Source organism: Chanos chanos, chromosome 5 (genome assembly GCF_902362185.1).
Source record: "Chanos chanos chromosome 5, fChaCha1.1, whole genome shotgun sequence".
Taxonomy (NCBI): domain Eukaryota; kingdom Metazoa; phylum Chordata; class Actinopteri; order Gonorynchiformes; family Chanidae; genus Chanos; species Chanos chanos.
Window position 1 is genome coordinate 28,095,772 of NC_044499.1, and position 72,089 is coordinate 28,167,860.

General features: G+C 42.2%; 1 protein-coding gene across 1 annotated transcript; it reads right to left on the bottom strand.

The window, feature by feature from the left end:
* Positions 1-18,684: 18,684 nt before the first annotated feature.
* LOC115812366 (heparan sulfate glucosamine 3-O-sulfotransferase 3A1-like) lies at positions 18,685-48,223 on the bottom strand. Its single transcript, XM_030774846.1, has 2 exons — positions 47,628-48,223; positions 18,685-19,306 (listed from the first exon to the last, which is right to left on the bottom strand). The coding sequence occupies exons 1-2, from the start codon at positions 48,221-48,223 to the stop codon at positions 18,685-18,687; spliced, it is 1,218 nt and encodes a 405-aa protein (XP_030630706.1).
* Positions 48,224-72,089: the final 23,866 nt, after the last annotated feature.

Below are 72,089 nucleotides of genomic sequence, written 5' to 3' on the forward strand. Positions count from 1 at the left end.
GAGTGTCTCACGACTATTTTTCTCGAGGTGGCATAATAGGATGAGAGCTTCCATAACTCTCGCCAAGAGCCAATATTCCCTCGCTCTGGCCGTTCACTGCTCAAAGGGGAAGTCTATGTTGGATGGCCTGGGCTTTAAAAGAACAGCACATTTCTCTGGTCCCAAACTCAATTTTCACGGTGCTCAGCAGAGGACACGGTTTAAATGCAGGGAATAAAGCTCTTTTAATTTTGGTAGAATAACATGCCCTGGCATGAAGAGCTTCAGCACAAACTGAGAGGGCTGAAAATAGGCTGATGTGGGAAGGAGGGCATATCTGTCCTCACACACACACACACACACACACACACTCACGCATATCTGCCTCATATTGGTCTGTCATGTCCTTCTGTCATTTCTCACTAAACATTTCAGAGCAAACTGGCCCAGGTGGCCTAAACTTATCCATCTATCATCTTTGAAAAAAATCAGTGTGCAAAAACACTTTGATGAGAGAGCAGTTGTGACTTCTGTCTGCCTGCTCTGGCTCTTATCCACTTTCCCATTTGGGGCCATGGTTCCCTCTGAAGGCAGCTCCCCAGACACAGCCGAGGTGAAGCATGTCAAGCCACCCGTTTAAACTGTCACATGAGGAAGTCCAGAGACCACTCTGCATTAGAGACTGTAGCTTACCTTTTCACCCTGCTATGTGGCTTGCCTGTCAGGAGAGGGAAGGAACAACCCCCGGTCTACTGTGTGGGTGTAATTTGGTGTGAGCTGTTCTGATCATAAGCCCAGGTCAAACCTCCAAGGTCAGACCATTTGTACTTTGTTTCTACTGCTGCTGCAGACTTGACTACTCTGGCTGTCTCTCATGGTGCTTCCAGTGTTGGTCCAGTGAGTTGGAACAGGCAGAGGGAGAACCATGTATGTGGTGAAAGCATTTGAATCTATGTTTGGTGGTGTTTGGTTTCGAGGAGGGGGTAAAAAAGACTTCCCATATGAAAAAATACCATAGTGTGCTATAGTAAATAAACTCTCCATTCTACCATAGCAAATACTGTAGTGTTTTTGAACCATACTATAGTAATATTACTGTAGTATACTATAGTAAATAAACTGTAGTATACCCTCCATTTTACTATAGTAAATACTGTAGTGTTTTTGAACCATACTATAGTTATTTTACTGTAGTACACTATAGTATACTATAATAAATAACTATATGTCACAACCTGCACCGCCATTTTGGACTTTTGGTTTGACATGTCTTTGTGCTCCTGTTCTGTCTGTCTCCGCCCCTCACCTGTACCTGTTTGTCTAATTATTACCTTGTTAATTTTATCCAATCCTGTTTTGCCCTGTTTAGTTCTCCCTTGTATTTAAGTCCTAGTGTTTTCCTTGTCCATTGTCTATCGTTGTTTGTGTTTTAGAGCACTCTGTCATGCTGTACCTTTTTGTTATCGGCTTTTATTAGTTTGCACTTGTATTTTTATCTTCATTTTAAGTAAAGTCTTCTGTTTATCACTGTCAACCATCGTGTCTTTGCACTTGGGTCCTGCACCACACCACCAGCCGTGACACTATAGTAAATACTGTAGTGTTTTAGAATCATACTATAGTACCTTTACTGTAGTATCCTATAGTATACTGTAATTATTATACTACAGTATACTATAGTTATTGTACTATAGTATACTACATCAAAAGTGACAACATGTGTGCTGTAATTGTATAGTGTATTTTGTAGCATTTTCACCATAATGTGATATTTCTACAACAGACAATGTTAGGCCTACAGTAAACTTAATCTATACATAGTAACTTACTGTAACGACCTCGTCTCCTCCCGCACCGACTCCAGCCATTCAGCGATCGGCGTCGCCGGTTTACTAATCATCGGCCTGTCCCTTCATCATTCACACCTGTGTTCACTTTGTTTTCCCTGATTCCCCCCTCTTTATTAACTTCACTGTTTCTCTCCGTCGTCGCGAAGTCTACACTTTCCCTATGTGTATTCTGAGCACTCTGAAATGTATTTGGATATTTCTAGAGTTATTCTGAGTTGCTTTCCTGTTTGTTTTCGATTCATTGTTGACATTTGTGTTTATTTGTACTCGCCTGGTTTACATTAAAATATATACATCTCTGCACTTGCGTCTGGCTTCCTGGTGACCTCGTGACACTTACACTGCCATTTTCTCACTCATTATCTAAGCTGCTTATCCTAGTTAGGGTCACAGAGGGTGCTCGTAGGGCGAAACAACCTGGACAGGTCACCAGTCCATTGCAGGGTAGACACACATACATTCATACCAAGGGGCATTTTAGTGTCTCCAATACCATGCAGACACAGGGAGAACATGCAAACTCCACACAAAGAGGACCCTGGCCGCCTGGCCAGGGAATCGATCCCGGAACCTTCTTGCTGTGAGGTGACAACACTACACGCTGCACCACCATGCTGCCCCCTGCCAGTATCTACTACAGTATATCACAATATATAATAACATAATGTATTCTCTACTACGGTATACCACAATGTACAGTAACTTACTATAGACTCTACTACAGTATACCACACTTACTATTGTACCTACTATAGTATACTATAGTATACCACAACATATAGTAACGTACTACAGTAAATACCACAGTATACTACAGTGCACTATAGTAAAGTACAGTTTACTGTAGTACATACTATAGTACACTATAGTATTTTTTCATATGGGTTGTGCTGCTGAGAGAGACCTCAGCATGTTGTGCATTACTGCAAACTATTCCAGTAATATTAATATTGGCAAAACAGGTGAACTCAGAAGATCCTGGGTGACAGAAAGACTAAAAACACTAAAGACAGATCTTAAGACAGACTGACCCAAAACATTTCTTACATGCACAATTTTTTTTTTAACAACTACAACAAACAACATCATATTCTACGTTTATCTGTAAAGGAGAAGTGTATTAACAAAACTACTTCTGCCTAATTAAAAGTCCTGGGCAAGCTCTGATAACCCCACAGGTGTTTTTCCTGTGTGTTTGTGAATTACACAATGTGAAACATGAGATGGTTACTGTAAAACTCAGGATAGAGATGTACGCTTTTCAGCATGGTCTCTCGACTGAGTCCGTCACTCACTGCTGATGAGAAGGGCCTGTTGTGACGACATGTTTCCTCTGTTTACTGCAGCTCAGATCTGGTGACCAGAGGAGACAAAGGCTGGATCACACAGAGGCCTGTAGAGGGGGAGCTGCCACCATGTCAGGCTTACCACCGGGACACGGTAATCCGAGCCCTGAACACACACGCACAGATCAGGTTTCTGAGCACACTTCCTTAAGGAATATAAATGTGAAGTACTCCATGAAAATGTTTTTTAGGACAGTTCAAACTTCTTATATCACCTCTGTCATATCACCAAATGTGCACACGTTTACCTATAAAGGTCATGACACACGTTTACCTATTAAGGTTGCGACACATGTTTACCTATAAAGGTCGCAACACATGTTTACCTATCAAGGTCATGACACACATTTACCTACAAAAGTCATGACACATGTTTACCTATAAAGGTCACGACACACGTTTACCCATAAAGGTCATGACACACGTTTTCCCTCTGAAATTTGATTTACTGTAGTTGCTACGAAGTGGGAAAAAATTATATCATATGAATCTATAATGAGTCTATAAACTGCGGGGTAAGATCTGTTTTTCATTAAATGACTGAATGTAAAAATGTGTACTAAACCAAGACAGTAATGCATGAAACTTGGATCCAGAGCTAAAATCATCCCATATGAAAAAATACTATAGTATACTATAGTTAATAAACTGCACTATACCCTCCATTTTACTATAGTAAACAATGTAGTGTTTGTGAACCATACTATAGTTATTTTACTGTACTACAGTAACATAACTATAGTATGGGTCAGAAACACTACAGTATTTACAATAGTAAAATGGAGGGTATACTACAATTTATTTACTGTATTATACTATAGTATTTTTTCATATGGGAGTGCATGGTGGATTAAGGCCTATCCTGTTAGGCTACTATAATTTAGAACAGCACACAATAAACATTGTAGTGCACTAACGTATGTTTTAGTAAATATTACATCATACTGTAGTATGCTACATAGTAAACACAGTATAGTTACTCCAGTGTATAGCAACTTGCTATAGTATCTACTACAATTGGCCTATACCACAGTATGCCACAATGTATATTAACTTACTGTAGTATCTACTACAGTATACCACAATGTACAGTAACTTACCATATACTCTACCACAATATACCACAAAGTATAGGAAATTACTGTAGTATCTACTATAGTATACTACAATGTATAGTAACTTACTATAGTACCTACTATAGTATACTATAGTATACCACAGAATATAGTAACTTACTACAGTAAATACTACAGTATACTACAGCACACTATAGTAAACTACAGTTTACTGTAGTGCATACTATAGTATACTATAATATTTTTTCATATGGGATGACTCCTCACAACACAAACCTCTCTACTTAACGATTTCACACCCCTGATAACTCAATAATGCTTTGCCATTCTGTTAGATATTCATCACTATTTGCAGCCCCGGGGAAAACTGTTCTTATGTGAAAAAAGTAATAAAAATAACAATTAACCATACTCATCTTTATCTTGTGTGGTACTGGCCCCTATCACAACTCTGTCATAAAGAGTCAGAGCTTAAATAATGACTCACAGCTGAAATGCCTCTGTCATAAAGAGTCAGAGCTTAAATAATGAATCACAGCTTAAATGTCTCCTCTTATGGCTTAAATGCCTCTGTCATACTGACTGCCCTGACACAGCTGTGTACCAAAGCAAAGAGTGAAAAACAAGTGGGGAAAAAACTGAGGAAAAACCAAGCAAAACAAAAAAAAGAAAGAGGAAGAAAAGCTGTCTGATGTTGTCACATTACAGACAGGTAAGGAAACATGAGTGGCATAGACAGGACAGACAATAGCTAGCACTCTTCCTCTTCGATAATTAGTGTACTCTAATATGTTGTCCTCTGTACTGCTAAACTTTGACCATAGCTGACAGGGTAAAGCAGATCTGGACTGATACCTCAATCCTGAGCTCATTTCACATCTGTGTGTTTATCTACTCAATGGATACGCAGTGTACGGAGTGTCACTCCTTTTTGGAACTGACACGAAGAGCAGGACTGCCTGTATTTCCAGGGAAAGTCTGTGGAATTGTCCAAGCAGTTCTCCACATCATTCTGTTTGGCTTTGTCTGGTTTTGCTAGCATGTTAAACATCAGGATTGCTCAGTCTCTGTGTAAAGTGCATTCGCTGGAGCAGAAACATGTTTTTTTCTCTTTTCTGACAGATCCACCTACCTGGGTGCCAAGGGGTGGAGGTTCTGAATAATTACTTGTTAAAGGCCCGTTCTGGTTGCTTGCCATCCCTCTGTGCTCCACTTTGCCTTTCTCATGGATTTATTTATTAATGACCCTTATCAGCTCCTTCTGCACCAGACTTCACTCTGTGTGTGTGTGTGTGTGTGTGTGTGTGTGTGTGTGTGTGTGTGTGGGCATTCATACTGAGACTCAGGTAAAACAGTCACCTGTTTGTTTATTTATGAGCCAAGCAGGGCCTGCTCACTGAACTGGGACAGGTTTACATGAATTATTTAAAGCTGTTTTGTTTCAGTCCACCCTGAACTGATCCACATTCCTCTGACTTTCTCCCTCTGCCTCTCCAAAGGGATCACTTCACTTCTCCTCTATCTGTGTTTGGTAAAACAAGAGAAATAATGCAGCAGAACTGCCAGTCCCAAACTCTGAACACAGACTGAAAACATAAGCCTTAAAACTTTGTTCTACTGTCTACAATATTCCAGAACTCCCAAAAGTTGCCATCTTCATAATGGGGGAACTGGTATGGATGTGTGGTGTTAGAAACCAGGTTTTCTTGGCTTGGATTTTCATAAATTCCTTTTTTTTTAAAATAAGAATCTGTCTTTACTACAGAGTTAACACTTCCCAGAGAAACATGACATTCAGATGAGGATACATGAAAGAGAAGCAGATAGAAGTACTGACACAAGATAAGTGCAGTCTCTGACTCCAGGTCCATCAGTGAGATCAGCTGGACCAACAGGGCCCTGCCTGCATGGGCCTGGCTCTTTGTCCGTATGGAGAAAGCTAATGTTACTTCCAGCCTGAGTGTTTAGGCTACTGTCACCCTGTTTTTCCTCCACAGCATGGGAACTTTGAGTTTAACTTGAACCTAGCTCTTCTGAGGAACAATCTGGCCCTTCTCTTCAGGAGGAATGCACAAAAATTACAAAGTCAAAACATGCATGTTTGGAAACTGTGCAGCTCTCTGAGGATGCTGTGTGTGTGTGTGTGTGTGTGTGTGTGTGTGTGTGTGTGTGTGTGTGTTTGTGTGTTTGTGTGTGTGTGTGTGTGTGTGTGTGTGTGTGAGAGAGTGCATGTGTGTGTGATGGAGTTAATTTTCTGCTGTGTTTTCCAGAAGCAGAGCGGAGACTCAGAGCATTTGCAAAATATGTTCTAATTACATCTCAGCAACAACTGAATAATTTAAGATATCCACTGGTCTTTGAGTCAAAAACCTTCATGGTATCTGTACAGGACCAGTGTTAAAACAGAAAGATCCACAGGGCAATGTGTAGTCTGAACTGTGGGTAGGCTTAGAGTAAATGGTCAGCTGTTTGCACAGGCTAGGGTCCCTTTGTTGGTTTCATTAACACACACTCTGAGCTGTTCTTTAGAGCTGTGTTTGCTTGGGCTATTAAAAAGATTACTGAGGACTTTGGACTGATCCAGAGAAAACAGTGAAGAGCCTTCCAGTGCAGGCTTCTGCTCAGCCACACACCAGACACACTGTTAAACGGGGTCTATGGTGAGGAGAGCACAGACACACTTGTAGGGGTTGCCAGGCCCGTAGACCATACTACCCATAATTCCCTGCTTGACCCCAAGGGTAATCTGAATCTTCTCAGCTTTCAGTGTAACAGTATTGGATACAGCAATGAACCCAGATACCAGATACACTGATGACGCAATTTTCGCCATAAAACCGCGGAAAAATCCAAACTCTCTTCTCTCTCCAATTCACGAACTCTCTCTGGCAGCGGGTGTCTCTAGCGAGTGATCCTACCTGGATATAGAGACACCGTTTCTCTGTCGAAGAAAAGAACAAGAAAACAACGCGGCGAGATATTTGTACGGCCAAAGTTTTAATGTACTTTCTCTCGCGCAGTTGTGACTAACTTCAACCGGCTAATTACACTGTAACGCACAAAGTATTCGACGGAAGAAAAGGCGACTGGATCCCTTTTTATTTCTTAAAACGTCGACGAACTAAATCAAGAATCCTTCAAGATCATCGGACGAGCGACGGAGCCCCGAAGATCTTCAAGCGACAAAGAAAAGAACTTCTCCCTGGACCTTCGCATCGCACTGCTCATCAGGTCACCAAAGACGCATCTTCGGTCGCCACGCAATGAGCGATTCAAAGTAAGGCTGGCATCTGGGCACAATTTGGTCTTAATGTTGTATGTAGTTAACGAGAGGAAAGTGTTGTTATTTGAATGATTTTATTATTTAAATGCACAAACTGTATTTCATGCACAATTCGGTTTTTAGCCGCTTGTTATTTTCTTTTGGTTACGATTTATGAAGGATAGATCTTGCATGCGTTCTTTCTCTCTCTCTAACTCCCTTTGTCTGATTACACCCAGTTCAACTTTGGGATTACAGTGCGAGTTAAGGGTTGGGTAGAATTGCTGAGATTATGGCTTTAAGAGTAGCTCTCACATTGGAGATCCTTTGTCTCTCTCTTACACACGTGCTTCTTGTTGCCCATCCCCACTCTAGATGGTGCTCTGAGTCTCACGCTTGCGCAATACATTCTCACACCACACATACCTCTTGCCTGTGCGCCTGCGCACAGCCTCTCTGCCTCGCTCCTCCTCTTTTCAGTGCGCAGCTGGGCACACGCCCATATACACTCTCTCTCTCTCTCTCTCTCTCTCTCTCTCTCTCTCTCTCTCTCTCTCTCACTCACACACACACACACACACACACACACACACACAAATGCACGCACCTCTGCTCTTACACCCATTCAGTCTTACACTGAATACTTGTACATAGCCTCATTACCAACATATTACCATTTATGTCTCAATCATTCTATTTGCTGCTGATTATTGATTGTACCATATCAGTATTAGTTTGCCAAGTAGTATTGACTATGTCAGTAAATAGTATCTTTGGAGTAAACTGTTGTCCTGTCTGTTTCTGCTGCAATATTCACTGAATGCCAACCTCTGCCATCAAAGTACTCCCAATTGCCTTCATCAACCTGGCTGTTCATGAGTGTTATAGCTTTGGTAGTGTAATTGTAATACATTAGTACTGCAATACTCACTAAGACTGTAGCACAGTGTTACAACTAGATTATTCCATTAATCTTAGTAGTTTAATTATAAAATATTGAACACCATAATTAATGGTTAATGATTTATATGAGATTGATTTATTAATCCTATTGCACCTACATCTTTTGGTGCCCCTGTGTTAGGATTGCTATTGTACCTACACACTGTTAAATTGTGTCTATGGTGAGGAGAGCACAGATGGTGAGGAGAGTACAGACACACTGTTAAACTGTGTCTGTGGTGGAAAGAACCATAGCAATCTACGTGACATGACTGTGGAGTGTCATTCCTTTTGTCCATAGGGGTCCTCAGTCTTTTTGTTTTGTCCTTGTCACATGTTCAGTTTCCCTGTTCATTATTGATGTATGTGTATCAGCTGTGTCTTGTCTTGGCTGTCTATTTAAACCATGGTCTTTTGTTCACCCGTTGCTTAATCTTTGAGCCGCCTTCCCAGTGATTGTGCGTCCTTGAGTCCTGGTTCATGTAAGACATCTGAGTTCTTGTTTTTTTGTTGGACTGTGTAATGTTTTTCTGTTTGAAGAAATGTGTTTGTTTGCCTTTTTGGATTGAACCTGTTTTCACTTTTTGGACTAGTTTTGCTTGTTTTTTGAAAAAGCCTTTTTCCCTAAGTTTTTTTCCCTAATTGATGTCATTTCTTTTTTTCCCTTTTTGGATTGAGCTGCTTCCTTTTTCTGGACTTGTGAGATTTTGTATTTCATTAAACCCTTTTGTGATCTAACCTACTCTCCTGTATCTGACTCTGCAACTGGGTTCACCCTAGTCCTGGGTGGAGCGTTCACTGGTTGTTTGTCTTCTGCCCTGGCAACCCGGGTTCGAAGCCCACCTGGTCTAGCTTTGTGACAGAAAGACTAAGCAAACCATGCACCCAGCAGAGTCTAACCCATCTGAGTTACAATACCTTTTTACTGCAGAATTTTTTAATCTAATCCAGTGGCCACTGTTGGGAGACATGAACAGGCCTTGGTCTGGCAGGAGCAGATGCTTGACCAGATAATTCAGTCCTTGCAGGGTCTGTCCATACAAATTGACCAGCAAGCCTCAAGGCCAATGGACCAGTCACCAGTTGGGCCCACCATTCCAACACCTCAAGGCACCCTTCTGCCAACAGAGCCACTCCTCCCAGCACCCCAGAGGTATGATGGCAATCCAGGTGGGTGCCAAGGCTTTCTGACCCAATGCAAATTGACTTTTGAGCTTCAGCCTTCCACATTTCCCACAGAAAGGTCTCGCATTGCCTTTGTGATTACACTGTTAACTGACAAAGCTTAGGCCTGGGCAACTGCCATATGGGAGCAGCAAGGTCCAGTATGCTTTGATTTTGATTCTTTTGCCAGCGAGATGGGATGTGTCTTTGACCAGTCAGCCAGTGGTCAGGAGGCGGCCAAACAGCTTCTCCAGCTGCACCAGGGGAACCGCAGTGTTGCCGACTACGCGATAGAGTTTCGTACACTCGCAGCAGAGAGCGGTTGGAATGAGGAGGCCCTCATCACCACCTTCCACCATGGCCTGGGGGAAAATATAAAGGATGAACTGGCTTCCAGTGAACTGGCAGGAGACTTGGAGGTGATGATTGCCCATGCCATTCGTCTTGACAATCGTCTCTGGCAACGGAGTAGAGACCGCCGCCGACTCCAAAGCCCTCCAGTTCTCTCCCAGGAGCTGACGCAGCCTTGCTTTGAGAGTCTAGAGCCGATGCAGCTTGGAAGCACCCGTCTATCCCAGTCTTTTTTTTAAATTTTTTTTTTATTTGAAAACAGGATAACAAAAATACTTCACAAAACAAACAAATTACAAACTAATAAACAATTTTTTAAAAAAGAATAACAAGAATATCAAACAAATAAAGTCAAAAAAGAAAGAGAGCAAAGGGAAAGAAAACAAAATGAAACAAAAAAAAGGGGGGAAGGAAAAAAAATAACAACATACAAATAAAATAAAGACATCATTCTTTGTATATATGTATGAAGGTTGAATGACAAGACATGATGGGGCAATACAGACAAGACTAGACAATAAAAGTTGAAAAGAATAGTAATGTTAAGGGTCACTTGTAGGGAGAGGAATCAGCGTTTAAGGTATTGTAGAAAGGGGGACCAGGTGTCTTCATAGGATTTAATGTTGTTTTGCTGAGATGCGGTAAGTTTTTCTACATTTGAATGGTCTATTAGTAGGTTGAGCCAGTGAGCTATGGATATCTTGGTTCTGTCTTTCCAGTTCAGTAATATGGTCTTTTTGGCAATGGTTAGTGATATTAATATGAATGATTTGAGATGTTTCGGTGTGTGTAGCATAGAGACATTGCCAAGTAAAGCTATGAGGGGACATAAGGGGATGCTGAGGCTAAGGATCTCAGATAGCTCGCTCATAACCTCCGACCAGAAGTTTTGGACGTGTGGGCAGAGACAGATGGCATGAAAGTAATCATCTGCTGAGGTTGGACAGTGTGAACATATATTACTTTGGCTAAAGCCCATGCGGTAAAGTTTGTGAGTGGTAATGTGGGTTCTATGAAGGACTTTATACTGATTAAAAACATGGGATTATGCCACAATGGAGTATGGATAGATGGTGAGAGACTGTAATGGAGAACTTCATTTGACTTCCACCAAGCGGTTAGAGTGGTGCTGATAGTGTTGTTTTTGTAACAGTTGTGAGTTTTTATGGATTTATCTATAAATGGGAGATTTTTGATGCTCAATTCTTTAGTTAAAGTATTTTCAATGTCTAGCCAAGGTGGATTGGTGTTATTTGTCCAGTGGTGAATGTACAGTAATTGGTGTGAGAGGAAATAGTAAAAGAAGTTTGGGGCCCCAAGTCCTCCATATTGTTTGGGCTTTTGGAGTGTAGATAGTTTAATTCGTGGTTTTTGTTTTTTCCAGTAGAATCCAGTGACTGCGCTATTGAGAGAGGAGAACCAGCCCAGGGGTGGGGTGACAGGCGTCATGGCAAAGAGGTAGTTTATTTTTGGAAGGATGTTCATTTTAACAGTTGAAATTTGGCCAATTAGAGATAGTGGTAATTTATTCCATCTTTCCAGATTGTCTTTTATTTCTTCTAGTAGGGGGGTGAAGTTCAGTTTGAATAATTCGTTTAGATTTGGAGAGATGTGGAATCCAAGGTATGTAATAGATTTTGCTGTTCGTTTGAAAAGGGGGACCCCAGCCTCAGCATCCCAGTTGATCTTGGTTATAGGCAGAATCTCTGATTTTGTCCAGTTGATGGAGTAGCCAGACACCCTACTGTAATTACTGATCAGAGTTTTGACTGCTGGAAGTGAAGATGAGGGGTTTGCAATGTATAACAGAATGTCATCGGCATACAAACTGATTTTATGGTGGTGTGAGTTTGATTGGATGCCTGAGATATGGTCACATTGCCTAATCGAAGCAGCCAGTGGTTCAATGAAAAGTGCAAACAGTAATGGGGACAATGGGCATCCTTGTCTAGTACCTCTTTGTAATTGAAATGGTTTTGATATAAGTCCATTGGTTATAACAGATGCAGTGGGTGAATTGTATAGTGTTTTAATCCAGCTGGTGAAATATGGCTGGAATCCAAAGTGATTAAGGGAGGTGAAGAGAAAGGACCAATCTACTCTGTCAAACGCCTTTGCAGCATCAAGTGTTGCTATAAAGAATGGTGGTTTGTTTGGAGAGGTGCTATTTTTATAGAAATTGGTCAGGTTAAATAATCTTCGTGTGTTTTCTGAGGAATGCCTCCCCTTAATAAAACCGGTTTGATCTATGTATATTAATGATGAGATTACAGATTCCAATCTGATTGATAAAGCCTTATAATTTTTATGTCTGTGTTTATTAATGATATGGGCCGATAGTTGGAGCATTGAGTGGGGTCCTTATTTGGTTTTGGGATGAGTGTAATATAGGCAGTGTTCATATGATGGGGAATAGTGGTATTTTGGTGGATTTCAAATATCACTTTAAAAAAAAGAGGTGAAAGGAGAGGCCAGAACTGTTTATAAAATTCTGCTGGGTAGCCATCTGGTCCCGGTGATTTATTGTTAGGCATGAGATGGAGTGCTCTGGTGATTTCTTCCAGGGAGAGAGGTACCATTAGATTCTCTGCTTGGGTTTGAGTTAGTTTAGGTAGGGAGACATTCCTCAGAAATGTTTCGGCATCTTTAGGCGAGGTGCTCTGGTCTGAGGTGTAAAGATTTGAGTAGAAAGATCTAAAAGAGCCATTAATTATGAAGGGGTTTTGGGTTATATTTCTGGATGGGTCTATGATTGAGGTAATGATAGATTTCTCTGTTTGTTGCTTCAGCTGATTTGCTAAGAGTTTACCTGTTTTATTTCCAAATTCAAAATGTTTTGCGGGGGGAGGGATGTGACGGGTGTAACTTCTTCTCCTGAGTCTCTTGTTCCAGGGGTCTTCCTTCCCATTACTATCTCTTGTGGAGATCAGCAGTTTTCCCTCTGGGCTATGGTTGAGTCTGGGGCGGCAGGTAACTCTATGGACTTATCTCTAGCTCAGCGTTTTCAAGTTCCTCTAATGCACCTTTCTGATCCTCTCACAGTTACTGCCCTTGATGGTCGTCCATTATTCAATGGCAAGGTAAGGCAAGCCACTGCCCCCCTGCGTCTCCAGATAGGCAGCCATCAGGAGGAGCTCTCCCTGCATTTGATCCAGTCCCCTGAGTTCCCAGTAGTCTTAGGCATCCCTTGGCTTAATCACCATAATCCTCACATAGATTGGGCCACAGGTGTTATATTAGAGTGGGGACCTACTTGCCATGCTACCTGCCTCTTTTCCAACCCTTTGTCTCAATCCTTAGAAGCTTCTGAACCTCTTGACTTATCCTGAGTTCCTGCAGAGTACCTGGACTTGAAGGAAGTCTTCAGCAAGAAGAGAGCCACTACATTACCTCCACACCGGCCTTATGACTGCTCCATTGATCTACTACCTGGCACCTGTCCTCCTTGCGGCCGGATATTCTCTCTCTCCCTTCCTGAGCGGACTGCTATGGATAATCATATCAAGGAGGCCCTTGCCTCTGGATTTATTCATCCATCTACCTCTCCAGCCGGGGCAGGGTTCTTCTTTGTGGGGAAGAAGGATGGAGGGCTTCGCCCTTGCATTGATTATCGAGGCCTCAACAAGATCACTCTCCGCAACCATTAACCTCTTCCCTTGATGTCCACTACATTCGAGTTGCTCCAGGGAGGGGCTGACTGGTGTTTTTTGTGTACAGGTGCTGCTGTGGTCCTTCTGGCCAGTTGGCACACAGTGATGTTGACAGATGGACATAGATGTTCACAGAGGCAGCATGAGTGTGTATGTGTGTTCTCATGCATGTGTGTATAAATGAAATGGCTGGTCTACAAATTAAATGTATGAATTTTTCTCTGAATTCCTGGACCTGTTTCAAGACACATTTCATTGTTCACCAATATAGACAGCATAATTAGATTTTCCATTCATATCATGTCAAAGTTCAGAGGATTTTTCTATTTATTCATTCTGGTTTTCACTCATTCATTGTACCTCCTGGGTCTATAACAAAATCTTTGTTGACTCAGGAAGGTGAACACTACTGACAGCCTCATCTGGTGCCCGTCAAATCACTGCTCCAAGCTGCCCTTTAGAAGCACACTGTTTCAGAAGGAGATGGAATGTTCTAGAGAGAGCAGTCTTCTTTCTGTATGGGTGTCCACAGAGTCCTCTGTGCCTCACGTCCAAAGGTGGAACTCTCTAATAGCACAGCGCTAATGGCCTGTGACTTTTTGACCTCGCTTTAGGGAGCGGCAGTACACCGAGTCTCAGACCAAGCAGCTACACGTGACAGTGCTATCATACACTGGTATCACTGAATCATGCACTGATGTCACTGAATCATACACTGATATCACTGAATCATGCACTGATATCATTTAATCATACACTGATGTCACTGAATCATACACTGATGTTTGGGTCATTGTTTGAATTTGTGAATGAGTGAAGTCCTGGGCGGTCGTACAATCCCCGTTGTGTGTACACCAGGTGTACCTGCCTCTGTCACTCACAGGTCTGTCACTCAATACACACTCTGAGAGAGGACACTCAGAGAGGACACTCACAAGACACTGAGTTACTCCAAACTTATAAACAGCCTTGGTCTCTGTCTTATAAATGCAGACACTTTCCTCCAGACTGGTCTCTGTCCTATAAACATGGCCACTTTCCAACAGACTGGTCTCTGTCCTATAAAAGCAGACACTTTCCACCAGACTGGTCTCTGACCTATAAACACGGCCACTTTCCACCAGACTGGTCTCTGTCCTATAAACACGGCCACTTTCCACCAGACTGGTCTCTGTCCTATAAACACGGACACTTTCCACCAGACTGGTCTCTATCCTATAAACACAGACACTTTCCACCAGATTGGTCTCTGTCCTACAAACACGGACACTTTCCTCCAGACTGGTCTCTGTCCTATAAACACGGACACTTTCCACCACTGGTCTCTGTCCTATAAACACGGACACTTTCCACCAGACTGGTCTCTGACCTATAAACACGGCCACTTTCCACCAGACTGGTCTCTGTCCTATAAACACGGCCACTTTCCACCAGACTGGTCTCTGTCCTATAAACACGGACACTTTCCACCAGACTGGTCTCTATCCTATAAACACAGACACTTTCCTCCAGACTGGTCTCTGTCCTACAAACACGGACACTTTCCTCCAGACTGGTCTCTGTCCTATAAACACGGACACTTTCCACCACTGGTCTCTGTCCTATAAACACGGACACTTTCCACCAGATTGGTCTCTGTCCTACAAACACGGACACTTTCCTCCAGACTGGTCTCTGTCCTATAAACACGGACACTTTCCACCAGATTGGTCTCTGTCCTACAAACACGGACACTTTCCTCCAGACTGGTCTCTGTCCTATAAACACGGACACTTTCCACCAGACTGGTCTCTGTCCTATAAACACGGACACTTTCCACCAGACTGGTCTCTGTCCTATAAACACGGACACTTTCCACCAGACTGGTCTCTGACCTATAAACACGGCCACTTTCCACCAGACTGGTCTCTGTCCTATAAACACGGCCACTTTCCACCAGACTGGTCTCTGTCCTATAAACACGGACACTTTCCACCACTGGTCTCTGTCCTATAAACACGGACACTTTCCACCAGACTGGTCTCTGACCTATAAACACGGCCACTTTCCACCAGACTGGTCTCTGTCCTATAAACACGGACACTTTCCACCAGACTGGTCTCTATCCTATAAACACAGACACTTTCCACCAGATTGGTCTCTGTCCTACAAACACGGACACTTTCCTCCAGACTGGTCTCTGTCCTATAAACACGGACACTTTCCACCACTGGTCTCTGTCCTATAAACACGGACACTTTCCACCAGATTGGTCTCTGTCCTACAAACACGGACACTTTCCTCCAGACTGGTCTCTGTCCTATAAACACAGACACTTTCCACCACTGGTCTCTGTCCTATAAACACGGACACTTTCCACCAGACTGGTCTCTATCCTATAAACATGGACACTTTCCACCACTGGTCTCTGTCCTATAAACACGGACACTTTCCACCAGACTGGTCTCTATCCTATAAACATGGACACTTTCCCCCAGTTCAGATCCAAGTGGTTTCCAAAGGTCATATAAAACGCTTCTGTCGTGTCATGTAGCTCATATAAAATACTTCTGCTGTTTCCGTGCACAGTGGGCAGTGCATGTCCTCTATTTTAGACATCATGGCCTCATAAGTTCAACTGTGAATCAGCTTTGCCAAAATGCAAACAGGTTTCAATTTTATTTTTTTAATTATTTCTACAGAATCTGTCTGTAACTGTTTGGTTAATCACAGACAGCACCAAAAGACATCAGCTCGAACTACCTCCTGTCCTCTGGCTTTTGATGTTCAGCTATGTGGAGTTGGAGTTTGAGAAGAGCATGTCAATCGCCCATAAATGTTTCTTGGTTTGTCTTTTTTTTCCTCCCAGGAGCAGCTCTTAGTTGTCTCGGCCCAGGTTAATATACTTACTATCTATATGGTGGTTTCTGAAGGGAGAAGGGAAGTGGAGCAGTGGGGAATACAGTGTCTAGGAAACCCCTCTCTGGAATGTAATCTTCCCCTGAGACACACTTCTTTAGTTTTCGCTGAACTAAAACATCCATGTCCTTACTGTGGTTTAGCCAATTTAAACATCCAGGGTAAGTGAGTCCAACAGATTGGACAGACAAAGAGGGCAGAGATGAGCAGACTCCCAGTTCAACAGAAAACAAACAGAAACTTTAGAAATTCCAGGAGGGAAAAAAGAGGAGACAGGGGAGGACGGAAAAACAACATGGTCAAAAAAATGAGAGCAAAGAAAGAAAAGTATGTGAGTGTGGGGAGGGGTGGGGTAAAGAAAGCCACTGAGAGCCTGAGGAAAAGGGGTAAACACAAGGTGGCAATAGTGAAAATGAAAACTATAAAAAGGAATCATTAAGTCTCTTAGCATTGGCTGAGGTTGACAGGGCTTGAGACCCATCCAACAGCCCCTCTCTATTCTGGCCAGCAGTCTCAAACTCCCTTTCCACTGAGGGGGGAACAGTCCAAAATGCCAAGGGACAGCCAAAACCCTGCTCCAACAAATTAACCTCCTTCCTACTGCTAAATGAACCTGCCCCCAGACACAGACGCAAATAAAATAACTTGTGATGAATTTTCTAGAACCCTCGTAGCATCCTCAGACTGGCTGGCAGAGAATGGAAGTAGATAAGCAGAGAGGAGGAGAGGAGAAGGTGTAGTGGGGAAGATAGGAGAAGAGCCAGAAGATTAGCACAGTGAGCCAAGGCAAAGAGATCACCGCTATATTGTCACACGACTGTCTGCGGCTGTAGCTTTTGTTCATGGTGAAAAGTGAGCACATACTAAAATTTCTCTAGCCCATGCAGACGCACAGAAGATCAACTGACTGATGATATAATTTCAAAAGGAAAACAGCAACAACAACAACTACAAATAAACAAATAACAAACAAAGAATGGACACTCCGATTACATTTTTTGTTATAAATGTCATTTCTTTTTAATCAAAGTGTGCTTTATAAAATAATCCGTGAAGCTCTGAAATTAATTACACACAGCAGCACATGTGGCTGATTGCTGAGCCAGTGAAGAAGATCTATTGTGAGTGTTTCCCTGTGAGAAAGACTCTTAAACACAATAAGATCACGGATAAATCAGGAATGAGATTCACACAGTGTCCGGCGTTAGCCTGGGAGACCTCTGGACAAGGACAAGGAAGAGGGTTTCACATCAACTGTATTCAATTCACACCAGGGCAAAGACGAAGAAGCTTCACACACAGGAGGTCCTGTCTCTGCTTCCCTGTGCCTGATATAACATAACTTCTTCCTTCTTCCTAGTTCAATTAACTCTATTAGCTAAGACAGGAAGAGAGAGAGAGAGAGAGAAAGAAAACAGTGCATGGAATAAAAAACTGTTGCAGTACTGGAATATAAGGTGAAACAGGGAGGGTGTGGTAAACTGTCAGTGAAGTCACATACCTCAACCAAATAGTCAAATGATAGTTTACAGAAGTTATTTGGGAATTATTTAAAACTGATATAATCAAATAATACCTCAATAAATAACTTTCAAAAATACAATCACTTCTATATTTTCATATGTATTAAAAAAGGAAAGCTCTGTATAATGGATATCTTTCTAAATTTGAAAAAAAAAAAAAAAAAAAATCATTCCAGATAGGGGATGTACTAATCAGACTCAGACCTGGTCTGGCACAGTTTGCAGATGGAGAAGTTCTGTATAGTTGAGTATACTTCTGTCTTTCAAAGCTGGCTATGATTGCATTCAGTTACTTTGCAGCTCCACCATCCTAAAATTACAAACAGTGACTTCATTCTGTGCGAAAAACCTTCTTTTCTAGAGTTGGACTGAGGTGTGTGTTCCATGGGAAGACTTTGCATATTTGTCTTGCTGGTGAGGTATGCTGCGATGGACTGGCGACCTGTCCAGGGTGTTTCCCCGCCTTTCGCCCTATGTGCGCTGGGATAGGCTCCAGCACCCCCCGCGACCCTAATCAGGATAAGCGGCTTAGATAATGAGTGAGTGAGTGAGTGGTGAGGTATGTCATTTTCCCCTTTAAAACAGGCATAGTGCTTAGAGAGGCCAGAGTGTGTCTGAGCGTCATGGGAAGGAAATTCAAAATTCAGCCATCCCAGCCAAAGGCCCGGCCTGTCATCTGGTAGAATTTCATGTTGAAGGGCCTGTAGAAGTCCCGCAGCCTCTGCACCACCTCAGGGTCGATGTTGGGGTGGGTCCGCCCCTTCGTTTTGCCCAGGCAGCGGGGTTTGCTGCTGCCCTCGGCCTTCTTCAGGCAGGGGAAGCCCTTGGTCTGGTTGAAGTAGAAGTGTTTGTCTGTGATGATCCTCTTGAGCCCCAGAAAGTCTTGCACATGGCCCAGCTCTCTGGCCGGGTCGCTGATCAGACATTCCCCACTCACAAACAGAATCTGGGCCATGGGAAAGAACTGGAGCCAGTTGTCCAAGTGTTTGGCGTAGATGCCAATTTGGACAGCGCTCCACGAGGTGTCGATTAGACCTGTGGTCCTGTTCTTGAAGGTCAGGCTCTCGAAGGTGGGAATGTCCAGTTTCTTGGACAGCGTCTGGGTGTAGTCAGAAATGGCCCGAGTGACAGGGTCCCGCACCACCACGATCAGTTTGGTGTCTCGGGACATGCCATAGATCCGCGCTGGGGCCTCTCGTGTCACAAAGTAGCTGGGGGTTTTCTCCATGGTGATCTGACCCTCCAAAGTTTTCGGCATCAGGTCCCTGAGGTGAAGAGAGAGATGACAGAGGTCAAGATGACTGTCTACATGTTACTCTGCAGGCACTATAGGAAAAAAAGAGTCAACTGACGAGTTATCTGACATTTAAAGGAGAGTGAAGTGGCGTAGAGAGCAATAAGGAATTATTGACATCTAAGAGAGGCACATTAGAGCATCAAAGACCTACAGACTCAGGGGCACTCATCTGTGTGCACTCATCTTTCAAAGCTTCTCTCTGTGCATCTGTTTGTCCCAAGGATTCTCCTGTGGGCCCATTAAAACACCTACATCAGTACATGATCCCAAGAACAGCCATGCTCTCTCATTGCCTCTCATCCCAAGCCTTCCAAAACAGCTAGGTAAGACTGTTATCTAGAAGAAAAATATCCTCCAACTTACTGGGAATTAGTTGCTCAAACAAGAAAAATGTTAATCTTCACCATGTGTGGCACAAAGCATTTCAAGCATATTTTCTAGTACATTTTTCTTTTTTTGGGATAATGTTGCCTTCTCGCCCTTTTTAAAGTTACTAATTCCTGGTGCTGTCTGAAGTCCCTGTTATGGGGCACGCCCCCATCACTCCATGACAGGTCAAATGCCCTGTCATACACACCACATCTGTAACTGACTCTCCCTCCCGTCTAGATCTACAAATAATTGCATGGGAACGTAGCACACATACAGATCCATGTGACCTCCTGTACAAGCTGCCCTTTATTACAGGATGCCCAGTGATGGGCAGAGTGCTGTGACCAATGTATCCTCTAGAGCCCGACCGATATAGGATTTTTCAGACCGATACTAATCTCGATATTTGAGGATATAAAAACATGATAATGATGTATCGCCCGATATTCTCCTTCTTCCTCTTTTTTTTTCTCAGAAACATATAACATAAACAAATATTTTCACAAACATTTGTTGTGCGTAGTTATTTAGGAGTCCTCACCAAGATAACATGACATAATGCAGTTTAAAAGTAAACTTGTTTTATTGTCATAAATAGAACTTTGAACAAAACTACAACAAAATATATTAAAGTTTTGATGAATAATGCAGTAAACTAATACAGTGACCTAAAGTAAACGCTGCTGTTGAATGCCTCTAGCCTACATAACTGTTTGCATTGAGGACTTGCGACTTTGGGATTTCACACGACAGGCTTGAAAGAGAAGCCAGATAACTTTGTTTGGCTACCAAGCCATGTTAGATACCTGTTCAGCTCATGTTTATTTACGTGTCCCCTCTGGTTTAATAATTCCCAATGCACTCACTGTAACTACAGACATGCGAGTCACATATATATTTACCATTGTTTCATTTAGGCAGAATAAGTTAAATGCTACAGTTTAATCGCTCGTTAGCAGCCTTCCACTGATAAACATGGCAATAGCTAGCTTTGTCCGTAATCTAATTTAGCAATGGACAGCGTTATAAGCTGCTGTAAGCGATGTTTGCAGAGAAGTTTTAGAAGTGACGAGGGAGAAATGATAGGACCGTTGTTTGTTTACTCATTAGAACTGCCACACTATTTCATATATAAACCTACAATTAATTTTGCCAACAGCTAAGACTTCACCACCCAACTACCGTAATGTTAAATGTATTTTTGATGTTTGACTGACTGCTCAAGGTTACTGCAGTAAAACCAGGTACATTTTACTGCAGTTACCAAGTACTGCACTATGTACAGAAACAACCTTTATTTTATCTTGTTTTTGTTTTATTCCTATTTCCTATTTATCTTATTATATTCTACTTTTTTATTCTATGTTGTGTTTGAAGTGTGCTGACGGTGTTGTTGCGACACTTGAATTTCCCTCGGGATTAATAAAGTATTTCATATTCGTATTTGTATTCATATGGCTGACATGAATGTCATTATGTGGTTAAAGGATCCATCTTCTGTCTCTTTTTAATTGTCGTTTTACCGATTTATCTGTAATTAGCTCATATCGGCCGATAATATCAACACGCTGATTTATCGGTCGGGCTGTAGTATCCTCCCACAAAAACAGTCATGTGTGCTCTCTACTATTCCCCATCCTGCCAATATACATCTATGTGATTCTAGAAGTGCTACACAGTCTTACTTACCACTGCACTACCCAAGAACTGGAAAGGAATATTCGAACATTAAAAATGACTAGCATTCCCTGCACAATCATCTCCACCACTCTGTGGTCTGCCTCTTCATCCAGCACCATCAGGACAGAGACCTGGACCAGCGCACATAAAAGCTGGTCATATTAATGATTTAAATGCAGGCCTCACTTTACCATTTAGACCCTCGCAAGGACTCCCTCTTTAAAAATTCTCACAGGCACGAATACCAACCTTAATTATTTATTCTCTCCACTGCTGTGGGAGGGCTCATTATGACAGGATGAGTGCCCTCCCCCTGCCTTGCCACGGCAACCACAAAGCACTGCACATGCCAGCATCCACACAGCCGTCACCTCCATGTTCTTATGTATACAGTTCATTCTCTCAGGTCAGATTGGTATATGACCCCTGTGCCCATGGTCAGTGCATTGGAGGCATGGACTGATGTTGAAACTTTTCTGAGACTGGCAGTGAATGATAAATCTGACTGGTGCACAGAACCGTGTGGTCACAGGCTGCCTAACATCTCAGCTGAGGATGCCAGTTTGGTCAAACAAAACAGGATTTATCATCATGATCAGCACATCTGTAATGCTACCAGTCACATACGTTAAGAATCAAAATTAACTGACCGATCACAGCATATGGGTGATGAGATCAAACCTTGTAATTTATGTACAGGGTCTTCCCCTGTCTCACTTGGTTGTCTCTCCAGCCCAGCTCAGACGTGAAAGGTTCTGATACATTCTGCTGTGCACACTGTGTGAATGACTGGTAAAGTTTGTCCACTTTAACAAATAAAAGGAGATATATCAAAATATCCAAACAGTTGAAATATGCTTTAGATGGCTCACTAGTTTGAAAGGCTATGTTCACTTAATTTCTTAAAGTCCAAGCTGTTGTGGATGACCACACTAAAACAGCCACAATCACTCTCTACATTTAACACATGAGCACAGCAAAATGGCCTCAGTTAAAATGTTACCATACCAGCACAGTGAAAAGGCCTTAGCTAAAATGCTACCATAAATGTACAGTGGAAAGGCTTGGTCAAGATGTTCCCTTATGAGTACAGTTAAAGAGCTTAACGAAAATGTTTCCATATGAGCACGGTGAAGAGGCCCAAGTTAAAATGTTACCATATGAGTTGGGTTAGGGTTACGGCTCTGGCAAGTTCAGACTGAACATGTCTGTGACAGAGAAATGGAAATGCAGCCCAACCTCAATCCATGTCCCAAATACCAACATGACCTTGCGCCATGTCTCTGCTGCCACCTACATCTGCCCTGATTTGATTCCGTTCTGCCTGTATTACCTCTGGCCCATTGCTCTTGTGAGTCACTGAGACACTACCACGGCAACCTTTCACACACTCGCCGCCAAACTAAGATGGAAGTTTCAGATTCAGTCCATTCCATTCCAGTGACGTAGCTGTGCTGCTCACGTGATGCCTTGTCTGATCTAGGTGTTTTATTTTGACAGAGAACACTGCGTTAAGCATCAAAGAGCAATTTTTTTAAAACTACATAACTAGAGCGATCATTTTGAGCTCGAGCCACAGGTTAAAGTGTGTCTGACACTCTAAGAGCCCTGTGTGGATGAGGGACGCAGGAATCAGTGAACTGCTGTCCTGATGATGTGTCCACACCAGCACTAATCCTGTCAGTTATGTACATAGTCCATCAGCCAAAGACAACACAGCACTCACACACACACACACACACACACACACACACACACACAAACCTACGCACTACACTACATATTTATTATATGAAAACCCCTATGTAAAAATATATTTTTTATATTACATATACGTTAAATTAACCTGTTTATCCAGAAAGATGGATTACATCATAAATTTGTCTTGCTTTGAAATTTAAAAAAACATTGAGAAAATACATGTTGCCATGAGGAGTAGGGTATGTCATTGTGTGAAACAGACAGCTATAAAAAGTTGCCTCAATCCTACAGACTGTTTTCCACAGTCAGATACACAAGTCTGTTTGAGCCAATTCCTTAGTATTTCAAAATCCTGAAATGACAATCTAGAGAGGGAGAGAAAGAGAGAGAAAGAGAGAGTGAGAGAGAGAGAAAATGACCGTTAACTGAAAGATGCCAACGATAAATGTGCATTTTCTTCCACTCTCGGGGCAGTGAACAGGCATGCTGTCTGACTGATATTTATTAGCAGTGAAGGTGATGTAACACATGAAAAGGTTTCACTTCCAAGCACTTCAAAGATTAACTGGCGTTGCTGGCCCTGCTTTGATGTCTTTCTTACACTGTAAAAATGACTGCCTGCTCTCCCCAGGCCTCACCAGTTGAACTGTACTGGGTTCAGAGAAAGGTCTGTGTGATCTGTCAAAACTTTTCTTGTTCTGGTGTCTCCTGTTTCCTGCTGGGGTAGCACATGAAGACCAACACTTCAATAATGCTGGAACCAGTGGCCTCAGCAGAAAATGGAAAGTACAGAGAGACTCTGAGCTTTCAAAAGAATAAACTTGAAACAATACAGAACAGGATGACTGCATAAATGATGAATTCGTACAAGCAACTGTAAGAACATGTAAGAAGACACACACCTTCCCTCTTTCATTCAGACCTGTTATGCACTGTCTTCAGAAGAGACCCAGTCTTCTCAGTGTCAAACAGGTAGTGATCATGAAAGATCTACAGACGCGTGGCCTATTATTATTATTATTATTATTATTATTATTATTATTATTATTTACTCAATGGTTGACTGTCCTGTTGTCATTTTATATTTTATCTTTGACAGTCCTGTTCCCGTACTAGACATCAGTGTGAGGTGTGCTGTGAACTGGTTCCTATGTCAGGCCATGGGAGGAAAACCTGTGGAGCATGTACATGTGTGTCTCCTGGTCTGGCAGTAGAGCCAATTAAAAAACATGATGCTTTTTTACCTCCAGTACTATTTGACTGAATGATTTAACAGTAAACTTTACTCACTGATGTGTCACTGATGGCATACTGCTCAAGTCTGTCAGTATTTATATATCTTTCATGCTTGTGATTTTCTGTTGGATTTGATTTTACCTCACTTGATTCTTTGCCCACTGTCTGATCTTGAGATTCTGTGGAGGGGCAATGGGGTGTGTAATCTCTGACTAGGGTTGGGTATCGTTTGGTTGTTTCCCGATACCGATGCTAAAATGATACTTTTAAAACAATGCTGGTGTCTAAACGGTGCCTGAACTGATACTATAAAAAAAAAAGCACAAAATGAAGGTCAACGACATTAAAGAATTGTGATGACAGTGACAGAAGACCCAAGTGCAGAGCTCTGGCACTTTAATAAATCAGTTCAACAAATCCAAATCAGAATCCTCAGGAATAGTCAAAAACACAAGACAAAAGGACACAAGGTCAAAAATCTAATGGAGAGCAAACAGGAATCAAACAATCCAAAATCGAAAGACAATGAGCAGGGTCAAAAAGGCAGGCAAACAGGTCAAAACACATGAACAGAATAACAGATACAATCACCAAAGAAACGTTCAATAGAGCAAGCTCAATACCTCACAAAGAGGTGCCAGTAACTGCAGTCCTTAAATCCCCCAGTGGTGATTAGGTGAATTTGCTGCACGTGTGTTAAAACTCAGGAGACTCAGAAAGTGTTCATGGCTGAACAGAGGACTGGCTGGAGGCAGGTCTGACAAGAGTGGCTTTTTTTTTCTAAGGCAAATTTGAACTTCAAATTGAACAAAATATTAACTGTTATGACCCTGAGTCATAAAGGTGTATTGTTTTGCGTGCTGCTGTTTTTTTCCCCCTGCCTGTGTGTGCTGCTGTTTCCTCCCCTGTCTGGTGTGTTTTCCCCGTATGTCTCTGTCCCTTTAATGTGTTGATTTGCAGGTGGCGGTCGGGGATTGGCCCACAGCTTGACGGCGCCGGTTTTAAAAAGACGCTACATCCAGATGCCAGTTGCCCCCGTTTTTCCTGGCCAATTTGACTGTGTCTTTTTGTTGTGCTTTTCGCTAACTCGTTGTGTGTGTTTTTCGGAGAAATATTCGTTGTATAGATTGTAAATCTTTACTTGTGTGTTTGTAATTTTCGTTGTGTTAGGTTCTGGTAGATGTCCATTGTAAATAATTTTCGTATGAACAGTCCGGGTAGTTGTAGGGGGTGTGTGTGAAGCCATTTTTGTTCATTCTTCTTTTCTCCTGTTTTTTCGTTAGGGAGGTAGGTAAGAATTCTGTATTTTCTTTTTCTTTTATTTTTGGGAAGTAGTTTATTTAGTTTGGAAATTATAGATTGTTTTGGTTGTTGTTTTGGCCGCGCTCACCCCCGACGCTCTTCACTACCACCTTTGTAAATAAATCACTTTTTGGATTTTATTCGCTGGCACGGGTCATCACTGGGAATACGGAAAGGGGAGTCACTTTTGTTATGCTCGGTAACCCCTAGGCTGGGCATAACATTAACTTAACACCTTAAATATATAATTATGAATAAATAAAAGCACTTAACAAATTTACATAACAAATTCACATAATAAATAAAACCTAACTCAACTAGCCCATATGTCCTCTAACAGTCTGTTTGAAATATTTCAGTCAGGCTTCAGGTGTCTTCACTCTACTGAAACTGTGCTTACTAGAGTAACTAATGATCTTTTATTAGCTGTGGACACTGGTGCTATTTCTATTATAATTCTGCTTGATCTGAGTGCAGCATTTGACACCGTCGATCACAGTATATTGTTAAAGTGCCTGGAAAATCAATTTGGCATTCGTGGCCTGGCGCTCTCTTGGTTTAAATCTTATCTCTCTGAGAGAAAGCAGTGTGTCTCCTATAATAATGTGACCTCTGAGTACCGTGAGCTTAACTATGGTGTTCCTTAGGGGTCAGTCCTCGGCCCACTTCTATTCTCTATTTACATGCTCCCTTTGGGTGACATTATTTGCAGTTACAACATTAACTTCCATTGTTATGCTGACGATACTCAGATTTTCTTTCATATCCAGCACAGTGACCACTCTGAATTGGCTAACTTTGAGTTGTGTCTTTGTGCTATGAAGGGTTGGATGTCTTCAAATTCCTTGATGCTTAATGCAGTCAGGACTGAAATGCTGGTCATTGGTCCCCCTACGCATAAGCATCTTTTTTAGTGATCTTACCCTAAATTTTGACAACTGCATCATCTCTCAAAACTCTAAAGCTTAAAATCTTGGTGTGATTTTTGACTCTAGTCTCTCGCTAGTCACTCATATCAAAAACACAACCCAAACTGCCTTTTATCACCTCTGTAATATCACGAAGGTTTATCTAATTTCTATAGGTAAACCTTTCTAAGTGTGGCTGATGCAGAAACCATTGTTCACGTATTCATCACGTCTCACCCCGATTACTGCAGTGTGCTGTATTCTGGCCTGCCTGCCTGTATTACCAAAAGTCTTCAGCTGGTCCAGAATGCTGCTGCCAGAATATTGACCAGAACAAGGAAGTTTGACCACATTACACCTGTCCTGGCTTCCCTTCACTGGCTCCCAATTCATACAAAGGCAGATTTTAAGGTCCTCTTATTAACATATAAAATTTTACGTGGGCTTGTGCTGGCCTACCTATCTGACTTAATTACACCCTATAACCCCCCTTGTGCCCTGTGCTCTCAAGATTCTGGACATTCCAAGTCGTTCCAAGAGTTAAAAAGAAGTCCACTGGAAACCGAGCCTTTTCCTACCACTCTCCCTTCCTCTGGAATGGTTTACCTAAAGAAATGAAGGAGGCAAACTCTATACATACCTTTAAAACCAGACCAAAAAAAGACATCTATTTTCTCTAACTTATGAATAATATAATTTTGATTTGACTTTGTTATATACATGTAAAGGCCTTTGAGACTATAAATAGTGATACTGGGCTCTAAATAACTTGTCTTATTATTATTATTACTACAATAATTTAACACTAAATAACAATTACAGTAATAATAACAGCAAAATAAATTTTTGTGTTTGAATTCTTTGTATTCTACAGACTCCAGCTTCAAACTTCACCCATTCTTTTGCAGAAATATTATCATATTTGCTTTCTCCGGCAAAATACACACCTCTCCTGACTAATTGCATGTCCTGCTAGGATCAACAATTGTCCCCCCATCACCAGGGCCATGGACACCCACTCTGCCGGGGACAGGGACGCCCCTCACTGCTGGGTCCAGGGACGCCCATGTTGCCAGGGCCAGAGACACCCACACTTCTGGCTGATGTGCTTGGGGTCACACAAGCTGTTGAACACAGTGCATCCCTCTACTTTCATGTGTATCTCATGCGTTGCCAGATGCTTCATTAAATTTGACATGTTCCCCTCTTTACATGCGATTGTTTTTAAACATTTGTTGCACATCCTGGTGTTGGACATTTTGAGTGAAATACAGCCACACTTTGGACCATTTAGCTTTAAGCATTTTGACCATGTTTAAGGTAACTACCAACTAACAGTGGGTATCTGCTGCCGTCAAAGCAAGTGTAAAGTTAACTAGCAATGGCACGTGACGTGCAGTGATGCTTCTGTTGCCTGTAATGTCCGTTTCGGAGGGCAAATATTTCAATCAACAGCTCAGGCACTTAAGTGGCACCAAAATGAGGCCTGAAATCTGCATTGTGATTCGGTCCTATACCAATCATATAGGAAGTGTTGCCATATTGGTACTGGGTTTGGGTACCCAACCATATCTCTGTCATGGGTGCACTGTTACGGACAGACTGTTGAGGAGAGCACAACCATGGAGAGTGAGAGCATAACAAAAAAATACGACAGAGTAAAATTTCAAACCAATTTCAACGCACACGCACACACATACACACACACACACACACTGTAATAACACTTCTGTAAATGATCTGACATTCCATTCTGAAATTTCTTTTTTTCTGTTTTTTTGGGAGAAGCCAAAATCTCAGCCCTGACTTGGCCCATACAGCGTGTCAGGAATGAAGACAGATAACGTGTTAGAATAACAACGTCAGTGATCAGAGCACACACACAGACACCTCCTCTTTTCACTGCTGTTGTTCACACACAGCTCCAGACACTCACTGAGCAGGGCTCTTTGCCTTTTCCTTTTCCATGTCAACCACTGCCATGCCATTCTAGTAAAAATTTTATAGAGTCAGCTTTACAGTATGTTCTTATAAATTTATCAGCAGTGTCTTAAGCTGAGAGGTTTCTCCCCAGTTTATTGCATAAGGAGAGGAGAAATAAGCTGTCTTTGTGGCATCTTCCTGGTGAATTATTTACCTTCTTTAACTGTGGAGGAAGACAGAGTTAGAAATAATACACCAGAGTTGTCTGAGAGCACCTCAAGACTTGAGAGTCTCTCAGACAGAGAGAGAGAACATCCTCACACTCTTGGTTAAAGCCTGGTTCTCGGCTGTACTGTGCAATGAAGGAATAAACAGTCAAACACTGCATTCACTGCTCTTGCCTGGTCTCTGGGGAAAGGTGTACTTGGCTCTGAGTGTGGAGAGTGCCTGTTTGAGACAAGTTAAGTGCAACACTGTTGGATTTAAGGTGTCTCTCGGCAGTGACCCCAAAAGTCGGGAAAAACAAACAGAACAAAATGATATGGGTACAGACAGAGCGATGGAGCTGCCCATGCCCTCTGAGTGCATGCGTTTGGCCGTCCACCGCTCTCCAGTGCCTCGCCTTCATTACTTTTTCATGCAGCCCTGACCCACTTGTTTCTGAGCCGCAGCAGAGTTTTAAAAAAAAGAGAGGTGGCGTCAGCTCAGTGGAGGGATTAGCTTCGGCAAGACGGCATCTTCCTTTTCCTCATCTCTTTCTTTTTCTTTTTCCGCCAAGTCAGTTGGGAGGGTCTCAGGAACTGTGAGGTGATAAGACACTTGCATGTCGAGCCTAATGCTCACGCTTGCGTTCCCATGAATTGTGTTTCTTTCAGCATCAGCTTAGGCCTCCACTGCTTATGTACCCAATTAAAATTTCAAGTGGCAAAATTTGCTGCTTCTTTAATCAAATTTCTTCTGCCTGTGGTAGAACGTCTCAAACAAGCCCCAAATTGATGTCCCTCAGTGAAATTCAGTCTGTATTCATATTCCTGTTGTCTTTATCCAAACGTGTTTAAATGAACAAGTGAAATTCTGTAACCTGAGTCTCTCAGAGCCTGAGGATCAGCTGACCACACCTGGGCCGAGCTGGCTCAGTCTGTGGACAGTGTCTGAACTGCTTCCCCACCACATGGGAGATTATTTTCTTTGAAACGATTTGGATCATTTCTGATCCTCCCCAAAAGCTCCCGTTTAAAAGCTTTCCTTTCCCAGTCAGTTTTTTTTCTTTTCTTTTTTTCCTGGCATTGCTGACTATGATGAAGAGAGCTGTGGAAGTGTGATGGGCCTGGGGCAGCCACAAAAGCTTGTGATTTATAAACATTTGGGGCTGAAGCCTGGGACCGGATTACAACTCAGTGGCAAGTGATGAGAGTCCCTCGGACGCAGACACAGAGTGTAAAAATGTTGGGACAGGCAAAACAAGCAGTCTCTGTTTCTTCTCCGTCACATTGCATTGTACTGCCCTGAGTATGGCACTTTCAGACGTCACAGCATATTTAAGGGTACAGATGAATCCTTATCCCCTCTCCTGTATGTGCTAACAAAGAACGTAATAAGCAGTGAATAACGCTGTCATAGAAAGGACACAGAGGGTGATACACCTCAAACTTCAAAGGCTTTTAACTCTCACAGGACATGGGCCACTGCTGAAAAGATCAGTGAGATCTCTGTAAATAAATAGAGCTTCATAACTACAATCATATTCTGTATTCTAAACAGAGCTTTGTATCTATGTTTGTATTCTGCATTCTAAACAGACATGCTTTAAATGTGACTTTAGAGGGATGAGAATAATGTGTTTTCTGTCTTAATCTGATTGCTTTCGCTAAAATCAAGACAAACCGTGTAAACGTAAGAGTCAGAAATCTCCTGTTCTCTACACTAACTACGTTTCAGACAGCTGTTGCTCCTGGATCCGGAAACCTTCTCGAAATAAATATCTTACTTCATGTGAGTAAGATGAGGTATTATCAAAATGACAAGAATCTGATCTTACTATTAGCTTTGTACAAAAACGGCAGTGCTGCTGATTTTAATGGAGTTGAACTAGCTCTGTAATTATCTGGTAGCCCTGATCATTCTGGAAGAGGTGCACCAGATCCACACTGACATACTAACTCCCTCCATTTTAACACAGCTAAAACAGCTCTGTGTTAGCCTGCTAAATCCAGTCATTTTAACATAGCCAAACCAGCTTGGCTCTAACACTCTGGATCACTGGGACACAGATAAAACCAGCCCTGTACTGGCATGCTAAGTCTGTTCATTTTAATGCAGTTAAATGCACTCAAGGCTAAATGTTCAAACAACACGGAATGGCTTGTGCAGTATTAAGTGTTTACCCAGTTCTGACTGGACGGACAGAGTTGATTAGTGCTCAGGGAATGAGTCCTTGAATTTGTTTGCAATCAGAGTTCAGTTAGAGTTGGCCCTTGCAGTCTGGGGTCTAAGCTATACGACACAAGGATGCTGCACATGTTGTTTCCGTTTTATTACAGGACTGAGGAGGAGAATTGAAAGAATGGCTTACGTAAGTAAATATGCCTGAAAACAAAATGAGCGTCAGGCACACCGGCAACAAATGAGAACTCCTCTTTTAGTGGAAAATCCAGACTGATCTATTCACAGTCTGTTCCAAAGCTATAAGAGTGTGGTATGAGTAAGACAGATGGAGCTCCCCACATCTGTGCCATGTTAAAGCATTTCTACAGCACTGTAACATGTCCATCTATATGACCTTTACACACACACACACTCACACACACACACACACACACACACACACACACATGCACACACAGGAGTTAGCCATCATAAGGTGATGGAGTCAGTATTAGCCTATCTAGCAGAACCTGAATGTGATCAGCAGTGATTTGCTTTTGTCCTGACACTCTCTGGTTCAGTTTTCACTGCCATCTGTTCGCTATCATAGAAGGGCATGTGTTAGACTATCTATGTCTCCTCATAGCACAGAGTGGAGAAGAAGAGGCCTCTGCAAAAATATTTATGTATGTGTGTGTGTGTGTGTGTGTGTGTGTGTGTGTGTGTGTGTTGAGGTATGTGAATGTGTGAGAGAAAAGAGAAAGTAGTAGTGTGTGTGTGTGTGTGTGTGCACGTGTGTGTGTGTGTGTGTGTGTGTGTGTGTGTGTTTGTGTGTGTTGAGGTATGTGAATGTGTGAGAGAAAAGAGAAAGTAGTAGCATGCATGTGTGTGTGTATGTGTGTGCACGTGTGTGTGTGTGTGTGTGTGTGTGTGTGTGTGAGCGTATGTGTCTGTGTTAGAGGTGGGAGAAAAAATTGATACAGTGTAGTATCGTGATATTTTTCGGCACGGTATTATATTGATACAGCTGTGCCAAGAATCAATATTTATTTATTTATGGCTTCCAGAATACAGCGAGCGAATAATGACTTTTTTCTTGAAATGTTATGACTATTCTCATTAAATTACAACTTTATTCTCGTAATATTATGACCTTATTCTTGAAATCTCAGAAATTTTTCTTCCTAAATGTGGCCCTAATAATCCTTCATACATTTTAATAATATAAGGGAAAAATAAATCACAATGTATCGCAGAATTGAATCGTAATACTTGCGGTATTGTAAAATGTAAAGAATGGCAATAATATCATATCATGGCACAAATATTGTGATAGTATCGTATTGTCACCTCTGTGGCAATTCCCGACCCTAGTGTGTGTACTCTGTGGCAGTCTTAACCTGCTGTATCAGTGTCAGTAAAACCAGCACCTAAGGGAGACTCGTTCGATTCACTGGGGTCTCAGCGATAGAGAGACAGTGAGGATGACAGTACCAAGCTGGGCTCTATTCAGTCTAGTTACTGTACTCAGTCCAGTCACTGTACTCCTTGAGGGTATTTATAGTGCCAGACACAGAAATAACACATGTTGTGTGGTCAGGATGTTTGGATGTACAGCTCTGGATCCAGTGCTGATCTCTTCACCACTGCACTAATTTAGAACCATCATCCATCACTTCTGCCTAAAATCCACAGAGATAAGGAGGGTAATGTCATTTTCTTTCCTCCTTTTTTCTACAGACTTCCATATTAGTGACAGAACAGAGAGTGCATGAAGGCCCTAAAGCGCACAACAAATTTACAGATAATTAAACGATCTATTACAGATTTTTATGATTGCTTACACACTTGTTGCGGAATTTCGCTCATCGTGTCAAACTCTACACACAAGCCAAATAATACACAGCACTCGGAGATAAACATCTCACTTCTATGTCAAAATGAAACTCTGAAATCAAAACCTAACCTAATCCTTTTTCAAAATAGCATTGTTGCAACAAAATGATACACACATGCGCCATTTGAATTATTCTTTGAAAGCAGCAACAACACACTGGTGTTCTTTATATATAACACTTCTGTCTTTAGTTTTTCCTGTACCTTTTTAATTTTCTCATACAGGCCTCTGTAAAAGATTGTTCCAGTACAGTACATCTACTCTCATTTCAATGAACACACAAAAAAGAAAAGCTTCAGAAGAAAAATATATAAAGCTTATTTTTTTTCGCCACTGTAGGTTTTTACAACAAGAAAACACAAAGAAAAATAGAATTGCAGTACAGTAATCTATACAATATGTTGCGCTAAACTCAAAAACAATTACAGTAAAATTACAGTGCAATGGTAAACAAAAATTAGTATTGTAAGGAAGTGTAAGGGATGAGGTGGATGGTTTATGGATCCTGCCTTCTGTGAGGGTCTGGCCACATCATCTCATTCACATCACAAGCAATATCATCCCTGGCTGGGCAACAGGGAAAATATCACCTTGCATGCCATATCCAACCCTGGACTGACCCCACCTCAATGTCTCCACATGCCTCTTCCATTGCTTGCAGAACAGGCAGGCGGGCATGTGGTTGGTGGTCATACACAAAAGAATTCCTCGTAGGACTGAGAAATGGGGAGTAAGGGAGCAAGTATACAACTGTGAATTTATTGTTGTTGGTGAACGAGTCTCAGACCAGTGCAGCCTGGTGGAAACTAACATTATCCCAGATCACAACAAACCTGGGCTGCTCTGGTCTGTCCAGTACAAGTATGTAGTGCATCCAGAAATGTGATTTTGTGTGCTGTGTTGTAGCAGCCTAGGGTGGCATGGCGATGGAGAACACCTTGCAGACTCCTTGCAGGAGCCCCCACTGACACCTCACCCCCACCAAAAGCTTACCTGATGTCTATTTGTAGTGCTAAGGCTCAGACTGTTTGGTTTTCAATTACTGTATAAGCGTTTTCATATGTGTTTGGATGTTGCCAATTTCAGGTATGTTTTGCATTTATAATAGAAGTGTTTTCCCAATGATTACAAGAGGTTTCATCCATGAGCAATGTGTCTAATGTAAGACACAGTGTGTAGTGTTTTGCAAACAGTGTGTCGCAAAATTGCAAACAAAGTGCAAAGCAGAAAGTGTGTTTGTAGTTTTGGTGCCTTTGTTTAAGGCATGGTTACAAAAGTTAATGTTTTGGTGCTTTTGTCCAGGCATTCACTTCCAATGAGTAAGCAATCGGCAAAAAGTGTAATGACTCTCTCTCTCTCTCTCACACACACACACACACACACACACATATACACACGCCTTGCTGGGTACTAGCTGTTTAACTCCTTCCTCCTTTTCTCTCTGTCTCTCTCTTACACACACACATACACACACACACCCCTAGGTACCTTGCCGGGCATTAGCTGTTTAACTCCCCCTCTCTCTGTCACTCACTCACACACACAGCATGCAGTCATAGCACCCAGCTCCACCCCACAGACAAGTGCTCTGAGTCCAGCCCAATGGAGTCTTTGTGTACCAGGTGCTACTCCAACAACCAAGGACAGAGGTGATAACATGCTTAGAGCTTGTGTGTGTGTGCGTGTGTGTGAGTGTGTGTGTGCGTGTGTGTGTGCATGCGTGTGTGTGCATGTGCATGTGAGCGCATACGCATGTGTGTGTGTGTTATCCATCTTTATGCAGGACCGACTCTAAATAGTATGTCACCTCTGGAGTATGAGTATGACATCTCTGTTAAATATAAATAGTACCATATTAAATACAGGAGTCTGACATCTCTGTTAAATACGGATAGTACCATATTAAGAACAGGAGTCTAGTGCACAAATATACCCATTTAGCAATATGCTGCACATCAGTTCTAAGCACAATATTACACACATCTGAACACAGCTGCCCTTGACATCTGACCCTCTGCACCTGCATAGCCTCACTGCCACACAAACGCAAGAATGGGTCAAACAGAAAGAGAGAGGAAGAGATGTTTTGGGAGGGGAAGTCAGACAGGAGCCATTCTGCAGAGAAAATACATGCAAATCTTTCACTCTTCTCTCGCTTTCTCTTTCTTTTTATGTTGACTTTCTCTCTCATTCTCTCTTTTCGTTCCTCTTTCTTCTTTCATTTCTAACTTCCCACTATCCATCCATCACCTCTTTCCTCATTTCCCTCTTCCAGCCTCCCTCCTTCCCTCTTCTGTTTCTCCACTTGTGTGTTTCTCTCTTTCTCTGTGTGCCTGCCCTATTTTTTCCGCACTCGTTTTTTATTAAGTTTGTGTCATACAGTCCTATGTCATTCTGGTCTGAACAGGAATTTTGGACAAGGAAATTAATTGAAGCAATAAAAAAAAGATGACTCTCTCTCTTCCCTTTCTCCACTGCACCTTCTCTCACAAACACATCACGTTGTGGTGCCAGGCTGCGCTGATGCCAGTCTCCCATACTCTCACTCTCCGCCTGCCACTGCACATGCTGGAAATGCTCTGACCACACAGCTCATGTTAGCATCTTTAACTCTCGGCAGAAATTCTTTACCTAAAGAAAGAAACGCGTGTGCAAGCTTCCTCTCTGTCTCTCTGTGTGCTGCTCTTTCTCTTTCTCTCTCTCTGCCTGCATGCCACAACAGTGACCAGATGCCAACATTTAAAGGAATTGTTATGGAGTAGCTTTGAAAATTTCATGAGATTTTCCCAGTTTCCCTTTTACACACTGAGCCGAACAAATAATGAGGTTGTGACAGTGAGTGAAGGCCATGCTTTATATGTGTGAGAGGGAGAACGGTGTGAGAACGGTGTAATCCAAGGCCCTGTCTCCATTCAGGGTGTGGGGTGTGTATGTGTGTATGTGCGTACGTGTGTGGGTGTGTGGGTGTGTGGGTGGGGGGGCTGTCTGGACAGAACAGCAATCACAGGAAAGAAAAGAGATGGATGACCAGCAACTGTGGAAGGGTACGTATGCAAAACACTGCAGAATGGAAGATGAAGAGAGAGGGAGAGACTGCATGAGGTGGTGAAATAAAGTTTGTCATTACAGCAGTCAAAATGATACAGATAGCAAAAATGATCCAGGACTGAGCCCTGACTCTGACCACAAACAAACTGATCACAGAGAGACTGAGAGAAAAGTATTCCCACTCAATGCATGGCATGACTGGATTTCACTCCAACCACTTCTCCTCTCTCAAACCAACTGTGCTTTGTATAACACATATGACTGCTGAGATGGTGTGTCTTTTAGGGTGAGTCATGATGGGAAGAGGTGTGATGCGGTGTGATGTGGTGTGATCCAATGTGATGTGATGTGATGTGATGTGGTGTGATGTGATGTGATGTGATGTGATGTGATGTGATGCGGTGTGATGCGGTGTGATGCGGTGTGATGCGGTGTGATGCAGTGTGGTGTGATGTGATGCAGTGTGATACGGTGTGATGCAGTGTGATGTGATGTGATGTGATGTGATGTGATGTGATGTGATGCCATGCAGTGCGGTGCGATGCCATGCGGTGCGATGTGGTGCGATGTGGTGTGATGGACTGTTGAGATGGTGTGCCTCTGTGTTAGAGTAATGATGGGAAGCTGTAGAAGGTTAACCAGCCATTTTAAATGTGAACATTGATAAATTAACAGTTATCTGCATGAAAAATGTAATCCTGCATCCCCCAGTGCAGATGGGAGAGCTGTATTTTCAAACGGCGGTAAGACGTCTCGTACCCTATGTCATCTCTCACACATAATTAATGACCTTACTCCTTTAAAGCTGTCTGATCACTAGGCAACCCCACACCCACCACTCCAACTAAGGAAGGTGATTACAAATAAGCCACAATATTTGTTGCCATGATAATGGCAAAAGAGGTGTTAGAGAAGGAGGGGCTATGAATCGTTAACGATTTATCCAATCAATGAAGACATTTGTTGTCAAGTTTTCAAACTGATGTTTTCAGGCCCAAAAGCATAATAGCACAGAGAGAAGATCATATGGAAACATTCTGTGTGTAGGCAAGAAAGACTCCGCCATCCTTGAAAGACAGTTTCTATGAATAAATATGGAGCATAGAGAAATGGCGATTAGAAAAATAAATAGTGGAAAGGCTGCCAAGAGGACAGGGTGGCTTGTACAAAATTCCTCCAGTAGGAATAAAATGCATATTAACAACATTCATATTCATACTGACAGAACTGTTAATATGCAGCATCTAATTTACATATACATTAATGCCAGTACATTTTATATAGGAGCCATGGAGAAGAAGGATAATCAGGATTATCCATTTGGATAATCAGGCTGTCAGTTCATACAAAAGATAAAGACTACCCTTCTTATTCAAGCCTAGTTATGTACATCTCTCTCTGTCTCTGTCTCTCACTCTCTCTCCATGCGTGTGTGTGTGTGTGAGAAATCAGGATGTGTACACTGCTGAAACCGTGACCTAGTGTCAAAGACCTGACACAGAGTCGAATCATAAGGACAAACAAAATGGTTCATACATAAAGAGTGACTGACAGAGGCAAAGAACATTCACATTTCAGCCAATAATGGCCCGCTAAACTTCCTCCTAGGTGGCTTATCCTCTCACTCAAACACCATTTCACAACTGCATTTTTCATTAGTGACTATGGCCGTTAGATGGGTTTCAGGAATCGCATGAAATCTCATACAGTTATGTCTGCTATTAAATTTCAGTGTGTGGGTGTCAAACACTGAATGGTGTTTTTTTCTCCCTCTCTCAGGAATTTGTAATATCTTGCACAGCTAAGAATAAAAAAATTAAACTAATTAGATTAAAGAGACAATAATTAAATCTAGATTTTTTACTCATATAAACACATGTTTCTTCTCCCACACTAGAGTGTAAAAAAAATATAAAATGAAATAAAATAGCTCTAATTCTAGCCAGTGCAGCCTGACTGCGGTGAGAGATGGGTCTAGATCAGGAAGATTGTGCATGTCTTTTGAGGAATGCTATACTGTTCACTAAGCTCTCTGTGACGTTTTCTTCAGGCATATCTGCAGTCCACCCTCTCTCATATCCTCAGGAGGAGTGTGCATCACACACAGCAACGCTAAGAAATGACGATTTGCCGGACAAACAGGCAGGCTTATAATTTGAGGCCAACTCTCAGAGTCGCGATAAAAGGTGTTATTAATGACCTCAGGAGACGAACCGGGATGTCAGGGTAATCTCACACACAGAGCTGACGACCCGTGCCTCGTGTGGCTGTGTGGGAATGCCAGGTGTATATTATATGTGTGTATCTGTGTGTTTGGGGGGGGGGGGGGGGTGAAGTCCCATTTGTTCCAATAAAACTACTCCAAATTGTTTATGTAATGAAATTATGGTTGTCATGGAGACCCCTGAGGGAGTGTACATCAATTAGAGTGGTAAGCAAATGAAAATACATCACTCTTCATTTGGGCTCATGGCAGACGGCACATCTGCTCAAATCCACACAGCACATCCGTCTGGCTGGAAATGGACAGAGATAGTGACTGTCTGAGGGGCCATAAATCGTCCATGACAACACCCAGCTCTCTGATAGCTGGACCTCCCATTGATCTGTCTGAGAGCAGAAAGGGAAGATTTGAAACTTCCTCTTCAGATCTAAACTAGGATATGTGTGTGTGTGTGTGTGTGTGTGTGTGTGTGTGTGTGTGTGTGTGTGTGTGTGTGTGTGTTCATTAAAACCTAAAGCAGATTTCAAAGCAGAGTAGCGAAAGACAGAGAGGACACTCCTCACTAATGAGGATCTAACTATTTGTGACAGGGGAATCTTGCACTGTGTGTGTGTGTGTGTGTGTGTGTGTGTGTGTGTGTGTGTGTGTGTGTGTGTGTGCGTATGAGTGTGTGTGTGCGTGTGTGAGTGTGTGTATGCGTGTGTGCATGTGGGTGTGTGTGTGTGTGCGTGTTTGCGTGTGTGCGTGTGTGAGAGTGTGTATGTGTGCCTCCGTGTGTGTCAGGGTGTGTGTCTCGGTGTGTGTGTGAGTGAGTGTATGTGTGTGTGTGTGTGTGTGTGTGTGTGTGTGTGTGTGTGATGTAAGATTAATGGGAGGCAGGGTTAAGAGAAGAACAAAGGGAGTTGAGAAGTTTAGTTAAATTAGGGTTAATGTGTACGAGTTTTGTGTGTATGTGGAGGTTTTACATTAAAGAGAGTGTGGTGCTTTTGAGAGGAAATTCAATAATGGCACTTTAAACAATGCTAATAATAATAAAAGCAGTACTTCTTGTGGGAAGTGTGTGTGTGTGTGTGTGTGTGTGTGTGTGTGTGTGTGTGTGTGTGTGTGTGTCTGTGTGTGTTTGTGTGTGAGTACAAGCACTTAATAAGCCATTCCGTCTTTATTGCTTGACAAAGGGGGGGGGGGGGGGGGGGGGGGGGGGGGACAACTGCTTGTGCTGAGACTGCCTCTAGTGACTGACATGTGTGATAATGTCATAAGTGTGGTTAATTTGACAGAATGAGGGACAGACAGACACTGGCCATCACACATGACACACTCCATATGCCCCCAAAACAGGGCCTCACGTCTCTGTCAAATCTGTCTAAATGAAGGAAATGTTGTGATGAAAGATTAAACTTAAAAAGGTCTACAGAGGGCCAGAGCGTCCTGCAGACATCACTCTACACTCCCTAAGAGGATTTCAAGAGTTATTTTTGGAGTAAATTTTCAGCACTTAATTTAGGTCCAAGCATTAGCTTGTCTTATTGAACTAACAGCAGTGTTGCTGCACTCTGCACTAGGGGCAGACCCTGGATCAAAGGTGACAGAATTTTAAAAAAGAGAGAGATTTATCAGAGGTTCTCTGAGGCCCTGTTTAGACCTTGCATTAAGATCTGATTTTTGTAACACCTAACTCAATGGGATCAATATTTCAACTAATGTTCAAAGCTTTTTTGAAGGCTTTTTCTGCTTTGGCAGATTGAGATTCATTTACAGGCAATGAGTTTCACCTCGTGACTATCACACCCTGAAAATGGGCCTCCGAACAAAGCCTGGGAAGCATAACTCAATTTATCTTACTTACATTTAGAGGACCATTTGCTTTGTAGGGTGCATTTTGTTATGAATGGTTCATAATTATGAACATCTGTAATAATGTACACAGTCATTCTGAGAGATGTTAGGGGCAAGTAAGAACTGTACTGAGCTTTTCTGTTCCCAAAACACAACACATCTTCACACTTACTCATCCTTCCCTCCAACTGCTTTAAACACCGCTGTACATGTTTGCACCCCTGGCTTGTCTCTCTTTGCAGTCTGTCATTAGAAGGTAAATCTTCATTTTGAGGAGAATTAATGCCATGATTCCTTTATGAAAACACAGAGGGGGTTGTGGCCTACACACTCCTTCCCTCTCTCTCCTACAGAGTCTGTTCATGACACAGACTGGGATTAACTGAATTACCAAACAGCCAAATTACACCGGCTGGAGCATCAGTCCGCTCTGGAGAGCCACAAGGGCTCTGTCAGCTTCATCGCTCCACCCAAGAGCTCCATTAGAACTTTAGTATTGGTGCTTCCACCCAAGAGCTCCATTAGCACTTCAGTGTTGGTGAGTCCACCCGAGAGCTCCATTAGAACTTTAGTGTTGGTGACTCTAGTGGAGAGCTTCATTCGCCCAGCCTAGTCAGAGAGAGGGAGAAGACGCAGAAACGTAATGTTTTTTAATGACATGGCCCCCCTGCATTGTTAACCCTCAGTGTCGTAAGATGAACGGGGACTGTATTAAGGGTTAGGTCTGCTTAGTTCTGGTCATGCCCACACAAACACACCCTTGCCAAGGCCTGGCTCTTCTAGGGTCTCTCTGCCAGGCTGGCACTGCCCCTATGGCTGGCACGGAACTCAGCCAAATGGAACAGAAGAGTGGGGAAAGCTCTGGTGCCACCCGGACAAATGCAGATAACATGCACACGGCCAGAGCGCCAGTTCTCAGGATTGGGGGAGGATAGTGCTGGAGCACAGGAGAGTGGCCAAGTTCAGTTCTGCTGAAACACAACACACAGCTATGATACCAGAGTACCAGCTCTGACTATTAACTGTCTTATGTTCCCATGATTTTCATATTTGGCCGGTAGTTCATTTTTCTATGTCTGCTCTGATTCACTGAAATGCCAAGAGGCTGGACCTTTTGGAGAAAGCATTTGAATTGAGGATGGAAAATGGGAAAAGGGTTTCCCAGACAGCCCTGGCTCTCTCTTTCTCTCTGTTTCCCTTTCTCTATCCTTTTCTGTCCTTTTAGAGTGGAAAATTACAGCCTTTCCCTCTCATGCGATGAAGCTCCTGCCTTGGCCCTGGGACAGTCAAGTTTATCACATTGCGTGAGCAGGTTTGTTCCTCCACTCCGCACCACTGAGGGCCATAACACCACTGAGGGTGAAAACACCACTGAGGGCTATAACACGTTTGTGTTAATGCTACGCTTCATTTCCCCAGCACCCCTCTGTCCAAAGGCTAGAGGGCTTTGACTCGTCTGACCTGCAGAGCTACGGCATGCGGGCAGAGTTCGATCTTCGTCCATTTTTTTCTCTCTGTAGCAGTTAAGTGGTTGTTAAACTCTGCTTTCAACATCCAGACAACAAATATTGTCTCCACTCCCTGCCTCTCTCTTTTCTGTCTCACACACCCATCTATCTTTCTCTGTCTGTGCAACTTCGTACACACACACACACACACACACGCACATGCACATTCAGACACACACTCACACATATACACACACTCACATGCACAGACACTCACACACACACATGCACATTCACACACACAATCACAGGTTGTCTATGGGGGGAAAACACGATGTCTCAAATGTCTAGCAAACAATGAAAATCTAAAGAAGGAGAAGAAAATGAGAGTAAAGTTGTGGGTATGGATATGTGCTGTCAGACTGTTTAAATAGAGCGTCTGAAAAATGCCTCAGTTTATGTCCACAGACTATACGCTGCAAGTCCTCACAATGCCCAGCGGGTAAAAAACAAAGATTTATTCACAAATGGCCATAAAAAGCCACAATGGCAAATCACATATGCAGTCTCCGCTCTGGTGGCTGTTATTGGAGAATCCAGCTGGAGAGCACTGTTGCAATGCCATCTGAAAAACAGTGAATGACCAATGAAGTCTATGATGATTCAGGAACAATGAAGGGTTACACAGCCAGTGACAGAGCTTACAAAACCATGATCTACTGTTGGGAACAAGACTGTAAAACACTATGATGTTTAATGACGAACTGTTAGCACCGTGTAATCGTTCACATGGGAACGTCATGTAAGACACTCCAAACAGACATACTCCTGACTCCTGCCTACTAATATATTACCTCTGCCTTCCCAAACACAGCATTACCACTATATTACCACTGCCCTCACAGTCTGTTATCAGGATCCAGCTGGAAAGGACAGAGATGACACGACAGAACGAGCCCATATAGATGCTGTAATTTGGCCCAGTGTTCTACATGCTAACATACAGCTCTGTGGCATAATGGTTTGGGGAAGGCATTTGGCCCCTCCTCATTGACACTGATCGACAGGATGATGATGGGGAAAAACTTAAGTCTGAAGAATGTCAGTTCTGTCAATAAAAAACACACGCATGTTCAGTTTGATCACCTCAGAGTGTATACAGGCCAACAGGACGACTAATGACCGCAACTTGTTCTAAGAGTAATAAGATCTACCAACACCTCCGTTTGACAGCAAGTCAGTCATTCACACACACGCACACATACACACACACACACAAACACACTTTCTCTCCCTCTCTCTCTCACACACACATACACAAACACACTCACACACTCTGTCACTCACACACTATCACGCTTTCTCTCTCCCTGTCTCTTTCTCACACACACATACACACACACACACACTCACACACTCTGCCACTCACAAACACACTTTCTCTCTCTCTCTCTCTCTCCCCCTCACACACACACACACACACACACATACACACACAAACACACACACACACACACACACACACACACACACACACACAGAGGTCACCCTTCAGCTTCACTGACCCTTCAGTCATCTTTTCTTACAACACACTCCTCTCATCAAAGCTCTCCCACTCCTTCATCTCCATCACCTCTGACCTCTGAACAACAGTATTCCATTAGAGACCTCTCACCGGGCCAGGGAGGGGTCACACTGACAGACAGCTGCTCATGTGTGGAGGCAAAAGGTGAGAGCCTCAGGTGTGTGTGGAGGAGGGGAGGGGGTCTACACCTGTCCCCTGTCCACACAGGACCACTGAGGGGCACAGTCCCAGCATGCCTCAGGGGCAGCTGCTGACAACAAGTACTGTGGCCCCAACCCCACAAACACTACAGGCCTCTTGAGATCAGCTGCCTGGAGTGTGTGTGTGTGTGTGTCTGTGTGTGTGTATGTGTGTGTGTGTGTGTGTATGTGAGTGCGCGCGCGTGTGTGTGTGTGTGTGTTTGTGTGAGTGTGTGTATGTGTATGTGCATGTGTGTGCATGTGTGCACGTGTGTGTGAGAGAGCGTGTGTGTATTCCTTTAAAGAGAGGTGACAGATCTCTTGACTTTTCCCTTTGTTACATCCCATATCATTCATTTTCACACCATCAGTAGCATGTTCACAGGTCTCACAGATACTCACCAACCTTGTACAAACCCTTTATATCACTCACCTACAAACACACCAACCCTGTACAAACCATTTATATCACTCACATACATAACTCACATAATTGATATTTAAACAGAGTTTTGGTAACAGGACTGAGAAAAATGCAACCATCTTACATTTAGAAACCTTGTAAAAAAATACATAAAATGGCCTGAGACTGACCATTACACATTTGAAAAGTTACTGTTGCACTGTGTGTGTATGTGTGTGTGTGTGTGTGTGTTTCTTCAAGACCACTTGAAGAAACGCTTTATTCTCCACACTCATGTGCTTGTTCTGCATTTATTTTCTTTAGGTACCATTTCCAAACATCTTTCAGACTGCTACTTTTGCCTAATCATGGAAAAAATTGTAACAATTCAGAAAATGTTTGACAAAGAGAGGGGGAGAGAATGTGATTCTGGCTGAAGTTTGGACATGACTATAATCTCTCGGGTTATGAGACTTGATTTTAGTTTCATACAACCATGCAGACACACACCCATACACTGGCCGCCAGGAATGCTGCTTTTATTATTATTACCATCGATTAAATTGCCATTATTGAATTTCCTCTCAAATGCATTACACTCTCTTAGATGTAAAAACCTCCACATACACACACAACTCTCACACATTAACCCTAATTTAACTGAACTTCTCAACTCCTTCTGTTCTTTTCTAAATATTACCTTTCTTTAATCTTGCCCTCATCTGGATTATCTTAACACAAATGTAAAACTTACAGTATTGCTAATGTACTCTTGCATGCATCTCTTTACAGATTATTAAAAAAATACAAAACCAGACAAGACTTCAACACATGTACTCAACATGTCTTTTGTTTTTTTTGGGGTTTTTTTTTGCTTTTCGTTCCCTAACAGGTCCTTCTGTCCATCATCACACAAGGAATGGTCAGAAGCGTGTGCGACCATTGAACCGATTGAGGCAGAAGGAGGGTGATGCTATCAAGCAGTCCAATCACAGTTGTTGTGGTCTGCGTCAGCGTGTGTCACTGTGTTACATTTCTGAGGAGGTGTGTGTCAGCCTACAACATAGGCTACAGCGTAGGGTATGCGGCTATGCAAAGCCTACGCCATTTCTACGGTGAAGATTTGACACAGAGGTATAAATTGGCCTTAAGCCCTGCCCCCGGTGCCTCCAACACCACTACATCAGAGTAAGCCCCGTCCCTGTGCCTCCAACACCGCTACATCAGACTAAGCCCCGCCCCCTGTCCCTCCAACACCGTTACATCAGACTAAGCCCCGCCCCCGTCCCTCCAACACCACCACATCAGAATTAGCCCCGCCCCCCTCCCTCCACCCCCACGCTATGTGCGCTCGTAGAATATCTATTCCCACAACAAAAAGCTACGGCAAACTCATGACACAGGAAAAGAAATGACTTCACGTAACACAACACCAAACCAAAATGCCGGTGTGAATGATAAAACTTTTGTTAAGCCAGTCTGGGATAGAGAGTGTAACGGAGAGGTCTGGAACTCCATCGAGAACTTTGTGGCTCTGTACTGAACTCAGTAGCTGGGTCTGTTGCATTAATTCTGCAGTTCAGTCTATAGGAACTGACAACTATCTGTGTTCAACAATCGTACTGGCCACACTATTCAGATTCATGGTATGTGAGAAAATGCCAAGTGACTATTCCGTACCTCTCAAGTTTTTCACAGCTATGGACAACACAAGGCTCTCTCTCATTTTTTGTTTTTGTATGAATCTGAAAACTTTCAGAATCATATTGTAAAACAGTAAGGCCTATAGTTGCAAATGTAAGAGTATTTACAGCAAAGCTGAGATAAAATGTGTTTGATTTGATATTTATGTGTCTGACAGAATAGATAGAGTGTGAACACATGGCTGCTGAATTCCCAGCGTGGCTGTTTGTGGGACTGCTCAGTCATTAGACAATACAAAAGCTCCTGACGGCTCAACATTCACAACCAGGCCTTCTCAGAGCTTCATCATTCCAGCAAATTGGACACAGTGATTAGCAACCCAGAAAAAAACTGAGACCCATTCACAACATCAGCGGTGGGGAGAAAAACTGTGTGATTCCCTGTGGGTTTGACAAAGAACCAGAATTTATGGTTCAAAACTAACCCCTTGTTTGTTTTCCTTATTCCTAAGCCAGATGGACGTTTCCATCAAATACTCATGTCACTAACATAAGTTTAGCTCAACACAGAAGAGACAAAAAGGGAATAAGTAAGACGCTTATTTGTCCTCATTAACAGCTGACACCCACAAACTGTTTGAGTTTTTCTAGGACATCATTTCTACTGGAATAAACACTAAACATACACACCCACCAACCAAAAAAAAGGAAGAAATTTAGCAATGGCCTTGTAGAGCCTGTCTTTTGCTTTGAGTCGGTATATAACTTCTATCTTAGCTGAAAAGTGGCCTTTCAGAATCAGTGGTGTCTGTGGGCGAGTTATTTATTTCTGTGGAATCATTTTAATTTGAGGGCCTCTCTTCTCTTCACTGAGTAACATTAAGTGTGACCGACCATCAGACTTGTCTTAACAAAGCCGCTGCATTCCACGGAATTGCACGGCAACTCCTGAGGATGGACGGGACCCTCGTGGATATTAACTGCATACAATGGCTGAATAGGTAAACAGAAGGGTGTGAAAGAGTGATGGTGAAAAGAGAGAGTGTTTCTTGGGAGGGAGACAGAGGTGAAGAAGGACGTGAGCGTGTTTTCTAAAAGAGGAAAAGAGAGCAAGGGGGTGGAGAGGAACCAGAGGAGCGGACAAGAGGACATTTTTGTCCCGGTGCCTGGTACAATTTGACTAGTGCTAACTCAATCAAAATATGATCTGCAGCACCTCAGACAGACAGGTAAATTTTCATTACACCACTTTAATCCCTAATCCCTCTTATTAACAGCTACGCCGCTCTCAAAGCTCCATTAAACTTCACACCAGGCCCCCACAGTATCTCCACAGAAACTCAGAGAAAGTTCAACCACTGCACCCAAAAACTAAGCAGAATTAGCCAGCACAAATCAGGCTTACAGTGTAGTCTTAGAAAGAAAATATGATCTAAAATATGTGTGTGGGCACTGTGAAGCCCTGCAGTCACTTAATTTTTCTTTTTTTTTTTTTCCTTTTTTTATATGACTGGATATAGTACTGCCATCCCTTTTTAGTCTACTATTGATAACACAAAATAAAATCCAAATTAATCAATTTGCACTTAGCTGTAAAATTACAATTAATAACATTTTTCGCTTGAAATACTAGCTGTTTAAATCAGTCATTAAAAAGTAAAAAAAAAAAAAAAATAGTTTCGTCTTTCTAAAGACGAATTCGATCTGTGATCCCTCACAAATACGTGTTACCACAGAGGTGTTTAAGATATATGTGTTTGGTGTTAATACGTAAAAATGTAGGCTACTAAAACACCTAGGCCTATATGGGGAATAAAGAGAGAGAATACGTAAACGTATATGAGACATACAAAATGAATCAAATCAATTTGAAAAAATAATAATTAACGACCAAACAGTTCCTGCGAAAACCGAATGTGAAGGTGAACGCAAATCAAGAGCACGTTCACCGTTTTTCATCATTAACAAACGTGTACCAACTTTACCGATGTTTGTAAAACTAAGTTTTCAAATATAATTAATTATTATTTAATAATAATTATTTGTTCTTTTTTATCGTATCCTAAAACCCCCTCGTGCATAATTATTCAAGCCATTAAAAAACAACGAACAAGAAAAAACAAACAAACTTTAAATTACCGAAAGCAGCAGTCGGCTACGCAACACATCGCTGTCCTATTTTGATGTGCTATCTTTGTCAGAGAGGGGAAATGAACTCGAGACTGAAAGAAAAATCATTAAAGCACAAAACAAATTGTTTAAACGCAACAACTCCAAAATAGACACCCATTTTAGTGAAATTGTGGAAAATGAAACTGGATTATTTTTCGCCAGTGAGAGGCACTGGCGCTACGGAAAATTAATGTACTGACGGGTCTTTTTCAAAGACTTTCATTTGCGATGGACTTTAACTGCTCTCATTGAAACAAGAAGAAGAAGAAGAAGAAGAAGAAGAATTATTACTATTACTATATTATCATTATTATTATTATTATTATTATTATTATTATTATAACAATAATAATAACAACAGAGACTACCTGTACCACTCTAATCCTTTTTCATAATTTCGGTCGAAAAAGTGCGGCTCTGCTCCGACGGCCCGTATGTCGGGATGAACTCTCAGAAACTCCAGCAACGCGCGCGTCCCGCCTTTCTTCACCCCGATAATAAGAGCCTGGGGAAGCCTCTTGATCCCCTCACCTAGCAGACTAAGTGTACCTGAATCCCTTTTCCCAGGATACTGGAAATTCATCAATACGTCCGTATTTATTGAGGATGGAAAGCGCATCTCTGACTGTGATGCAACTGCAAAGTCTGCCCAAGGTCCAAACACTACGCTGTCACTCCCGGTGTACTCAACACCACTGCCCCGGTGGTACCCGACGCCTGATTTGTCGGCCCATTTTTGAATTAATCTTTTTCTACTTAATGACTGCAGCTCGTCTGCTTTTAGATCCGACGCGAATGATCTGATAGCCTGGTCCGTGGTTCTGACTGACGTCGGCGTCTTGCTGCAGCGGTCTGTGAGGTACTGCAGAAAGTACAGAAGGGTGAGGAAAAACAATAACATGACCACAAATTTCTTGAAGACGGTCTGGGATGGAAAGTCCGAATGGACTCTGCTATATGCCATATCGATCCACGGGTCGTTCGTGTCGTGGACAGCGCCATTCTAAACACACATTTTCAGGCTTTGCCATAAAACTGGAAATCTTCGAGAAAGAGCTCATGCAAAGTACATAGGACTTCGTGTGCAGGAATCTCAGAAACAACCTAAACGTGAGTATGTACGCTCTGATATGTCTGAATAAGGTTTGTTGCAATAGTTTATTTATGTAGCCTTAGATTGGTGCATTGTCAATGTTATTAGAAGTGTATCCACAAAAGCAAGGCTACCATAATGAACGATAAGATATTTTTCCGCGCCTTGTAGATTTCTGTAAGATTCAGAGACGCAAGCAAGTATTCTATCAAGAACTTTTAAGAAAAGAAATGAACAGAATAAACCAAAGGAATCTGGGATACGCAAATATCTATCTTGAACTTTAAAGCTGTACCCTTTGTAATGGTTTCTCGCGTTGTAGTAAACTTTACTTAGATTCTTTGCACGTGTGTTAGCTCATTCTACATTACGCACAGTCTTAGAACGGTAATGAACGTCGTGCACCAACCAATCCGTTTGCGTACAACTCATTGCGAGCGTTTGTGGTTTGCATAGTAGTGACCAATGAAATATTAGTGGGCAGGACCAGCTGCACAAACCTGTCTCGTCCACTGACAAACAGTCATGCTTGAATTCAACGCAAATATGGCTACGAGTGTATGTGCAGACAGGCAAATGAAGAGCTTATTTGGTCAAGTCAGATTTTCAGATGTGGGAAGATAGCAATAACGAACGAATGAAGCCGATCCCTCTCATTAGATATTTGCAAAATTATATATTTTCAGACATACAAATTAAATTTGGCTTTATTGCACGGGTATGTCTAATGCAACACGACCTATTCAATTGTGGCAGTGCACTGATTACAGTAGCCGTCTCCTACTTGGCGATTTGCCATTTTGCGACACATTCGTTGGTGCTGTTCCAGTTTCCATTACAAATTCAACAACAAACTCGAGAGGAACAGACAGAACCAACACTAGGTTAGCGGTAAAAAAATGATGGTTTTCCCCAAACTACACACTCCTTTTCCAGAGATAGAGATAAAACGCACCTCAGCATCTTACACCATCAGGGTAGTCATGACTGCGTCTTACAGAAAAATCTCAATCTCGTCTGGAGAAAGAGCCAATTCTAGGAATGCCTCGCTGAAACAATTAATGGCAGTATTTGTACGTGAAGGGCTACTCTGAGAACTGTCTGTAAATATTTCTGTGTTATGGAGACCTCAGTAAAGCTAGCCAGAGTGGGTTGCTCTCCGAAAGTAATCGCCTGTGAAGATGCCATTTTCGCAGAAATGTAAAATAATTATTTGGAAGCAGTTCCACCAGCAGTTTCCTTTTCTATGTGTGAAAATGTGTTTTGGTTTTAACGCACAGAGTTGGTGTATGTTTGCATGTGGGGGTATGCTGAATCACCTCACCCTAATTAGTATGTAAACTATACTATACTACTATATATACGTATACTACAATATTTATTTCGTGAATAAAAGGTAGAATGCTTCCCACAAGTCAGTTTCAACTGCGTTTCCCAAAAAGGTGTGCGTGTGTGTGTATGTGTATATATTTATGTGTGTGTGTATATTATAAATATATATATATATATATATATATATATATATATATACACACACACACACACACACATATGTGTATGTGTGTGTGTGTGTGTGTGTGTGTGTGCGTGTGTGTGTGTGTGTGAGGGGGAGGAGTGAATGAAATGAAAAGTCTTGGGCATGACTGTGTGGAAAAGAACTCTGCTGAGTAGCACTGTTACACTGTGTGTGTGCATGTGTGTGTGTGTGTGTGTGTGCATGCGCGAGCACACTCACATTGAAATGTAGAGTGTGTATGCTTGCATGTATGTGTGTGTGTGTGTGTGTGTCAGCACAGGTCCCTATTGTTTTTCCATTCATGACTTTATGTCATTCAGCCTGCTTCCAAGTAGGAAACATAAAAACCCTCTCTCACTCTTCTTCCCCTCCCTCTAACTCTCAGGCCACCAAGCTATCTCTCTCTCTCTCTCTCTCTCTCTCTCTCTCTCTCTCTTTCTCTCTCTCTCTGAATATGGACAGAGAGAAATAAAAGTCAAAAGGGTGACATTATTTCTTTACAGATGAACAGGAACAGAAGTGAGTGATCCACATCTGCTCCTGTACTTTGGAGCATTAGCATAAGAAGGCCTGCTCTGTATGTGAGTGTAGTTGTCCTCTGGCAGCAGAGAGCTGAGTCACAGGGTCCTGGCGCCTGGGGCCAGATGGCTCAGTGCTCAGGACACAAGGCAATGGAGGTTGCCTTAAATTTAATTAACTCCAGCCTCATCTCTTCCCTCCCCTCTGAGCAGAGTGTGTAGGATGCCGCTGGGGTGAGGTCAGCCTGAGTGGTGTGGAGCAAACGCAGCAGTGAGAGAGATAAAGGCCCACTGCCGCCGCTCACTGGACAACACACCGGTCCTCATCTATGCCTCTTTCTCACCATCTGCAGTCAGTTTGTTTTCACTCAGATGGCCTGCACAGTGAAGTGTGCTCCAACACACAACTTTGTTATCTGCAGATATTATAACCACTGTGACCTCAGTACATTTTTTTTCAAGAAATCGGTGAAAATTTTTCCCAGTTGTAAAATGTGTGTATTTTTTCTCTCTGGATATTTTATCCTATAATTAAATTTCCTTTGACTTTGATACTGAAATAAAGAATGTAAGTGGCATCTCATTTTACTCTGTTTACCTGCACAATGGTCACAGACATGCACTGCGTGGAATTTTAGATGCATGCTTTTGCTTTAACTTCTGATGCAGATCTATGACAATGTCTACTGTCAGGAAATTAGACACACCCTTTGTCTACATATTGATTACTTGCCTACAGTGAAAGCAGAACAGTGAGTCTTGTATTCTATGTAAAACTGTGGTCAGATACGATGTTGGCAACACCCAGTCAGACTGTTGTCATGAGAAGTGCTCTCCTCACCAGTTTCCGTCCTGACATTCATTGGCTCATTTTAGCTCTGGAACTCATGTTCACCACACACAGACATTTTGGCTCTGGGTCTCCTGGTCTTGCCTTCAGACAGATTCTACATACACAGACAATTTGGCTCTAGGGCTCCTGCTCTTGCATTTAGACTGATTCTACATACACAGACATTTGCAGCTGCGGATACATCTCTAGAGACTGGCAAAAAATCTGAAAAAGGTTCCTTTTTCTCTGTAGCAGAGAGCTATAGCTTTAGTCAGCCTGTGTCAAGACTTCAATTATCGTGAATTAAGACTTTAGTTAGCCTGCACTGTAACAATATCACTACTGTAGTTTACTAGTTCTCTGATCCAATATTTTTTTAAAGCCAATACACAGAAACTCAACTAGATGTCATCTTTCTGAACCACTCTCTATGGACAGACCTAAGAGTTCCCTGAAAGATGTTAGAGATACAAGCAGAGAGAGAGAGAGAGAGAGAGAGAGAGAGAGAGAGAGAGAGAGAGAGAGAGAGAGAGAGAGAGAGAGAGAGAGAGAGAGAGAGAGAGAGAGAGAGAGAGAGAGAGAGAGAGAGAGAGAGAGTGCTTGCAGAAATGTGCGTGGATGTGTATACACAGCTGTTGTGTAAAGGCACGAGCAGAGTGTTGTTTTCAGTGTTCTCATCCGGCGCAGTGCAGGAGGAGCTTTGGTTTGTGACCGTGGAAATGCAAATAAATCACACTTAATCAAATGAAGAGAGGGATCTGAGTGGTTGCTTAAATGTTTAGATAATGATTCGTCATGCAGCAGGGCCCCAAGCCCTTTCTGTAATGTCTGTCCACTCTCACAAAAAATACTCAATGAATAAACACAGATGCCCCAAATACTCTGATGGTAATATTTATGGATAAATTTAAGAGAAACCCCAGAGTGCAGGTGATCTTGAATGTTGGAAACAGTTTTCATGATCATTTCATCATTTTTGTGCATCTTTACATATGATTATGCCTTAAACCGGTGCCGTGCATCAGGGCAAGCAAGGCAAGCACTGCTTACCTAACTTTCCTACATGAAAATAAATGTCAAAAGTATATCTCTTAAGAGTGATAATTTTCTACGTATATGTACGATACATGATCCACGACTGTCTATTTTAATACATTTCTCCCACGACCCACCCACTGCCCTCTGGTGGCATTTTTTCCATGTTTCGCTGTGCTTTCCTGCCAAGGACAACCTGTGCTTGCTTACAGCTTGTTAAACTCAACGGCGGGTCTATTCAGCTGACGTCATGGGTCCCACTGAAAAAAGTAGACGAAGGCAAGCAGTTTTTAAAATCGCTTGCCCTGTTTTGACATCAGTTTGTCCATCAAAAGTTTTGAAAAAAAAAAAAAAAAACCCACTCATGCCTGCATTTTGTGACTGCACGATAACACTATGGGATAACTAGCCGACTGGCATGCTACTTTTAGTGACGTTTCCACTGAACTCTCTACAGCTGACGTTACACAGCTAACATCAGAAACATAGGAAAGGCAAGCGTTCTTGAAACTGCTCGCCCTGTTCTGAGATCATTTGTGTATTTATGTCCTACAGCGTTGGACATAACGATTGAAATGGTCCATTGGTGGAGTCTGTCATCTACTAGACAATTTTAATAGCCTTTTTACTGGTTTGAGACACAATATGTGCAGGAAGGAAAGTCCAGGGTCCTACATCAGACGGTAATCATTTTGAACATTACCACAAAAATTGTGTATTGAGTGTGGAAGGTTTACCTGTAATATATTTTTCAAGCAAGCTTCTCCAGATATGTACAATGTGTAGTAAAGTTTAGTGTCAATTCAAGAAAAATGATCTCAGTATTTAGGCAGAGTGGTTAGGCAGAGTGTAGTAAGACACAGGAGGGGCGCTTTACTTTTAAGACAGGAAAGTCAGAGAGTAGAAAACCATCAGACAGATAGTTGCACCATATTGGGCAGACTACAAATTCCAGAGAGCAGTATGGTTATGCTGGCCATAAAATGGTATGTTTGATTTTAATTTTAATTTTTTTGGCTGTTTCTGTAAGGGACCACTTCAGGCACCATGTGTGTGAATATATGGATATATGTGTGTTGGGGGTGGAAGGGGGGGGGGGGGGGGTTCACTTCTGTTTGCCTAAGTGAAAAACCCATTGTGTGCCACTGCCTTAAACATTATGGAGTTTCACTGATGCTAAATCAGACAGCTCTTGCAGGAGCAGTTGGACAACCCAGCACTGACGCATCTCTGTGACACAGCACTGACGCTGCTCTGTGACACAGGACTGACGCTGCTCTGTGACACAGGACTGACGCAGCTCTGTAACAACACTGACGCATCTCTGTGACACAGCACTGATGCAGCTCTGTAACAGCACTGACGCTGCTCTGTGACACAGGACTGACACAGCTCTGTAACAGCACTGTAGGGGTTGTCAGGCCCGTAAACCATATTACCCATAATTCCCTGCTTGACCGCATGGGTAATCTGTACCCATCTTCTCAGGTTTCACTGTAACGGTATTGGATACAGCAATGAAGCAGCTACCATACAGTGATGACGCAATTTTCGCCATAAAACCGCATAAAATTCCGAACTTTTTTCTTTCCAGCTCCGCAATTCTGCAACTCCCTAGCAGCGGCTCGCTCTAGCAGCAGCTCGCTAGCAGCGGGTGTCTCCTTTCTCTGCCGAAGAAAAGGACAAAGTGAAAACAAAGCAAGACATTTGTACAACCAAAGTTTAATTTACTTTCTCTCGTACAGTTGCAACTTTAACTTCTACCGGCTAGTTACACTGTAACGCACAGTATTCGATGGAAGAAAAGGCGACCGGATCCCTTTTTATTTCTTTAAACGTCGATTGACTAAACCAAGAACCCTTCAAGATCATCGTACGAGCCACCGAGCCCCGAAGATCTTCAAGTGACAAGGAAAGGAACTTTTCTCTGGACCTGTGCTACGCGCTGTTCACCGGATAACAGGAGACGCACCTCCGATCGCCAAGCAAGAGCGATCCCAGGTAAGGCTGGCATCTGGGCAGTGTTTGTTTTATTTGTGTTTAGAGAAGTGAGGAAAGTGTTTTTATTTGAATTCATTCGTGGTTTAAATATCTACATTGTGATTCACTTTGATTCGGTCTTAGACCGTATGTTGTCGCTGTTCTATTGTGCAGTATCCTTATTAGATAGACTGTGCATGCGTTCTCTCTCTTTCATATCTCTAACTCTCTTCGCTGCACCACACACACCTCAACATTGGGATTTCGGGCGTAGTTTAGGGTTGAACTGTGGTTTGGGTTTAGGGCCTAGTCAAGACTAAATCTTGATCCTTTGTCCCTCTCCCGTGCACGCGCTCTTGCTACCCATCCCCCCCTCTTCGTTGGGGCGGAGCAAGAACGCTCACACACGACACTCCTCCACCACGCCTACTCCTAGCTGTGCGCCTGCGCGCAGTTTCTCTCCCTCGCTCCTCCTCCTCTCTCCTGTGCACATGCGCACAGCTTCTCTCCAAAGAACTCCTCCCTCTCTCTTCAGTGCACAGCTGACAAGTAGTATTGATTGTGTTAAAAAATAGTATCATTGAAATAAACTGTTGTCCTGTCTGTTTCTGCCACAGTATTCACTGAATGCCAACCTCTGCCATCAAAGCACTCCCAATTACCTTCACCAACCTGGTTGTTCATGAGTGTTATGGATTTAGTAGTGTAATTGTAATACATTAGTACTGCAATACTCTCTAAGACTGTAGCACAGTGTTACAGCTAGCTTATCCCATTGATCTTGGTTGTTTAATTAATAAAATATTGAACACCCAAATTAATGGTTAATAAATTTTATGAGACTGATTTATTAATCCTATCACACCTACATCTTTTGTTGTCCCTGTGTTAGGACTGCAATTGCACCTACAGCACTGACGCTGCTCTGTGACACAGCACACAGACACTCTAGGCCAGTTGTGAACGGATGTGATTTTGGATAGTAAGAATCACTGACATCCTGTGAACAAAAAGTCTTTGAAGTGACATGGATAAAATATTGCAGAAACCCAAATGTAATCAAGACTTCCTTGTGATTTTCTCCATCTGTTCAGGGTGAGTGAAGAGATTTGAAGTCAGTTGTGGGTCTAATAGTGTGAGAGAGAAGAGACTGAAGTAAGCTCTGTGCTGTTTACTGTGGGAACCAACGAGATGATTTTCAAAATAAGTATAACAATACAGTAAAATATACTTTTCATTGAATAAGGGCTTAGCATGTCTTTGTGACCCCAATCTGTTGAGGCAAACCGTGGACACCTTCCTGAGGCGAGTGACTTCATGTCCCTGAAATGAGGTGACACTACACTAAACAAGTGTTTAGACCTGCATTCCATTGGGCTATGTTGCCTCAATGGCAGCTATAACAGTCTATTCTCTCTCTCTCTCTCTCTCTCTCTCTCTCTCTCTCTCTCTTTGTCACCATTGATCATATTAATGGTCCAGTCTGTAGATATGAGTTTCTCAGTTCCTCTGGGTCAGATTCCTCTGTGGCCCAGCAGTGCTGGGGGGTGGTGTGTGTGTGTGTGTGTGTGTGTGTGTGTGTGTGTGTGTGTGTGGGTGGGGGGGGGGGGCTCTCAGGGGATGATAGTGTCATTAGATGGATTGCACTCCAACATAAACAAATGTCACCCAAACCCGCCCTCTGACCTGCAGGCTGGTCTAGAGAGAAGTGTTAAGAGTGAGAATGCAGACGGCACTGTGAAAGGGTTAGTGCAAACACAGAGAGGCCATAGGGTGTGACTGGACACTGCCTGTTCACTAAAACACTGTATGTGTGAGAGGAGCCTCTTCCCATTCAGACACACCATTCAATTAATAAAGTACAGATATCTATGACATAGTTACTACACTGTGTGACAGATCAAATTTACATGAATTTACCACGTCAGGAGTAAAGTCATGTAAGGAGTGGATTCCAGTCTCTGACATTTACCTTACTGGTCTCACTACCTCTGCTCTGACTGGAGACCCTTACTGATCTCTCAGGTGTCTGCTGAAGTCCCATGGAGAGAGCTATACTGGTGTTACTGGATATGGATCAGGATCATTTCAGACTGGGAAAAGTTGAGAAAAACAAGAGTTTATTTGAGAACTGTGGTTCTGTTTTGAATTTTATACCATTTTTTCACTGCTGATATTGTATTTGTCCTGTAGTATCGAGCAGATTTGGGGCTGCTGGTTTCCAGTAAATGAGCAAAAAAGATCCATTTTACTGTCCTGACATTCCATGTATTTCTGAGCCAAAGTCTCTCACATGCTGTCTACTTAATGTTCAGCTCTGAAAGAGAAAATTGATCATCCAAATTAACTCAATCTAGACATTTCTCCCCTTAAGAAAACCCTCTTTTTTAGGCTTATCTGCACAGTGAAAAGTTATTGTCTTTGTTCATCTCTCAGCCTCTGTCTGCTCTGTCTCATATTTCCCTCACATGGAATCACAGAATAGAACTAATGAAGATTATAGGTAAGTGTCAGGGTCTGGACTAATGCCTCTCTCTCTCTCTCTCTCTCTCTCTCTCTCTCTCATTTATGCAGTTATTGGGCTTTGTCAGTTCCCAGCAGTATAATTAAATTTCTGTCATACATGACTCGCTAATATTACCCGGGGTGTGAAAGACGCCATATTGAGCACACGGTATAATCTGAGAGCAGTGGTAAATTGGGTCGGCTGCTGTCTGTGATTGGCTGTGGGAAGAGCCAATAGAGAGGAGCCAATTTTGCTTCCTTACTGTTTTTCAAGCCTGTTGCCTGCCCACTCTCAGAGTGTTTGAGATGGGGTGAGTGCTAGGGAAAGGAAAGTAGGAATGACAGCCAGAGCTATTTGTTTGGGTATATTTGGCTGTGATATGTGATGAAAAGGTAATGTGCCTATGTTTTATGTGACTTTGGGTCTATACTACATCTACTCTTTGTTTGGTCTGTCACTTTTCCCATGCTTACAACGCTTCCCAGAGGATATAAAAACACACTGGCCTGCCTCCTCACTCCCTGCTCAAATCAAATAAAGTCTGTGTTGTAATCAGTGAGACAAGTGTTTGTTGTTTCATTTTGAGTCCAGGAAGTGTGAAACCAAATCTGATTGAGATTTGGTTTCACACTTTCTTTTCCATTTCACTCATGCTAACCAGATGCCCCACTCCCATACCCCAAACAGCTGGCCAGTCTTTTACCGGGTGTGTGGACCTTTCTTCAATTCATTTTTACATTTTCCATGGTCACATCATGTAGCCCATACAGTATTTAAAATGATTACCCTCAGACCACTCTTAAGTGTAATCTGCATCGTTTGACTTCAAAAACACTGTAATGTTGTTTAGTGCTTCTGTAGCTGGTTCTTCTACAGGAACACAGGTGTAATTGAAACAGCATAGATGTCAAGAGCAGGAAGCACCATTTAAGAGGGGGCTTCTGTTTTGGGATCAAACACCTCTTGCGCACCAGGGGAGACGAATCACGAAATAAAAAAGACCACACCACCAGTCCCTAAACCTGCCCGCCACTCCAGGTGTGCTCAAGGTGGGAGCAACTCCAGGAGGAGCAGTTGGAAGTGGAGGCATTTTGTTGCCTGGTGGTTTACAGACTGTAGAATCTGATCTGTTGGTCTCATGGCACATTACGGTTGCAGTCAGAAACATGCTAACAGTGATGAAATGACATGTAAGATCTGCTCAATCTGCACTGTGTTTCTAAGCGTGCTGCCACATTTTCAGGCCTTTGACTTTCCACCTTGTGTCATGTGTGACCTTCCTACTGAACAGCACGGTCACTGTTTCACTTTTCCTGTGGATCAGTCAGCACATTGACTCAAAATACAAGGAGATGAAAAGTGTTTTTGGAAAATGAACTTGGAAAAATTTATAAATTTTTCAAGCTTATGTGTGCACACCATCATTGGACTGCCTGTATGTTCTTCCTGTTGAAGACAGTTTATAGTCCAGAGTCTATACAGTTGTTTGTAAGCAGAAAATATACTTCGCAACTTTACAGAGTGAGAATTGTAGTACTTGATTCTTTACTGCATTAGACTCACTCATCTTTGCTCAGTTCTGCAGCCTACTAATACTTGCTGTATAAATGAACATGATTTTTAATTAATGTTTCACCAGAGCAGCTTTAGACATTTTTTACAGGAGACCTGTTACCCTAGCCAGGACAATTAATTAATGCTAAACTGAATATGACTGGTTTGATAAATGAATTTTATTATCAGACTCCCTCGAAATGACTCGTCATTACCTGAGATAATTTAGGAAAGTGCAGTTGTACTGTGAAATTAGTCTATGATTTGTGGAGAGATTGTTACGAAACAGTGCACTGTGTGCAGCTTTACAGCATAGGCCTTTTACAGAGCAGGAGATGATGAGCCCATTAAAACTCTTATGAGAGATACCTGTCCCTGAGACACAGACCACAGTTTTCATTAGTCACATCAGTAACACAGTTTTCATTAGTTGCATCAGTCACACAGTTTTCATGAGTTACATCAGTAAGACAGATTTACATTAGTTACATCATGTCACGCTGGTGGTGTGGTTCAGGACCCAAGTGCAGAGACACGATGATGACGGTGAAAAAAGGACTTTACTGAAGATCAAAATACAGGTGTGGAAACTGAAGATCAAAATACAGGTGTGGAACAGGAACAAAAAACCAATAACAAAAAGGTGCAGCGTAACAGTGCGCTCTAAAACACAAACAACGATAGACAAAGGACAAGGAAAACACTAGGACTTAAATAAAGGGAGAACTAAACAGGGCAACACAGGATTGGTAGAAATTAACAAGGTTAATAATTAGACAAAAACGGGAACAGGTGGGGGGCGGAGACAGACAGAACAGGCGCACAAAGACATACCAAACTAAAAGTCCAAAATGGAGGTGCAGGTTGTGACACATCAGTAACACAGTTTTCATCAGTCACACAGTTTTCATGAGTTACATCAGTAAGACAGATTTACATTAGTTACATCAGTAACACAGTTTTCATTAGTTACATCAGTAACGCAGGTTTACATTAAATACATCAGTAACACAGGTTTACATTAGATATATCGGTAACTCAGGCTTACATTAGATACGTCAGTAACAGGGATGACACTGTTCACACACACGCTTGCTCACTCAAACACACACACACAATCCTCCAACATGCCAGGTCAGCCCATGTGTGGACTGACCAGGTTTTAAAACAGATGTGTTCCTCCCCACTGCTGTGGGTGGCTGCACATCTGGGCCAGCAGTTTGCATGGCCACTAGCATGGACAGGTGTTTTCCAGGACCCCTCTGCACCCCAACTCCATTAACTCCTCCATATGCGTGTGTGTGTGTGTGTGTGTGTGTGTGTGAGTGAGTGAGTGAGTGTTTTGTAAGTTACGTTCTCGCAGTAACATGGGTCCTTAACTTAACTAGTACCCTTTACTAGGGTGAACATACATCCTGTTTTTCCCAGGCATGTCCTCTTTTTCAAAGCCATAATGTCTCTAAAAGTTGAATAGAGGGAAATGAAGCTGTTTTGCCGTTGTTATTATGACAAAAGTTATTTGTCTTTCTAAAGACTAGACACTTATGTATTGTGGCAGTGAAGTATAGGTGCAGTTTTGCGTCACGTCGCGTCACGTTGCTAAGTATCAGCCTTATATGCACATCAGTAGAAACCAGAAGTAATATGCACTTAAATTTCCAATAAGTTAGGAGGGAAATATATCATTCACACAGATGAGTACAATGATGGTACACAAACTGTCACATGAATTGAACATCACAACACAAAGACAACATGATCAACAATACACATACACTTTGACCAGACACAAAAAGGGAAGCATGAACCAACAATAGCAAACTGGGGCTAATTTACAGTTCATCACCCCAATGCATGTTGGGACGCTCCGCCCCCCATCCCCCAAAACGCTACAGTATTAAAGTAAATAATAATAATAATAATAATAATAATAATAATAATAATAATAATATTTATTTAGAGCCCAATATCACTATTTATAGTCTCAAAGGGCTTTACATGTCTATAACAAAGTCAAATCAAAATTATATCATGCATAAGTTTGAGAAAATAGATAAGTCTTTAGTCTTGTTTTAAAGGTATTGAGAGAGTTTGCTTCTCTAACTTCTTTCGGTAAACCATTCCAAAGGAAGGGAGAGCGGTAGGAAAAGGCTCGGTTGCCAGCGGACTTCTTTTTAACTCTTGGAATAACTAATAATCCAGAATCTTGAGAGCGCAGGGTGCGAGGTGGGTTATAGGGTGTAATTAAGCCAGACAGGTAGGAAGGCGCAAGCCCATGTAAAATTTTATATGTTAATAAGAGGACCTTAAAATCTGCCCTTGCATGAATTGGGAGCCAGTGAAGGGAAGCCAGGACACGGCTAATGTGACCAAACTTCTTCGTTCGGGTCAGAATTCTAGCAGCAGCATTCTGGACCAGCTGAAGACTATTGGTACTAGAGGCAGGCAGGCCAAAGTAAAGAACATTGCAGTAATCGAGGCGAGACGTGACGAATGCGTGAACAATGGTTTCTGCATCAGCCATACTTAGAAAGGGCCTAATTTTAGCAATGTTACGGAGGTGATAAAAAGCAGATTTGGTTGTGTTCTTGATATGAGTGACTAGCGAGAGACTAGAGTCAAAAATCACACCAAGGTTCTTAGCTGAAGAGTTTTGAGGGATGATGCAGTTGTCAAAATTTAGAGTTAGATCACTAAAAAGATGCTTATGCGTAGGGGGACCAATGACCAGCATTTCAGTCTTGCCTGCGTTAAGCATCAGGAAATTTGAAGACATCCAACCCTTAACAGCACAAAGACATGCCTCAAGGTTAGCCAGTTCAGAGTGGTCATTATGCTGGATAGGTAAGAAAATCTGAGTATCATCAGCATAACAATGGAAGTTCATGTTGTAACTACGAATAATGTCACCCAAAGGGAGCATGTAAATAGAGAACAGAAGAGGGCCAAGGACTGATCCCTGAGGAACACCATAGTTAAGTGGTATTCAGAGGTCACATTATTATAATGGACACACGGCTTTCGCTCAGAGAGATAAGATTTAAACCAAGAGAGCGCCAGGCCACGAATGCCAATTTGGTTTTCCAAACGCCTTAACAATATAGTGTGATCGACCGTGTCAAATGCTGCACTCAGATCAAGCAGAATAAGAACAGAGGTAGCACCAGCATCCATGGCTAATAAAAGATCATTAGTTACTCTAGTAAGGGTGGTTTCAGTAGAGTGAAAACACCTGAAGCCTGACTGAAATAGTTCAGACAGACTGTTAGAGGACATATGGGCTATCAGCTGAGCAGCTACAATTTTTTCAAGTATTTTAGAAAGAAACGGGAGATTAGAGATCAGCCTATAATTATTTAAGGCTTCAGGGTCAAGATTTGTTTTTTTAAGTAAAGGCCTGATCACAGCTGTTTTAAAAGAGGAGGGTACAATACTAGATTTAAGTGACATATTTAGAGTGTTTAGGATGTTGTACCAAGAACCGAGAAAAGCTCCATATAAAGTTTAGCAGGTAGGGGATCAAGGAGGCAAGAGGCTGATTTAGCAGAGTGCACCAATTTGGACAGCGTCTAGAGAGACAGGGTTAAATTGAGTTAAAGGCTGCAAATCCTGAACAATCGCAGTAACAGAGAGCGTGCAGGCAGTCTGATTTGATAAATTAATTTGAATATTACGACGAATTAAGTCTATTTTTTGCGAGAAAAATTCAACAAAATCGTTTGCGGTAAAAGGGCTAGATTGAGGGGGAGTGATTCTGGGTAAGTTTAGATATTGTATCAAAAAGGAACCTGGGGTTATTTTTGTTAACATTAATTATTTTCGAGTAATACGCGGATCTGGCTGCGTAGAGAGCGCGTTTATAATCTATCAGGCTGTCGTGCCATGCAAGGCGAAAAACCTCTAGTTTCGTTCCAATTTCCTACACACCTGCTTCAGCGCGCGGGTTTCTTTATCAAACCAAGGTGTTAAGTGTTTTCGTCTATTTTTTTTTATAGTTAATGGCGCTACCATATCTAGTACATTACGAAGGGTAGAATTTATGCTGTCCGTCAAGTCATTCAAAGATCTCTGCTGATCATTGAAAGAGTTGAGAGCAGTAGGAAGCAGATCAGCGAGCGCAGCGGTGGTGGAAGCATTAACGCGACGGCAGCTACGAACCGCGGTAGAGACAGTTAGCGTCACCGGAAGGGTTACTTGGAAAGTAATAAGAAAATGGTCTGAGAGGGCAGCGGAGTAAGGAGAGACGATAACATGAGAGGTATCTAGTCCGCAAGCTAGAATAAGATCTAAAGTGTTGCCACTGAGATGAGTTGGTTCGTGGACATATTGGTTAAAGCCAAAAGTGTCTATGATAGTTGTAAAAGCTTTATTAAGTGAATCAGAATTGTTGTTGATGTGAATATTAAAGTCCCCCAACATCAGGATTTTATCCACTCTAGTAAGAATAACAGAGATAAATTCAGAAAACTCATCTAGAAATTGACTATAGGGCCCCGGGGGAAGATAGAGCACTGCTATGAGAAAAGTTGAGTCAGTACCATATTGCTTCCCAGAGAGCAACTCAAAAGAGTCAAAATTAGGTAAACTAAGGGTGTTAGGAGTAAATTTAGTATTATAGATTAGAGCTACACCCCCACCTTTCTTTGCTGCCCTAGCAGCACAGGAAAAGGAATAATTAGGGGGTGAAGCTTCATTTAAAGGGAGAAAAACGTCTGGCTTTAACCAAGTTTCACACAAACCCATCATGTCAAGGCCAAGATCACTGATCAGGTCACTAACAAGCAACGCCTTAGGTGAAAGCGATCTGATATTGATAAAACTTAAACTTCAGCGTAACCGGGCTTACAGTAATCATATCGGAGGAGGGAATCAGTTGAATTGGAACTAAATTGCTACGAAATATGATCTGTTTGACTCTAGACTGAAATGAGCTACGTGGGCGTGAAAATACACAAATGGGAAAAATGTCACTACTAGCTATATACATAGTCATATTAGTCTTAACATTATGATGTTCATTACGATTAACATTATTCGTTAGAAGGATACTTAGAGGGTGACGGTTTTCTTGTTTCTGTTGTCTCAGCGTGACCAGTGCTCCAGCTCTTTTGCCTCGCTTCCTTCTCCGTCTCCGTTTACAAGGTGTAGCAGGTAGGCTAAACAATTTAAATCTAAACAAATGGAAGTCCGCTGAATCCGTTGAACAATTTTTGGCTATAAAATGCGTATCGATTGTAGATCTGATGTTGATCAAAGTCTCCCTATCGTAGGTGATCATCACGTTCAAAATTATAGTGTTCTTGCGTAAAGTAGTGTGGATAAATTAACAAAAAAGTTCAATTTAAGATAGAGCTCCGAGAACGACAGCCATCTTGACGGCGTGTTACCATGGAACAGTTCAATAATATAGTTGCACGGTTGTGAAAGCATTTGTCAACCATTTAAGCCCCCCACCCCATATTTTGGTTTTTTTTGAAAACCAAAATATGGTGACCCTACCTATACTCCATCTCCCTCTACTAAACACACCCAAATCCCAGCCATGTTGGGTGGACTGGACGAGAGAGAGTTCACAGTCCAGCACTAAGAAGAGGAGAGAGTAACCTCCTGGCTGACTTTACCACCCCTGGGAGGAGAAGGTATTAAATACCAGTCTGGCTGAGGAGATAGGCCTCCTCCCTCTTATTAATGAGACAAAAACAGGTGGGCATGTGCACTCCAGCTCGCTGAAGGTTTTAATTAGTGGCATGTTTCACACATTTGCTCTCATTAGTCTTCGAGAGGGAGAGGAATTAAGTGACTTCTGAGTACCCACACTTTGACGATTGGTAGCATTTGCTCAGTTTTGGACCCAACTCCCTGTTTAATACATAAATTAAACCGTAACTTCCCCTCTCTTCCACGGAGAAGCTGTGGAGAAGGAATAAAAGCTGTGTTTTACGCAGAGAAAGAGCTATCATTTAATGGTGAGAAATCAGCGTTTGCTGAACTCTGTTTCTCTGTGTTGGCCCGTTTGACATCACCTTCCCTGCTCACCATGTCACTTGTTCCTTATTTCCATACAGCAATATCGGGCCATGGTGCGATTTGACACAACTCATTTAGACCTGGGCTTTTATGACACTCCCCCTGTACGTATCACCCCACCACGACTGGGTAATAAGAGCAGGTCATCAGTTACAGCAATCCTGTGCACACACTGGGTGAGACGGCTTATCTCTGGCTGCCACAGTCAGTCAGCCCAGCACATTACAATGAGTCTGTGTGCAGGTCTCCTCCGCCAGCCCCGTTAACAGCATATAAATACGCAATTTAAGACTTAATGACATTTTAATACGCTGAGGCTGTCAGCTCTGGTTCACACACACACATACACACACACACACATACACACACACTAATACAAACAGCTAGTTGTTTAAGTGAACCCAGGTCTGGAGAGTTATTAATTATCCCCATTAAACTGTTTCGGTTTTCACTGTTTCCAGATATTGTTTCTTTCAAAGTATATAAACACACCAACATTTGCAGGTCTGTCTTTGGCTCCTCTCAAAGTCTCTGTTGTGCTGAGGCTAAGTGTGAAGTCATAGGTGTGATATCACGGGTTATTAAACACCTGGGCACCCACTGCCTTTTGACAGACGAGTAGATGAGCAGTTTGTCATAGGGTGTAAAACAGGGGCACCATCCAAGCTATGCATCCTGTGCAGTGGCACTCAGCCTTACAGAAGGAAAGAAAACACATTGGCACTGCCTAGCTTATAGTAGACATGAAGTTACAGTATGATAACTTTCTCTGTATTTAAGTATAGTAATATATAATATACTTTTTATGTACTGATGAAGAGCTACTGGTGAAGTGCTGCATGTTTATACATGTTGCATATTTTAAATTGTGAAGTGAGAGGTGATGGTGGAGAATGTACATGGATGTCTTTTGTGATGAGTTCTTTTTTATGTTTTGCTTGTTGGATTTAGAGTGGCTGTGTATGGCTGTGCCAGTCTGACTGATGTTTTGACAGCCAGATTGAGCAGTGGTGCCCTGCAGATTAGAGGAGATTTCCCTTTAGACGAGGGCTGGCCTCACTGTCAGTCAGCAGTAAGCGTCTCTGTGACAGGATCCAAAACCCTGGAGTGCTGTAGACACAGACAGTCACTGATGGCTCCAGCAGGACTGGATGGACAGGGGGACTGTGACAGCCAACATGCCGCCACACCCTACTATATACGACAACTATGCCAAAAATGGAACCTCTTCCTGAGGACCTGGTCTCATTCAGGATTTAAATGAGCCTTTGGTAGATGTTTTTCTCAGTGCTAGGCAACACCAGTCACAGAAAGAGAGAACAGCCTGAGATTGGGCTGCCAGTCTGGTCTCTCTAACAAAGCCCTGATAGCCCAGACCTCAGACCAGTGGCTGTCTGGGTTCAGGAGATTCCCAATCTGATTAGAGGAACAGTCCTTTAAGTCATTTAATGGGACTGATCCTCAGACACATGGCTTAGAGTCATTGTCTCTGTGCTTTGGCTATGGTAAATGAGTAAAGTGAATGGGTGTCTGTTCAGCTGCATTCCACAGATACCAGTGGAGGTTAAGACAGGTGTAAGCTGGGCTTCATTAAACCTGAAAAGACAGGAGATATGTTGAGGTGGATTTATGGTGTTTGTGTCAGATGTTTCACCAAATCCAACAGCAAGCATTCTTTAAATACAAGACAGAATAAAAGCTCTCAGTACGTCAAATCTCATCTTAACACAGCTTCATATTGTAATACACTCCTCAGCGCTGGGCCGTAGGGGCGGAGTGCCTGGGACACACTGAGGGGTGTGGTCAACCACAAACTGAACCCTGAAGAATTCATATGTAGGATAGGGATGCACCAATCCTATGCTGATATCCGATATCGGTCCGATACTCAAATAGCTTGATCAGGTATCGTGACAATGGGGCTGATCTATTCAATTCAGTTCTTTTCTCCGGACACTGTCGTTTTTGTGCCATTTTCCGGATATTCTGCGCATCCACACCAAAACGCTGAAAAGCCTGTTTGTTGTGTTTGTTGTTACGCCCTTACGAAGTTGTCCCACCAACTACTTGTTTGCCCAGATCGCATCCAAAATCACCGCTCAATGTAGGGTTTGAACTGCCGTTGTGGTTGTTTTCCATCTCTTAAGCAAAGCAAATATAAAACTCATCTTCTGCGTTGGAGCTGTTCATGTGCATTGTACAGTATGATGATCTGTACTTGTAGATTAGCAAATTTGATAAACAGAGCAGCATTGACTGCATTTTGTCCATCATATTTGTTCTGGTGTCTCAAGCACTAACTTTCACCAGTGTCATGGCAACCATATGCCATTGTTTCTGAAACTCTCTATTTTCCCTGTCCACATTGCAACGAACCTGGTGTTTTCAGATTTATGTTTTTATGAAAAGTATCATGTTCGGTGGTGAAAAATGCTGTTTTAATGTGGGCGGAAGGGCTAAACAATAATTGTGTTCGTAAGTTTACCCGGGTTAGTGTTGACAGGGAAGAGCACCTCCAGAAGCAACATGCCAAAGACGTGACAAGTTCAACCAAACAAAAAAAAGGAGACGATTTGAAGAAGCAATTAACTTTGTCAGGTGCATTGCAAGGACGCGAGAAACAGTGATTGGGTGAAAGCGACAAAACTAACAGAAAAGGTTCTAAAATTTAGTTGCTAGTGCACGATTATTTATTATTTTAATAATAAATAACAATTCAGTAAATTTATATATATATATATATATATATATATATATATATATATATATATATATATATATATGTATGTATATATATATATATATATATGTATGTATGTATGTATGTATGTGTGTGTGTATATATATATATATATATGTATGTATTTATTTGTTACATTTTGTTTTACAAAGTTAGGAAAGCAATGTTTAAGTCAAGCCTGATGTTGCATCTGATGATGCTGATGTTTTTTGTTACATAAAAGAACAATCCAAGTCTCTTCCACACAGTGAGGTATAAAGCTTATTAATTAAACACTGGTATCGGATCAGTACTCGGTGTCAGCTCATATTTCATGGTGTCTGAGTGTGTTGGGGTTCTGTGGGTGATATTGTCAGAGAGTTTTCGGGTACTATAGCTGACATTGTCTGAGTGTTTTGGAGCACGAAAGCTAATGTTGTCTGATTGTGTTGGAGTACTATATCCTATGTATTTCTCAATCCTGGTCCTGGAGGACCCCTGCTCTGCATATCTTCCGTCTATCATTGCTCCAAACACACCTGATTAGTGTGATTAACATGCTCTTGATTAAATCAGGTGTGCTTAGCTAATCAAAAGTGCCACTGATGAGTTCAGCCAGGTAGGTAGAGCAGGGACAGATGGAAAACGTGCAGAGCAGGGATCCCCCAGGAGCAGGATTGAGAAACACTGCTATAGCTGATGTTGTCTGTATGTGTTGGGCTACAATAGCTGATGATCCCTGAGTGTTTTGGGGCACTATAGGTGATGTTGACTGAGTGTGTAGGGGTACTATTACTGACCTTCCTCACCTAGTCAGAACTGCAGAATCTCTTGCCATCTTCTGAAGGAGACTGAAAACCCACCTTTTCAGAATCCACCTGTCCCTCTTACGTTATGTCTTTATATTTCATGGTATAAATGTAAAAAAAAAAAAAATCCTATGTACTAACCTTGTCTCTATGTCACAGGTTTTGTTTATAGTTTTCTGTTTTATCGTCACAGGATATACAGGAGCATGGCACTGAAAATAATTGATTTGCATTATTACTGCGATATTTTGCTTATGAGGTAGTTAGCCAAACCTGGCTGATGCGCTCTATTGTACGTTGCTTTGGTATAAAAGCATCTGCTTAATGTCTAAATTGTAACTGTAATTGTGACTGATTTTGTTGGGGTACTATGGCTGATGTTTTCTGAGTGAAGAGGTGCTATAGCTGATGTTGTCTGAGTGTGGGGTACTATAGCTGACCTTGTCTGAGTATGTACGTTACTATAGCTCATGTTGTCTGAGTGTGTTGGGGTATTATAGCTTATGTTGTCTAAACATTTTGGGGTATGATAGCTGACGTTGTTTGAGCATGTTGGAGTACTATAGCTGATGTTGTCTGAGTGTGTACGTTTCTATGGCTGATGTTGACTGAGTGTGTTGGGGTACTAGACCTGATGTTGTCTGAGTGTATTGGGGTACGATAGCTGACATTGTCTGAGTGTATGTGAGAGGAGCGGATAGAGGCTGGTTGTGAACAGACAGAGCAGGTAGAGGAATCTTGAGGAGAATCAGTCTTGTGTAGATCAGTCCCATACAACATTGAATAGTAGTGACAAACAGACAGAGGATGAGAATTAGGCATTGGGACTGTCGGGCAGACACTGTGCAGCTTTCAGAAAGAAAAGGACATTTGTTAACCTTACGTGTTCGTTAGTAATTAAAGTTGCAGTTGTGTAAACTCTCTTCCTCTTTTTCACCCTTCTTTATCTATTTCTATCACCCTCACTCTGCCTTCCACCTGATTTCCAATTTATTCAACATTAGATTCATTCTGTACCGTTTGAATTTGATCGTTGTATTAAACATGTACGTTCGTATTCCTACTCTTTGAGTACGTGATAAGTTATTTCCTAGTTACTGAATGTGGTGATCCAGGAACTTAGTTAGCTAGAAGTAGTGAATTCAAAGAGTATTATTGTACTTGCTACTTTAATGCTGTTATTTATTATTTGTACAGCTAATAATAAATAAGAGTTATTCTGAATAATTTCTAGGTTCAGTGTTCAGAGCGCTGAGCTATAAATAGAGTTTTTCAGAATATCTGTAATTTCACTGGGTTCAGGTTCCAAAATAAGGTTATGGTTACAGCAAAGTGATATTAGTATTAAGTCTAATATTCACAGTGAACCATTAACCAGATTTTCCTCATACCATTGGCACGACAGGACAGTTGAGAATGCCCAGTGTTATACAACAGGATTTCTCCTGAAAGCAGTGAGTCTACCCCAGTAAGACTAATGAAAGCACTGTGAGACTACTGAAAGCAGAATGAGACTACTGACAGTGGAGTAAGAATACCTAAAGCAGAATGAGACTGCTGACAGTGGAGTAAGAATACCTAAAGCAGAGTGAGACTACTGACAGTGCAGTAAGAATACCTAAAGCAGAATGAGACTACTGACAGTGCAGTAAGAATACCTAAAGCAGAGTGAGACTACTGACAGTGCAGTAAGAATACCTAAAGCAGAATGAGACTGCTGACAGTGGAGTAAGAATACCTAAAGCAGAATGAGACTGCTGACAGTGGAGTAAGAATACCTAAAGCAGAGTGAGACTACTGACAGTGCAGTAAGAATACCTAAAGCAGAATGAGACTACTGACAGTGCAGTAAGAATACCTAAAGCAGAATGAGACTACTGACAGTGCAGTAAGAATACCTAAAGCAGAGTGAGACTGCTGACAGTGGAGTAAGAATACCTAAAGCAGAATGAGACTGCTGACAGTGGAGTAAGAATACCTAAAGCAGAATGAGACTGCTGACAGTGGAGTAAGAATACCTAAAGCAGAGTGAGACTGCTGACAGTGCAGTAAGAATACCTAAAGCAGAATGAGACTGCTGACAGTGGAGTAAGAATACCTAAAGCAGAGTGAGACTACTGACAGTGGAGTAAGAATACCTAAAGCAGAGTGAGACTACTGACAGTGGAGTAAGAATACCTAAAGCAGAATGAGACTGCTGACAGTGGAGTAAGAATACCTAAAGCAGAGTGAGACTGCTGACAGTGGAGTAAGAATACCTAAAGCAGAATGAGACTGCTGACAGTGGAGTAAGAATACCTAAAGCAGAGTGAGACTACTGACAGTGGAGTAAGAATACCTAAAGCAGAGTGAGACTGCTGACAGTGGAGTAAGAATACCTAAAGCAGAATGAGACTGCTGACAGTGGAGTAAGAATACCTAAAGCAGAATGAGACTGCTGACAGTGGAGTAAGAATACCTAAAGCAGAATGAGACTACTGACAGTGGAGTAAGAATACCTAAAGCAGAGTGAGACTACTGACAGTGGAGTAAGAATACCTAAAGCAGAATGAGACTGCTGACAGTGCAGTAAGAATACCTAAAGCAGAATGAGACTACTGACAGTGGAGTAAGAATACCTAAAGCAGAGTGAGACTACTGACAGTGGAGTAAGAATACCTAAAGCAGAATGAGACTGCTGACAGTGGAGTAAGAATACCTAAAGCAGAGTGAGACTACTGACAGTGGAGTAAGAATACCTAAAGCAGAGTGAGACTACTGACAGTGGAGTAAGAATACCTAAAGCAGAGTGAGACTGCTGACAGTGGAGTAAGAATACCTAAAGCAGAATGAGACTGCTGACAGTGGAGTAAGAATACCTAAAGCAGAATGAGACTGCTGACAGTGGAGTAAGAATACCTAAAGCAGAATGAGACTACTGACAGTGGAGTAAGAATACCTAAAGCAGAGTGAGACTGCTGACAGTGGAGTAAGAATACCTAAAGCAGAGTGAGACTGCTGACAGTGCAGTAAGAATACCTAAAGCAGAATGAGACTACTGACAGTGGAGTAAGAATACCTAAAGCAGAGTGAGACTACTGACAGTGGAGTAAGAATACCTAAAGCAGAATGAGACTGCTGACAGTGGAGTAAGAATACCTAAAGCAGAATGAGACTGCTGACAGTGGAGTAAGAATACCTAAAGCAGAGTGAGACTACTGACAGTGGAGTAAGAATACCTAAAGCAGAGTGAGACAACTGACAGTGGAGTAAGAATACCTAAAGCAGAGTGAGACTACTGACAGTACAGTAAGAATACCTAAAGCAGAGTGAGACTACTGACAGTACAGTAAGAATACCTAAAGCAGAGTGAGACTACTGACAGTGGAGTAAGAATACCTAAAGCAGAGTGAGACTACTGACAGTGGAGTAAGAATACCTAAAGCAGAATGAGACTGCTGACAGTGGAGTAAGAATACCTAAAGCAGAGTGAGACTACTGACAGTGGAGTAAGAATACCTAAAGCAGAATGAGACTGCTGACAGTGGAGTAAGAATACCTAAAGCAGAGTGAGACTACTGACAGTGGAGTAAGAATACCTAAAGCAGAATGAGACTACTGACAGTGGAGTAAGAATACCTCAAACCTCAGCCAACTGACCCCACCCTGGTCTGCACCAACCCCACCCAGCTGTCACCAGCTCCGGCCTTAATTTACAGCTCTATTTGGGAGTGTGTGAAGGTCTGTAATACCAGGCAGTAAAAGGGTGTGGAACAGCGGGAGTGCTGTGTTGAAGGCAGACAGGGAGTGGGTGGAGAGGGCACTGGTGAGGGTGGGGCGGGGGTTCGCTCCACCATAAAGTAGGTGATGATAAGGCACACTGGATGACGGAGGTGGTCATAGGTGAGCTTTAGGGCTGTGCTATATCATATGCTGAGTTTTTATGAGTCAGAGGTTTGTGTTGGAATGGTTCATTCATGGTTTTATTTTGAGAACAGTTTATTCCACTCTCTGTTGGCAGGCATTTATGTGCACTTACATCAACTGTGTTATAAAAATCAGCACAAGGCTCTTTTGTAACCACTGTGACTCCTCAAATGTATAATCACATGATAAAAGATCAGCTTTTAAACTTGTTCGCTCTCTCTTAGATTAGTTGCCACCATGTGTATGCTAACTCTCTTCATTAGCACGTTAGCATAGCCAGCACAGCAGGCCCTTTTGCACTCAGGCAGTTTCAGTACTGGCCTGAATTAGCACAG

Excerpts from the sequence above, each read along its gene's own strand:
- LOC115812366 (XM_030774846.1), bottom strand. The coding sequence starts at position 48,223 with ATGGCATATAGCAGAGTCCATTCGGACTTTCCATCCCAGACCGTCTTC. Across the intron at positions 19,307-47,627 it reads AAAGGATTAGAGTGGTACAG|GGACCTGATGCCGAAAACTT; the intron begins GTAGTCTCTGTT and ends TCTTCACCTCAG.